The sequence below is a fragment of the Amphiura filiformis genome, chromosome 13, assembly GCF_039555335.1.
Source record: "Amphiura filiformis chromosome 13, Afil_fr2py, whole genome shotgun sequence".
Classification (NCBI taxonomy): domain Eukaryota; kingdom Metazoa; phylum Echinodermata; class Ophiuroidea; order Amphilepidida; family Amphiuridae; genus Amphiura; species Amphiura filiformis.
Genome location: NC_092640.1, coordinates 65,714,283 through 65,786,371, shown reverse-complemented (window position 1 = coordinate 65,786,371; position 72,089 = coordinate 65,714,283). Strand labels below are relative to the sequence as shown.

At 37.0% G+C, this 72,089-nt stretch overlaps 4 protein-coding genes across 5 annotated transcripts in view; all 4 read right to left on the bottom strand.

The window, feature by feature from the left end:
• LOC140167369 (probable tubulin polyglutamylase ttll-15) overlaps window positions 1–12,889 on the bottom strand; it is a 14,878-nt gene extending 1,989 nt beyond the window's left edge. The window contains exons 1-7 of the mRNA XM_072190678.1: window positions 12,665–12,889; window positions 10,391–10,472; window positions 9,324–9,423; window positions 7,570–7,639; window positions 3,398–3,516; window positions 920–992; window positions 279–392 (exon numbers count right to left, since the gene is read on the bottom strand). Coding sequence (XP_072046779.1) covers window positions 279–392; window positions 920–992; window positions 3,398–3,516; window positions 7,570–7,639; window positions 9,324–9,423; window positions 10,391–10,472; window positions 12,665–12,814 — 708 coding nt within the window. The 5' untranslated portion in view covers window positions 12,815–12,889. The remainder of the gene's footprint in view (window positions 1–278; window positions 393–919; window positions 993–3,397; window positions 3,517–7,569; window positions 7,640–9,323; window positions 9,424–10,390; window positions 10,473–12,664) is intronic.
• A 12,313-nt stretch (window positions 12,890–25,202) lies between these two features.
• On the bottom strand, window positions 25,203–33,380 carry LOC140167368 (probable tubulin polyglutamylase ttll-15). Its single transcript, XM_072190677.1, has 5 exons — window positions 33,319–33,380; window positions 31,486–31,604; window positions 31,081–31,153; window positions 27,024–27,143; window positions 25,203–25,720 (listed from the first exon to the last, which is right to left on the bottom strand). The coding sequence occupies exons 1-5, from the start codon at window positions 33,367–33,369 to the stop codon at window positions 25,601–25,603; spliced, it is 483 nt and encodes a 160-aa protein (XP_072046778.1). The 5' UTR covers window positions 33,370–33,380; the 3' UTR covers window positions 25,203–25,600.
• A 2,894-nt stretch (window positions 33,381–36,274) lies between these two features.
• Window positions 36,275–40,584, bottom strand: LOC140167848 (probable tubulin polyglutamylase ttll-15). Its single transcript, XM_072191139.1, has 5 exons — window positions 40,398–40,584; window positions 39,040–39,219; window positions 37,873–37,998; window positions 36,753–36,843; window positions 36,275–36,417 (listed from the first exon to the last, which is right to left on the bottom strand). The coding sequence occupies exons 1-5, from the start codon at window positions 40,578–40,580 to the stop codon at window positions 36,275–36,277; spliced, it is 723 nt and encodes a 240-aa protein (XP_072047240.1). The 5' UTR covers window positions 40,581–40,584.
• A 16,321-nt stretch (window positions 40,585–56,905) lies between these two features.
• On the bottom strand, window positions 56,906–70,626 carry LOC140168661 (uncharacterized). 2 transcript variants are annotated; one of them, XR_011861257.1, is made up of 5 exons: window positions 70,324–70,626; window positions 63,873–63,968; window positions 60,822–60,972; window positions 59,804–59,826; window positions 56,906–59,771 (listed from the first exon to the last, which is right to left on the bottom strand). XR_011861257.1 is itself a non-coding variant. In XM_072192075.1 (4 exons), exons 1-3 carry the CDS (start codon window positions 70,426–70,428, stop codon window positions 60,850–60,852), a joined length of 324 nt encoding a protein of 107 aa, XP_072048176.1. In that variant the 5' UTR covers window positions 70,429–70,626; the 3' UTR covers window positions 56,906–59,826; window positions 60,822–60,849. The 2 variants fall into 2 exon arrangements, 1 of the variants encoding a protein (XP_072048176.1); XM_072192075.1 differs by having other exon boundaries at window positions 56,906–59,826.
• Window positions 70,627–72,089: the final 1,463 nt, after the last annotated feature.

Sequence of the window (72,089 nt, the reverse complement as noted above, 5' to 3'; positions counted from 1 at the left end):
TGTACCAGGAGGGGGGATTGTTAACTTTTAAATGGAGAAAATTGGGAAAACAAGGGGGAACGCGAAAATTTTGAGCGGACGCGAGGGGGGAACGCGAAATTTGTTGTCGATATATTTACCAAAACACCCATTCCCACCCTGCCGTAAATAACGATCGGTCCCTTAATCTTATCTATAATCCTACTGATGCTTATGTTTACGAAAGTTCATCATTTACATTAGGTTTAGGTGTGTACTCTCCAGCGAGCGACTGTAGTATGAATCAAGTTTACACTTACCATAGGTTTCGGGTGTACTCTCCGCAGACCAAGTCTGTTAACATGCTCCATGTATGATGTTCGTAACATTTGCTTTATCTCATCCGGTAGACATTTTGAACATAAGTAGCATTCCTATACATGAACAAAGAATATAGTATCAAGGCTTGTAAACACCCGAACACGTATAACGTTTCTTATATCTGTCAGTTAAGGAATAGTTTACTTTTTGCTACGATTATCCCAAGGAGTATTAAATGTTCGATCAACCAATACTGAGTTGGAAAGAATTGTGATGTTTTATTTTAGATTAGATGTTATAGGTTTTTAGCAGTCTGTATTAGGCACTCATTTTAGTTTTGTCCTCTATTGACATCGGTGCTCCGTCGATATGTACCGATAGCTCTTTCTATCATAACCTGCATGGTACTATAACACTATGTAAATATTTATTATTATGCTCGATACATTTCATCCCCATGGTACGATAGAAAGATCTATCGGACCACCAATAGCAATATAGGGCCAAACTAAATGTGGTTTCTAAATCACAAAGGTAAGCGCCAAGTTCGAAATTTAAAAGAAAATATATTTGCATGCTGTTTTTAAAATAGTGCCATGATTTTTTTCCGTAAATAAACCATAAATATGATTTAATTTACCTTTAGCTCACAGGCTTCACAAATTTCTGTAAAACACACTTTAAGATCAACATTGATGTCTTTACCTCGTATGCTTCGGATGAAAGATATAAAATAGATAAAAAAAAAATAGAATCCTTATAACGTTAATCAGGGCATCAAACTATATTTCAAACGTAATCTCACCAGTGATTACACTGGTTTACTGTGACTCTTTTCATTCAAGTTCCAAAATTAAGCAGGTTTTAGATTAACTTTAGCAACGAATCGCTGCCCTCTGAATGTTGTATACATGTTGTGGTACTGGAGCATACGTTGCGGACGACATTTTGTTCCAGAAGGGTTCCTTCAGTTTAAAGTGTTAGTTCATAGTGTTAGCATAGTCAAGTTAGAGATTAATTTATAGAGAATTAACAACGTAGATACAACTATATTGACAAATTTGTATTCCAGCTACCGTATTGGTAACTTAAATGTAGTATAATAGTGTATTTAATAACGTGTACCAAAGTGGTCACTATAATACTGACCCGTCCGTTGGTTTTCAAGCTACCGTGTCGTCGGTAACCTATTGTAGTAATAGTGTTAGATAACCAATCATTTCAAATATTGAGTTTTAGTTTTGGTTTTGGTCTCGTGGTTTCCTATTATCCTCCCTAAGCCCATGGCAGACATCATTATCGATATCTTTGTTTCTACCCTTTGGTTAGAAACTTAAAATTTGTAGAAAGCACTTTCGGTTTTCTTTTCAGTTCGTTACATAATCGTAAAACCGCATAATGTCAGGTTTGAAGATACCTTGATCAAAGTATACATTAGTGTTTAAATTTCGCAGTGCAGTATTCACAAGCAGAGAAGTCGAACAAGTCAATCTACATTTGAAAGTGGGGGTTCGATTTCCAAATTAGCCTTCCCTGTGAACAAATATAAACCATCGAGATACAGCCCGTCTCAAAAAAAAAAATGAGCAAGTAAAAAGCGCCCTCTTTGGCAAATAGGGAATACTATTGTAACATGATGCTTACACTAACGTCAAGGACGGAGCCTTAGCTCTCGAATGCCATTTGTTCTGTTCAATTTGCTTGTTTTAATCTCGAGAAAGGTTTAGTTAACAACGAAAGGGTAAAATCACAACTGTGCCACTTTTACTAGGGAAGAGGGCTGTACATGTAAATCAACGATAGCATCAAGTTAATCAAGAGTTCCTTCGTGAAATCAAAAGAATGCATCGATTATACAACAATACAAAATGGTGTTTGCTGTTTTATCATGATACAGGTATAATTATACTCTTTTTCCACTTAAAACAGATTAAAAGACAAATAAATATTTCTCATTCTGCTGTAAAGATAAATACATGTACATGTCAATGATTTTGTGATGGTAAATACTGTTTTCTTTGTCACTCAAGACATGTTAAAAGACAGACAAATATTGCACACTCTGTTGTAAAATTAAAATCGTGTCAACGAAATATTGCACATAATTGTGCGTAATGCACGATTATACATTGATGGTTTTGATCGTGAATTATAAGCATATTTCCGTGTGTGCATCAGCTGAATCCGACATTGCTTGAACTCAACAGTTTAGTCCATTTTACAGTTTGGTCTTTAACATTATTGTTCGTGTACATGGGTCACTCAGAGCCCCTTCCATGACCGTCACCTGTAGCAACCCATCTTGCTGCCCTCGTCTTCAATACATTTATAATGTGCAGTTGTTACAAAATCATTTCTAATCCTACAAATGAATGTTCTTTTATTAACTGTACTGTACAGGTATTTGGATATATAACATTCTAGTACATTTTCTAAAGAGTGGCACAAAAGGGTTTTCATACATTTGTGTTCAGTGAAGCAGATCTCTGGATTGACGAAACCAACATGAACGAAACAAACAGTATTTAAAAGCTAGGACTGCTCCCATGACGTTGATGTAAGCATAATGTCACACCAATATTGTATAATTGCCACAGATGCCAGTTTCCACTTGCACAATTTTTTTAAACAAGCAGTATGTCTATTTATATACATATCGCATACACGGGGATCGATTGGACATTGATGATAATTATGCTTAGCACAACAGACCATTATCAGAGAAAATAAAGGTAGAGAAGCGACACTCCGTACAATTAACGTGCAGACGGCCTATACCGATGTGAGGACAGAAAATGTGACTCTCCTGCTAGTCTCGGGCGCGGGCCAGACTGTATGCGGTATGAACAAAAACATAATTAACTGGTTGTGTAGGAGACTAGCAGGAGAGTCACATTTTTCTGTCCTCTGCTGTCCTCCGGAGTGTCGCGGTCCTGCCATTATATACTTATGGTTATATACCCTACTGTGCACTCCCAGCACAAAAAGTGTATTGATTGCAGACCAGTTCTGCTCCACTTTTTAATCCCCTGATTGTTGGTTTCTGAACAAAAGAGACAACAAAACTTATAATTTGAAACGAGGAAACGTTTACTAACGTGGGAACTGTAATACTGACCCGTTGGTGTTCCAGCTACCGTGTCGGTAACCTATTGTAGTAATAGTGTTAAAGATGGTGTTATAATTCTTGGCTCGAACCAAGAAATGTGAATTCATCAGGTCTGGTGACATATTTGCCTGGAAAAGATAAAATCAAAATGAACTGATGTACAGTAAGTATAGATAATCATGGTAATATTCCCCATAGACCGCTCTTACCCGGGGCTGGAGGAAATGAATTTTGCCGCCCCTTTCAATAGCCCGAAAAATTAAATGATGGTTTGAAAAAAAATAGACGCTAGCAACCTAAAAACGAAACAACTGCACTGGGAAGACATATTAATCTTTTGCCGAGTCACCGTGGGACAAATCCACACAACAAATTACACTCGGACTGTGGGGCACAAAGTCAATCCATACCCAATTTAACAATATAATCAAATTAGGGGCTAAGAATCGCATACCCAAAGTGCACCGCAATAAACCTTCACATCCCTCAGGAGTTTCAAGAGCACTTGTGAGTTATGTTCTGGCCGGGCTTTGTCCTTAACATGCTGGAGAACAGTGCAGTAAGATTGGGTGCTGTTTTTCTGGTAGGACTAGTTTAGTTCCAAGGTCTCTTGCCATGAACATCAAGCTCCATCTTTATATTCTTGAGTATTCTAGGGAGTCAAGGACGGTATAGTGATTCTCTTCATATTGGAGTAGCCTATCTTAATGGCTCCATATCTTCAGAGCGGAAGAGGAAGATTTACTTCTCAACGGTCATTAGGATGGTGTTGAATATGTCATCATTGGTCAACCTTCCAACAGTGGCCAACATGTTCCGGATCAGGCACGAACTACTACTCTATTGGTAGATCTAGGCTGCTGTGTGTCCAGAAAAAAAAGCTGAAACAGGGACTGGACTTAAGTAATTCACAAGCAAATCTTCAAAAAATACTGAGGGTAGATGAGCAGCAGTCTACTGTTGACTCCATGACGGACCAGCGGGAAATCGGCACACCATCAAGAACACGAACTGTTGGCCCTGATTATTGTCGCCTGTCTACCTTCAAACTTTTGTAATTATACACTTATAATGTACGGACTTTTAATCAAAATCCATCAGCTATTCATGGGCTGCGCTGATCGGTATTGACATTGCCGGAATTCAAGAGCATCGTCTCATTACACCAAGCCCAACTGATGAACTTTGGTTAGACGATAGAAACTGGGTTTTATTATTCAGTTCTGCTATTAAGCCACGGAGGAGTGGGTCTGGTCATGTCCAAGCACAGCCACAGATGTCAGAGTGTTGAAGCTGTTTCTGAGAGGATACTATTCGTAACATTCCATGGTAACCCTCAGCTTAGCATCACTGTTGGATATGCACCCACTGAGTGCTCAACATCTATCTTCTGACAAGGAGGAATTCTATTCATCTCTATCTGACCACCTGGATGGTATAAAAAGGGACAACATCCATCTCGTCCTCTGCGATTTTAATGCCAGAATAGGAGCAGATAGTCGTCTTTTCCATCATTGAGTCATTGGTCCATACTGCTACCATGATTCAACAAATGACAATGGTGAGCAAGTGGTCAACACTTGCCAGGAGTACAATCTCAGACCGGCCCAAATGAGATTCCCCGAACCCAGGGACCGTCTCTGGACATGGACCCATCCAGCTGGATAAACCCATGCACAGTGAGATCACATTCTAATAAACAGCAAGCGGGTAAATTCTAGCCTTAACTGTTGAGCATACAACTCAGTAGAAGTGGACTCCGATCATCGTATTGAGAGCATCTGTCTAGCTGCCAGTCTAGCTGCGAACAAGCAAAAGAAAACCTTGCAAGAGACCCAAATTCAACTGGAAGAAGTTGCAAGATCCTGATACTAAGGAGGAACTTCAGTTGGAGCTATCAAACAGATTCCAGGTCTTGAGCATGGATGACGCCAGACCCATCTCTGATCGATAGGTACGAGACCCTTGAAACAGCGGTTCGTGAAGTTGCTGAGAAAGTTATTGGAAAGCAAGAGCCATGAGGACTGCCAAGTTGGGTATCAGATTCAACATCAGACTTAAACTTGACAGGGATGAGGCCAAAAAGCAGTACTCCATTTCAAAGACTCGTCAAGCTAGAGAAAGATGGAGGAATTTGAACACCAGCCTTAACAACTCTTATAAAGCTGACGAGCTCAATAAGCAAATGGAAAACCTGAAGCTGGTCCATGAGAATTACACCACCACCTGGAAAATCATACACCCGCTTTCTGGGAAGAACTCAAGGAAAGGGGTGAAAGTCAAAAAGAGGGAGCGAACAGCCCTAACCAGTAACCATGAACGGTTTGAGGAATGGAAGGAATATTTTAGCTCACTCCTTAACAACGACAGTGGCACAACAGCCACAGAACTTCCTGCACCAGCTGTTGAAGAACTTCCTATCATCACTGAGCCCCCAACTCGTGAAGAAGTAGTCGAAGCAATAGCAGCCATGAAAACCAACAAGGCAGCAGCATTGGATTGTGCTATAACTGCTTAAGCACTTCAGGGGGAGGAGGAGATAGCATGATTGATATGATTCTTGAATTCTTCATGGAAGTATTCTCAATGCTGACACCGCCACGTCAATGGGTCACAAATGTAATCATTCCTACCAAAGAAAGGCGACCCCTTTTTCTTATGACAAACTACCGTGGTATTTTGCTTTTGCATTCCCGCAAAAGTGTACAACAAGATAATTTTGATCAGGATCCGACCTCACATTGATCCCTTACTGAGAAGCAACCAGGCTGGCTTTAGATCAGGTCGCAGCTGTGACTCAGCAAAATACACATTTTGAGTAGGATCATGGAAGGTTTCAAGGAGTACCAACTTCCCTTGACAGTCACTTTTGTGGACTTCAAAAAAGCCTTCGACTCCATCAACAGGTACGTCGTGTTTTCAGTGCTGCGGCAATATGGAATACCAAAGGTTGTGGTAAATGCCATCCAGCTGCTCTACAAGGACCCCAATTGTGCCGTTATGGTAGATGGAAGTAGTATCTCAGTCTCAGAGCCTTACCAAGTAACAACTGGAGTGCTCCAGGGTGATGTGTTAGCACCATTCCTGTTCATTATCCTGGTAGATTACCTTCGGAAGAAATCAACCTCTTGAATTGACGCTGGAATTGTTACCGACCCACGTCGGTCAAGCAGGTATTCTGCTAGGATGCTGAATGACCTGGATTTTGCTGATGATATTGCCCTGCTGGATCTTCCACAGCCCGGGCCCAGTCGCAGATTGCAACTGCAGCAGCATTTCTAGGCCTTGTCATCAGCGCACCTAAGAAACAATATATGACTGCAAACTGTAACGCCCAACCAGCACTTAAAGTCTATGGTAGTACCATCAACCATGTCACAGACTTCAAGTACTTGGGTTCCAATATGGGCTCTAGTGCTGGAGACCTAAAAAGAAGAAAAGCACTAGCCAGGGCAGCTTTCTGGAAACTGGAACGCCTTTGGAGAAGCCCATCCCTGCCAATCGAAACAAAAATCAAGCTGTTTGATACAACTTGTGTTATTGTCTTTCTTTATGAGTCATGGGTTATCACCAAGGACGTGGAAAACAAGATCAATGCCTTTGCAACATCTTGCTACAGAGTCATGCTAAACATCAAACCATCTACAATCTGACCAACACCACTCCACTGGTTGCCAAATTTCTCGGCCATATACTGCGTCTTGAAGACGACGAGCCTGTGAAAGAATATGCCCTTTATATTCCACCACATTGGAAGAGAAAACCAGGACGGCCGCGCACACTGTACTCACAATATATGTCTAGCACCTCCTGGGAGATACTGAAGGGATGCTGCAGCCAAACAAAATTTATTTTCACGATAAATTATAAAGATAATTACTTTACGCTTCGGGGGTCGAACTCGTATTTTATTACACACAGTCGTACAATAGCAATTGAGCTTATCCAGTGGAAATCCAGACACACTCTATGGAAAACATATCCTTAATCTAACACACATGGGGTGTGAATTTCAAATGGGTCTACATGAATGGGAGAGTCCATTTGAAATCTACACTTCCTGTGTGGTAGGTTAAGGTTATGTCTTCCAAAGAGGTTATGGATTTCAGTTAGAATAGCGTATTCCATAGCAGTTGTTAACTTATGTTAAGATAATATCTGCCATAATGTTTATTCCGTACCTCAATCAAATAGACTTTCATGTCCTCATCTATAATGAAATCCCACCTCATCACTTCGAAAAAGCTTGAACTATATCGGTTGAAAAAGAAGAAAGAATTTCAATTTAATTTTACCATTTTACACACACCTTTGCTCTTGACGCAAATCATTCTGTACTTAGTGAATATAAATTTTCGACCAAGCAGTTTTGAAGTTTAAGGCTACTCTTTCATATTTACTGCATACGGTGACTAGACCTCCTTTGGACCTGCATTGTTATGCAGTATATTAATGGAATTCAACGGTCTACATCCATATCCGTTTGTCTTAAGGGTCGCTACTCCGTAAAGTTTGCCAGTACTCTATAATTGACGTCATCTGTCAATCAAACTTGAGCACGGTGTCGTGATGATGACTATTGTTACGTTTGCAACTTCAAACATACAAACCATCTCAAATTTAGGTCTTTATAGTAGGAAACGTTCTTTCCGAAGGCACCATGTCAATAATGCCTGTAAAAGATGCTTTCTTGTAAAAGTACGCTTTCGCCATTTTCTGCTATTCCTTTTCTCCGATCGGCACGAAATAAATCGATCTACTAATTACGCGCTATTAATCAATCAAGGATCGTAGGGAATTTGATTGACAGTGACGTCAGACGCGTCTTCGATTATAACCCTAATCTTTTACCCTTACACAAATCCAAAACCTTACCTTAGCCCTAACCATAACCCCTACTCTAATGCTGGTTTCATACTTTCCTGCTGCTTACCGCTTTGATGAATATTTTGCTTTACTGCGCACTCGCACCAGAAACGCTAGCGGTGACCAGCTCGCTGCAGCGTCAAGAAGATATATCGATCATTCCACCGCTTTGCCTAAGCGGCCGCATCGCTGGGAGTTCAATTCAAGTCAACTCGAGTGCGGTGCCGCTCGGACGTATGAGAACATGATACGGTTTTTTTGGCGATGCTGAGCGACAACATTGTCTTTCATCAGCGGCAAGCGGCAGAAAGTATGAAACCAGCATAACTCTCGGACTGGCGAACCCTTTTTATGTTGCTAGCAAACTATACAGCTATATCGGACCGTGTTTTCAAACTAGTGAACCGTATTTTCGGACTACGTATATTACGAACTTGAGGACTAGCGCCTGTACGTTAATTCAAAGGCACTTACGGTATTTTATAGTCAAAAAACAATTGGAAATCAGAATCTCTCATTGGGCTAAAATACCATTTGAAAAATATACACCCCATATTGAAGACATGATCTTAATCTCCCATACAGGAAGTGTAGATTTCAATTGGACTCAGCCCTTCAGGGAGCTGATTCGAATAAAGGTCTTCCATAAGGGGTGTATGGATTAAAACGGCAACCATGGTAACATATTTCCTCATACATTTTGTTTAAAAGCAATTTGAAATCACTGAATATCCAATAAAAGTAAATCAATCTATAATTTTCCTAAAATATGTTTTATACCTAACATATTCTAATTTGACAATAACTATAATTTGATAACTTTTAAAAAAATAACAACAATAAAATAATAACAATAATAATAATAATAATAATAATAATAATAATAATAATAATAATAATAATAATAATAATAATAATAGTAATAGTACTACTACTACTACTACTACTACTACTACTACTACTACTACTACTACTACTAATAATAATAATAAATCCGCAGGTTTTCACGCCACCTACAGAACAAAACAAAATGTTTAGCCCTAAATAAAGCTTGTTTTGGAACACCTACTTCATAACGTTTCCAAGTATTTCCCGTTTGTTGTACACTACATCCTGTACTGCGTCGAATACTTGCTCTCTGATAGATTGAACTTTAGATTGCTCTACTCCTGAAACCAATGCACAAAATATAGTCGAAGACAGAACATAAGAGACTACGTGTGTTTACGTAAAAAGTTTAGTCTTAGTAATCGGAAACTTTCTTTGAAGTCACCATGTCAAGAATGCCTAGAAACTACCGTACTTTTTCGCCATGCTCTGCCATTTCATTTCTCCGATCAACACCAGGTGAATCAAAATAGGTTTTAAAATACTGATTACTGATTGCTGATCACTATTAAACCAATAATTGCTGATTGGTCAGTAGCGGATTACCGATTGTTCAATCACTGATCACTGATTAGTCAGAAGCTGATTACTGAATGGTTAGTAGCTGATTACTGATTGGTTAGAAGCTGATTACTGAATGGTTAGTAGCTGTTTACTGATTGGCCAGGAGCTGATTACTAAATGGTTAGTAGCTGATTACTGATTGGTCAGGAGCTGATTGCTGAATGGTTAGTAGCTGTTTACTGATTGGCCAGGAGCTGACTACTAATTGGTTAGTAGCTGATAACTGATTGGTCAGGAGCTGATAACTGAATGGTTAGTAGCTGATTACTGATTGGTCAGGAGCTGATTACTGAATGGTTAGTAGCTGATTACTGATTGGTCAGAAGCTGATTGCTGAATGGTTAGTAGCTCATTACTGATTGGTCAGGAGCTGATTACTGAATGGTTAGTAGCTGATAACTGATTGGTCAGGAGCCGATTACTAAATGGTTAGTAGCTAATTACTGATTGGCCAGGAGCTGATAACGGAATGGTTAGTAGCTGATTACTGATTGGTCAGGAGCTGATTACTGAATGGTTAGAAAGAAGAAAGAAAGAAAGAAAGAAAGAAAGAAAGAAAGAAATAGAAAGAAATTGGACAAAAACAGTAAACAGCGTTACGACTGTCTTATGATAATACCAATAATAACACTAACACTAAAATATTAACAATAATAATAATAACTTAGCCAGTTTAATACTCACCTAGATCTGAGAGCATATGAGCAATCAAAGCTTGCCTTCTTGAATAGCCTGTGTGATCAAAGAATCTTCGCATGGGTTCAAACTGTGAAATATGTTTATTCATAAATTTTTATTTTATTTGGCAAAAACTGTGGTGTATTTTCCATGTTTGTGAAGTTATAATTCTTGTTACCTAGCTGGGGGGTTTTCAACCCCCCGAGCTAGGTACTGTTTTGCTATCCGATCTTTCTTCTTTCTTTCTGGCAATAACTTCAAAATGCTCCTCCTCCTACAGGTTACACCCTACAATTACGTAACTTGCACATATGTATCAGTTATATCCAGTGCCCATAAGGTCTAAACAAAATTGGGGTCAAAGGTCATTAAGGGGGCATTTCCGGTATTTAACCAAATACCTTCAAAATGCTTCTTCTGCCACATATTATATAGTACAATGATGTCATTTGCATATATGCATCGGCTATACCACACGCCTATAACTTGCATACAGAATTTGGGTCAAAGGTCATTAAGGGTTAAAATCTTTCAATTGCATTATCTTTACTTCTGTAAGGAGTATGGGGCTCAAACTCGATGACAACAAATTTCATGACCAGGGGAACATTTTGCAGGGGTCAGGTCAAAGTTCACGCAGAGGTCAAATTTTAGAAATGTATTTTCTTGACATCTGTAAGGGGTACGTGGTTCAAACTCGCTGACAACAAACTTAATGACCAGGGGAACATTTTGGAACATTTTGCAGGGGTCAGGTCAAAGGTTATCTGGGGTCAAAACTTATAATTAATAATAGGGGTATGGGGCTCAAACTCAGTGACAACAAATCTCATGACCAGAGGAACATTTCAGGGGTCAGGTCAAAGGTCATACAGAGGTAAAATCTTAGAAATGTATTTTCTGGACATCTGTAAGGGGTATGGGGCTAAACTCTGTGACAACAAACTTCATGACCTGGGGAAAATTGTGAAACATATGCAGGTCAGGTCAAAGGTCATCTTAGGTCAACTCTTAGAATTGCATTATCTGGACATCTGTAAGAGGTATACACGGCTCAAACTCGTTGACAAAAAACCTCGTGACCAGGGGAACAATTTGGAACATTTTGAAGGGGTCAGGTCAAAGGTCATCTGGGGCTTAATCTTAGAATAGCGTTATCTGGACATCTGTAAGAGGTACATGGGCTCAAACTCGGTGACAACAAACCTGATGACCAGAGGAACATTTTTGGAAAATTTTGCATGGGTCAGATACCTCCGAAACACCAACATGCCCCAGCTAGGTTTGTGGTCTATGACCACCATTTGCCACTAGTTTTGTACTGTATTGATAACACCTTAATATTCCTCCCATGAGTAACTTAACATTAACCGTACCAAATATCAAAAAACCTTTATTCATGGAGCATATGTAAGCGCGGACTCCACGTGATGCGATTGAGTCATCTAGCAAACAGTCATATAAGGACACGCTAATCTTGGTCAGCCAAGAGAGACCCCTGTGGCCATGTCTGGAACACGAGGGGAAGTGAAAACCGCACCCAAGAAATTAAGTTTTCTCTTCTTTCTTTCTTTCTTTCTTTCTTTCTTTCTTTCTTTCTTTCTTTCTTTCTTTCTTTCTTTCTTTCTTTCTTTCTTTCTTTCTTTCTTTCTTTCTTTCTTTCTTTCTTTCTTTCTTTTTTTTTTCTTTCTTTCTTTCTTTTTTTTTTTTTTTTTTTCTTTCTTTCTTTCTTTCTTTCTTTCTTTCTTTCTTTCTTTTTTTCTTTCTTTTTTTTTTTTTTTCTTTCTTTCTTTCTTTCTTTCTTTCTTTCTTTCTTTCTTTCTTTCTTTCTTTCTTTCTTTCTTTATTCTTTCTTTCTTTCTTTCTTTCTTTCTTTCTCGCCAAAAAAGGCCTGGGCTTTAACACATCACGCGTTTTGTAAAAAAGAGCAACATTTTATCCGTTTAAGCCTTATACTTACTTCAAACAAATTATTTGATCCTTTCTTTCTTTCTTTCTTTCTTTCTATCTTTCTTTCTTTCTTTCTTTCTTTCTTTCTTTCTTTCTTTCTTTTTTTCTTTCTTTCTTTCTTTCTTTCTTTCTTTCTTTCTTTCTTTCTTTCTTTCTTTCTTTCTTTCTTTCTTTCTTTCTTTCTTTCTTTCTTTCTTTCTTTCTTTCTTTCTTTCTTTCTTTCTTTCTTTCTTTCTTTCTTTCTTTCTCGATAAAAAAGGCCTGGGCTTTAACACATCACGCGTGTTGTAGAAAAGAGCAAAAATTTATCCGTTTAAGCCTTATACTTACTTCAAACATATTATTTGATCCTGAATTGGTTATGAACGTCTCAAAATCACTATAATTTACGGGATGATATGGTTTGTTTGCGATCCTGACCATCCATCCATTGTCTAATGTATACACCCTCAACGGCGAAACGGAAGTGATAATCACCATGACTCCCAAGCTGATCACGTGACCATAAAGGAGAAACTGATTGTGAATAAATGTTTGAATAATTCCTTCACTGTCAAGGTCAATCTCTGGAAGAAATAATATAAATTATAATTAACTATAATTAACTACTAGATGATAAAAGTTGTTTTCCGTAAAGTGTCGGATGCGAGCCGTTAGACCAATAGACCTATAAAATAAACGCCGTGTCGGACAAAAGTCTTTGAACATGGCAAAGGTTCTAAGTCAGCAAAAACATCTAAATCCAGCGATGCTGATGTCTTCATCAGTGCTTGGGCCCCAGTACTGTAAAGTATAAATACTCGGAGACTCGTTTCTGATAGAAAACATTAGCACAAACATATTTTTCTAACCCGAGCAGACGAGCTACTTCTGCAGTTGATGATGTAATCAGCGTACGGCGCTCAAGCACTGATGAAGACCTCGGCATCGCTGGATACAGATGTTTTTGCTGACTTTGAACCTTTCGTTCGTAAGCCAAAAGGGGAGGGTAAGCAATTTTGGTATATCGATTAATATATACGAGTATATATCACATTCATAATACAAGGAGATTTACAATACTGTAAAGTATAAATACTTGGAGACTCGTTTCTGATAGAAAACATTAGCACAAACTTGTTTTTCTAAGAGCAGACGAGCCACTTCTGCAGTTGATGATACAGCGAAAGCGTTAGGGTTAATGCAGTTGCGTAGTATTATAGCAGTCTATGGTTAAATATAGGAGTAACTCTGTTGTCTTTTAGGCAGAACGCCTATCTTTTCATAGTTTATGTCTATTTACCGTGTGTGGCCTTCACAGTAACGTTCCTGTGCAATGACTTTTCTCGACCCATACCTGCTCCTTCTCAAGATTTTTGGTTTTGCTTACCTATCAAGGATACATACAAAAACTGTGCATGATTATCAATAATTAGTTGGTCAAATGTGACAGGTCATTGTGCTATTGTTGTTATTTTTTGACGTGATGAGTGTCAAGTTCGGATTTTTTTGGTTGAGAAAAATTATTTGACACAATAATTGTCCGCAAATAGGATATTAAGATTATGCAAATATGATTTTAGAATCGGGTTTTATATACATGTAGAATAACAGCGTCGATTATGTATCCGATCCTGAAGAAGTTTGGATTAACCTCATATAGGCAATTAGGCATACTCAGTAAATTTTGTCTTCATGGGCTAAGTAGACACGTGATGGAAGTACAGGGTGTCACATAATTATTTATACCGGAAAATTTGTATTTTTAGGTATGAAGAGCATTACTATTGGTTATATTGTTTTAAATTCTACAATGTACATATATTTAGCTTTCATAAGAATTTTAGATTTTAGAAATTGGACGTTTCTAATAGATGTTACAGATATTGCGTAAAAATGGTGCATTCAGAGTTTTGACCAAACTCCCTATTTGGAAAATCTGTAAAATTACTAACCGTCAGCACAAAGTCAGTTGGAAAATGTTATGCAGTATATTTGTTGTGTCCTGTTCTTGCTTGTACTAAATAGTCGATATCTAGCGATTATTTATGATGTTACGAAGCAATCCTTTTGACAAATTTGTTACGCTTGAGTGACCTTAAACTATTTTTTCTTGAAGACACTCATTGTGGTGTGTGAGTTTCATCATTTGAAATGCCGGCAGAGATGGATTTTTCATAAAAGTCTAGAGAAGGTTCGTCCTTAGTGTCACAGCATGTATTTATGCCTACAGTATATCGGCAAACTCACAGCTACGTAACGGAGAAGATTAAAATCTACTGCGGAGGATCCTTGAGGAAGTTATATCCTTTGTAATAATGACATTTTTTGGGTAAGAATTGTGGTAAAAATCACATAAAAAGTATGTTTTTCAACCTAAATATCTGAAGTCATCTGGAAATGTTTCACTAAATACGGTATCATATCAAGAATTATTCAGCGTTGTAAGCTCTAAGCCAAATTTGGTGCATTTTCTATACATGAACGAAGGATTCCGCCAATATATTGCACAGCGCGGCTGAACGATGGTGATAAAGGATCCATGTGTTATGATGCCTTTGCGGTGTAAATTACACACATGCAGTTTTCGTCCGTGTTCAGTAATAGGAATGTCACACCAAAATTTAATGCCCTATGGTAACATTAATGTAACGATGTATGCGGCAAATCGTAAAATACATTTTTAGATTAAGCGCTGTATTCGTCGGGCGGAAAGAATTGTGTCCGTGTAGAACGTGTCATTAAAAGCAACACTTACTTCCTTTATAAAATTCTTCCTATCATCTGGCATCTTGTATGTCTTTGGTATGTATTTGCTGACAGGTGACGCAGTGTTGAGGGTAGATTTAACGCATATGCTTCCTATTCCTGGAAAATGATTGATCTGAAAAATAAAATTCATACATTTAGGAGTATCCATGTGTACCTGGGTGGAGTGAAGCTATTGGGAATAGAGCTATCTTGCTCAAGGACGCAACACACTGGCCGTGGTGGGGCTCGAACGCGCAGCCTTTCGATTATGAAGCTCGCGCTCTAACCATTGGGCCACCGTGCTTCCCTAGTACCTGTGGCACATAAAGCGGCCTGACTTTCCGATTTTATCTTTCATTTTTGTAAGTAGAGCACTCTTCTCTCTTCATTTTTTGTTCAGGCGCACACTCCGCCTCACCTGCATCACCCCCTTCCCTACCCCGCTAATTACGCTACTGCGGGTGCCCCAAGACAGAGGATGTCTCTTACCTGTGTTTCCACTGACGACTATAATAATACTCTCGGTTTTATACATACCTTTACATTGTTTTTCGGATTGATTAAGAGTCGCACTATTTTGTAATTATGAAAGGGGTAAGTATGAGTCCATAAAATATCACAATGGTCTGGTTTCTCTTCGTATGATCGGTGTGTACGAAACCCTAGTCTTGAAAACGTATCCATTGCTAGCTGAATGCCGGGTTTGTATCGTTTCTGAGAATAGTAAAATACAAAAAATCAGAGAGCGCTATTGAAACATACCCGGCATGGATGACCACGATGCCATTTTTGTGATCACCATCAACACTCTAAAACTGATAACAGTGGCATCCAGGCTCTGAGAGATGGACATCAACTTGTATTGGATAACAAAGGGAAGGCACAATTACTCAAAACCCAATTCCACTCTGTCTTTACTGAGGAACCTCCTGGTGTTGTACCGGTACCACCATCTTTGGACATCCCAAAGATCCCTAAGATAGAGATTAGGGAGGAAGGTTTTTGGAGGCTATTAAATGATCTCAATCCCAACAAAGCAGCTGGACATGATGGCATAACGCCATGGATAGACCCTGCTCTCAACATAATCTTTGCATCATCTTTGGAAACAGGAATACTCCCCAAGGGTTGGTTCCAAGCTAACATCAGCCCCATCTTCAAAGGAAGGAAACAAATCTCATCCTTTGAATTATAGACCGGTCAGTCTCACACCCATATGTTGTAAACTCATGGAACATATTGTGCATTCTACAGTTATGAATAATCTCGACCAACACTATCTCCTCTGCCAGGAACCAGATGGATTCCGTCATTCTCGTGAGTCACAGCTTATTAACACCATGCATGAATTGACCTCCGCTGCTGATTACTACAAGCAAACAGACACAATTATCATGGATTTTGAAGAAAAAACAACTTTTCGAGAAAGTTCCACAATCAACATCTGGGTCAGAGAGGTCGAAATCTGCACTAATCCATATATGTGATGCGAAATGCGAAATTTCAAGCACCACACAGAAAAAGAAAAAAATTGAAGAGGTACTGCGGTGCACATCTTTGGAGTTGACATGGATTGCTTAGAGTTGAGATAAATCTTTCTTTAGCGAACTATATTATGAAACGCTAAAAAGTTAATTCCAAAAAAAAGCTCACGGGCGAAGTTGGGGCCTATAAAAATTAAAAATATTACACTAAAAGACACAATTTCTAATTATAACACCAGATATTTTTAAACAGGTAGGCCTATATCCAAATCTAGGTGCCATGTTTTATCCGACATTACTGAAAATAAAATAAAATAATCGTTTTTTTATATGACCGAGAAAATTAATTGCAAAGCAAAAAGGTGTATTTCTGAATTATGCTGATTTCAACATGTATCGATCAACAATAGAGGATGGTCACTGGCATACTGAGTGTCTTATATAATAGCATCGCTATTTATCCTAAATCATATTATATTCATTTGCAAGGTTAGGTGATCAATACTGTCTTTAAAACAGATGGAATAGGAGAAACAAGCAGCAAAGAAATTTTATAAACATATTTCATAACAAAATAAGATAAATTTTTTGTATTAGAGAGTACTAATTTCCAGTAACTAAATAGCGCCACCAATTTTGTCATAAATAGATACATTTTATATTCGAAAAGCTTTAAAAAATGCTGTAAAAGTGAATAATTTTGTAAAAGATGGGAAATTTAAAGTTGAAAATGAGTCAAAAGCATCTGTTAACATTAGCATGCTATCGCTTTTAGCAGTTTATATAAGCCCAAATTTAGGTTGTACATGATGTTTTGTTTGAAAAACTAATAAATGATCACATCAAACAGCCGTGCCACACAATCATACCTCTTCATTCGGTGATATTGCTAAGAAGACTATCGGTCGACGAAGTACCGTGCATGGGAACGTTGAGTGAACAACTACGCAGTGACTCTCTTCGGATTCCAGGCGATACAAAACGTACAGTTGCATAGAAATTGCGATTGCAAGTGTACAAATCACACCTTGTCGAGCCATCTTATACTTCATCTTGTCAAGCTGCGAAAAGTTGCAATAAACATGAGAAATGAACAGATACTTATCGACCATGGAGTTCAAATGAAGCGCCTAAAGCAGGTGTCACAATTTAAAAAAATTAGTAGAATTGGGTGTTCTGCTTATATATTAATTAAACCTAACACGTATAAAGTCGCTGGCCTGGCAAACAACTCGGTACGTATAGATCATTTTGGGACAACCTGTATATGGCATAGGGACCGTGTGAATGTTGTAGCAGCATAGGGCGATTCAATAATTGTATTGCTATGGTAGGTAATCCGAATATTACATCACTTCTATGGCGAATAAACAGTAACTGTTAATAAAAATTCCTTTAAAAAGGAATAGGGCGAGCAAATGAGGAAGTGTCAAGATAAAGGTGTAGTTATTTTATTGTTTGAACTGTTTCTATAATTCGCATCGATCATAATGAGTATGTTTTTACGTGCCTCAAATGACAAGGACGATGATCTTGCAATGAGACTGTACAGTGTATGGACAGTGTAGCCTATTTGTCCGAATCATTTTGATTATTTGATTCTGACCATGTGATTAAAACAGGCTTTCAGATTGGTGAGCTATTGTGTACCAATTGATAAGGCCGGGCACGTAGTAAAAATACACTGGACAGCCAATTTACTGGCAAAAGGTGGGGCCAAATAAATCTTAGTTGATTCTTGAACACGATTTAAGCAGGAACCTTCAGGCAGAATTTGAATACATATTATCCTGTAACGTTCACTTAGCCTAACAGTCAATGAACGTAGCACTTGTTCAGTGCCCGTATGGGACTATGACAACCCCTCTCTGACATTACAAAATCCACCAGCTGCGCGCCTCGCTTCTCGGCGCTACGCGCCTCGATCCCAGCCGAGGAACTAGGGCTAGTTCTAAATGAACGTTCATTGTTAGCATAATAAGTAGCTTTGGGTATCCTACTATGATGTTTATGAAAAAAAAGGTGTTTACAAACTAATAACATATGTTATACATATACATCTACTTGACTTGCTAATACACTGAAAGTCTAATAGAAATGACGGATAAAGAACAATTACAGAACATTTATTGTTCATTAAAGTAGCTATGGGTATACAATGTTTACAAGAAAAGAGCGTTAATGTTCTGTACATGAAGTTAACGTCTTTGATACAATCGAAAATTTGACTAGAGATTTACAATTTGATGACATCCAAAAGAATTTAGCATTGAAGAATTTAAACAAATTACAGAACTTTCATTTGTTGACATACTAGCAATTGTTAACAATGTTGAAAATCATGTCATAAGCGTAACATCCTCTATACATCTATTTCTTAATGTTCATAAACGTAAAAGGCCAAATAAAAAAATAAACATGTTTCATGTCCCCTCCCGCTTCCTTTTTTGAGGTTTCTTCAATTTTATTTTTATTTTTTGAAATTCAGTTATAGCTTTTCAAAAAATATGTCTAGGAAGTAGAGATCCTCTCTATAGCCTTGCTTATACAGGGTGTAACGATAAAATGTATACAATTGCATTTCGACTTGTCAGGAAAAAACTAAAAGAGTTATGGCACAAATGATATATGCAATTCAAATTATGCAATATAAATCGCGTTATTTTTGCATCACGCATGACCTCGACAACCGAGCACACGGCTCGTTTCTACTGCGCGGATTACACGCTTTGACCGGCATGATCCACCTCAAGAGGTGGATCACGAAAGGCGAGCACATGACCCGGCATGACACGGCAACCGATTACCCAGATCGTTTCTACTGGGCTTTTGTTACCCGCCATGACCCGGCACGGCACGGCACGGCGCGGAATTTGGCCATCAGTAGAAACACGCAGATAGACAGTTAATATTTTTATAATATCATATCATGTGGACCAGATTTTATCATTATGTATTGCTTGGTACTTACCGATAGTCAACGTCCGTTGTTTATGCAAAGTGTAATAACAAATCCGACTAAAGATCTTATATGTAACAGTATACTAGGATCCACAACATGTTCATCTATCAGGGCACAGTTCTTTAACCCCAATACATTTGTACATTCATTGAATGACCTTAGAAAATTTGGGTACAAAAACTTATACTCTGCAACTTGAGGTCAAATTTTGCACTATGGGTGTTTCATTGAGGTTATTGAACTATGCAATTGAGATGAGGCCATTGTGGTCCATGGTGTGACGTGTTATACTGTCACGGTCATTTAAATTGGAATGATATGCATGATATGCCACGTCTGTATTGAAGACAATAGTGCCCTATTCAATAATAAAACCTTGACCTCGTTACTCGCGGGTCAGCAACAATATCTCGCAACCACAACACCCGGGCACCACAGATATTTGTGTCGACACCATGTATTATAAAGATTTTTTCCCTGCAACTTAATACTCAGTTGGTGAGCGACGGGCGATTGGTATTTCACCGACGCAGATAAACATGATAAAGAAAGTTGCATAGTGTCTGGATAGCTCTATATAGTGCATTGTTTTATAGACTTGTGATTTAATATTCTATAGAGCACCTGGATCTGATTTTAATTCTCAAACAGTTGAATATATCACAATTTTAATGTACGATTTAAAAATCGTTATGTATAAAATGCAGTAAACTATCTGCGTATATAACGACAACAGCAATCGCCTATTTGTGTATTGAATTTCCAGTTAGTGTATTGAAAACAAAACCTGGATTTTACACGATAACAAATTGAATTGTCTTGTAATGGCAACACGATATGGGGTACTGAGCTGAGCAGGCGCAAATCGTAAAAACGTGTAGAATAGAATATCGTGTAAATGGTATGCTTAGCCTGAGTCGCTCGGCCTATCTCGAACAAAATCGCCATGCGTAGCTTTTGAAAAACGAGAGGATTCGCCGTACTATCACGGCAATTTTTGACACGAAGATATAGGGATGATGACCCTGTGGGGCACACCCCCCTACGCCATACATAAATTTGCCTGGCCCCATTTCCAAAAGATGGAATTTTCAAAGAAGGAAATTAGTTTGGCAGTTAAGGCCTCGAACTCATGGCACACATTGGCGCTATCATGGCTATAGAACTAATGCCAGTATGGCATAGCCCCCGAAAAAAGAAGAAAACGCTGATCAAATTGATTTTGGTATGTAAAAACATTGAATCGTTAGCTTTAATAAACTGAACTAAAATGTTTCAATCGCTCACAACTTGTGACGATTTTAGATTATATTTGCTTTCCGAAACCATGTATATTGCTGTAAAGAACGACGCATACACTAGTGATATTGCATATTGAACAATATTATGAACAGCCTACATCATGCATGTTGTGTTTTAGTTCATAATCCTAGCCGATGGATATAGTTGGAAAAGACTTTTAAAGAACGACGCATATTATATTGTACATTACAGTTGCATATGTATCAAGTTTCCTAAACCATGAATATTGCTGTAAAAGAGTTTAAAAGAGCGACGCATACACTAGTGATATTGCATATTGAACAATATTATGAACAGCCTACTTCATGCATGTTGTGTTTTAGTTCATAATCCTAGACGACGGATATAAACTGAGCTCAAAAAGAAACTTTCACAAGGTCATATCTTGAAATCCTGTCTATCAAATTCTACCAAAATGTTTACTTCAATACTCTACTCTTAACACATGTCAGTAACCATGCAGTTATCCAACTGACACAACAGCAAAATGCACTGACATGGAACAGCTTCCTGGAACACATTCACAGCCCAGCCCTGTTTCATGAAAAAAATGTATGAAAAGCAGAAAGCAGCACCGTTTTATCATCTGTGCAAGGATCTTGTGTGCATTCTCACAGATTTGTTGTGCTGGGTGCCAAATGTTGGGCTGTGAAAGTGGAGGAAGTCCAGGAAGCTATCCCATGACAGTGCATTTTGCTGTTGTGTCAGTTGGACAACTGCATGGTTACTGACATGAGTTTTGAGTAGAGTATTAAAGTAATCCTGTGTGTAATTTTGGTTCATTTTGATTGACAGTATTTTAAGATATGACCTTGTGATTCACGCGTTGTAAAAAATTACAACGTGATATTCAACCTATGAATAGCCTACATGAAGCATGTTGTCTTAGTTAATAACAGATGGGGAATTTGTATGCATGAGAAGCATGTAACATTTGAAAAGTTTAGGATTGAAGCAAGAAGTGCAAAAATGCTGGATTAAAGGTGTTACATTGAAGCAAAAAGTGCAGAAATGCTGGGTCCTAATTATCCAGAATAATATCCAAATTATCCTAATTAGCCATAATAATATCCAAATTATCTAAAATATCCAAATATCTAAAATATCCAAATTATCCTAATTAGCCATAATAATATCCAAATTATCTAAAATATCCAAATATCTGAAATATCCAAATTATCCTAATTAGCCATAATAATATGCAAAATATCTAAAATATCCAAAATATCCTAAGTAGCCCTAATAATATCCAAATTATCTAAAATATCCAAATATCTGAAATATCCGAATTATCCTAATGAGGCACAATAATATCCAAAATGTCGAAAATATCCAAATTATCCTAATTAGCCATAATAATATCCAAAATATCTCAAATATCCAAATTATCCTAATTAGCCATAATAATATCCAAAATATCCTAATTATCCTAATAACCCATAATATAATGATATCCAAAACATCTAAAATATCCAAATTAACCTTATTAGCCATGATAATATCCAAATTATCTAAAATATCCAAATATCTGAAATATCCAAATTATCCTAATTAGCCATAATAATATGAAGAATATCTAATATATCCAAATTATCCTAAATAGCCCAAATAATATCCGAATTATCTAAAGTATCCAAATATCTGAAATATCAAAATTATCCTAATTAGCCATAATAATATACAAAATATCTAATATTCAAATTATCCTAATTAGCCATAATAATATCCAAATTATCTAAAATATCCAAATATCTGATATATCCAAATTATCCTAGTTAGCCATAATAATATCCAAATTATCTAAAATATCCAAATATCTAAAATATCCAAATTATCCTAATGAGGCACAATAATATCCAAAATGTCGAAAATATCTAAATTATTCTAATTAGCCATAATAATATCCAAAATATCTAAAATATCAAAATTATCGTAATTACCCATAAGAATATCCAAAATATCCAAATTATCCTAATAATAATAATCCAAATATCTGAAATATCCGAATTAACCTAATTAGCCATAATAATATGAAGAATATCTAAAATGTCCAAATTATCCTAAATAGCCCTAATAATATCCAAATTATCTAAAATATCCAAATATCTGAAATATCCAAATCATCCTAATGAGGCATAATAATATCCAAAATTTCTAAAATATCCAAATTATCCTAATTAGCCATAATAATATCCTAATTATCCTAATTAGCCATAATAATATCTAAATTATCTAAAATATCCAAATATCTAAAATATCCAAATATCTGAAATATCCAAATATCTGAAATATCCAAATATCTGAAATATACAAATAAAAAAATCTGAAATATCCAAATTATCCTAATTATCCATAATAATATCCAAAATATCCTAATTATCCTAATTAGCCATAATAATATCCAAACTATCCAAATTATCCTAATTAGCCATAATAATATCCAAATTATCTAAAATATCCAAATATCTGAAATATCCTAATTAGCCATAATAATATGAAAAATATCTAAAATATCCAAATTATCCTAAATATCCCTAAAAATATCCAAATTATCTAAAATATCCCAATATCTGAAATATCCAAATTATTCTAATTAGCCATAATAATATCAAAAATATCCAAATTATCCTAATTACCCATAATAATATACAAAATATGTAAAATATCCAAATTATCCTAATTAGCCAAAATACTATCCAAAATATCTAAAATATCCAAATTATCCTAATTAGCCATAATAATATCCAAAATGTCTATAATACAATGCACATTATCGAGACACTATGCAACTTTCTTTATCTGCGTCGATAATAGAATATTGATTTGAATATAATTGAATACATCCCTACATTTTGAGTTTGTACTTCACCACTGAGCGATCTAGCGAGCGATTTCTAGCCAATCATAATAGGACTCCTTTTCTTACGTTCGGTAAAATACCAATCCACCACGGTATCTCATTAATGCTGGCCCCTGGCTCCCATCCGTTGAGCTCGCAACAGGAGCCAGTTAAAATTTATCCTGATCTCTACTAATGATCGTAAGATTACCATGTTTGTTGCTTACATCTATTTATTTTATTTTTAAGGTTCCTTCTTCAAAGTGTGATTTTTTTTACTCGGGACCCCCACCCGATAAGATCGCCCAAATCAAAATGAAACATTAGTCTTTTGTGGCCTTTAATGTATTATTTACATAGATTTTACACGATCTTTTCTGTCTTCATTTTCACTCAATTAAAATAAATACTCGTTGTATATGATGTACAGGTAATTTTCATATATTCCTTTATACATAGGATGCTTCAAATCTCACGCTACTAAATAACGTCCCATATATAGCGATATATATACAGGGTGAGTCAAAAAAAGTGCAATAGAGAAAAGAATCCATTTTTATTTAAGAACCGATTTAAACCTTTAAGGTTTTAAAACATTTTATAAATGATATATCCATTAGTGACTTTGTGTGAAAAAACCAAGGAATTAGCGTTTACCGTTTTATTTTGATGACACGTTTTATAGCGATACCCAATTTTAATGTTTGTCCAAGAAAAATCTAAAATTTGAATGTCAGCCCAGTCTTTGTAGGTAGATTTGGAACAACTGCTATTTTCTTAACCTCATTGGCATTGAAATAAAATAGAGCACCCAAATTGTTATTGTCCTTGGTCTTGTTTAAGGAAAAGAAACATTATTTGTTGTTATTATCATTTTACCTTTCTTTTAAAGATGTTTATCCTCTATCAAAAACATACACATTTGTAGGCGGATTTTGTCAAATATCGAAATGAAATGCGCGCAAATTGAAGTGGAGTGAATTATAAAATATCCAGCAAGTTGGACATATTGGGATTTAAATAACTGGAGTTGGAGTCGAGTGAGGTATGAAGGACTTAAAGTAATGTTAGAAAGTTTGTTTGAACAGAAAAAGAAATTAAAATACCGCAAAAATCAACCTTATTTAAGTTAAAGTCAGTTTCAGAGCTGGTGCATTTATCGTGCATTGTGTGCTCTCATTCAAAATACATGGTACCTCGTGGACAAATAATGAAATTGAGTATCGTAGCAAAAGGACTCATAAAAATTAAACGGTAGATGTGATTGACTTCATTTTTTCACAACAGGTGACTATTGAGTGTGGTATTTATAGAAACTTTCAATAATTGGAAAGTTCAACGTGGTTTTTACATAAATATCGATTTTTTGCTCTATTGCACTTTTTTTGACTCACCCTGTACTAAATTTCCCCCAAAAAAACCGTATTCTTCACAGGAGCGACTCAATTAGCAGCGACAGCTATGATGGATGCAATCAGTTATTTGTGTCTGTGTCCGAGCTGAGCTGGTCCAAATTCGAGCCGACAAAAAAAAAACCAGATTCTGGTCCGAGTGCAAATATGAACGATAATCACTGTCATTTACATAATAATTATTATCTATGTTATTAGTACTCGCCCGGGTTCTAATCGGCATTGCAGCAATGGCCTCCGTCGCAAATTACAATAGGATAAGGATAAACGTTTGTATGTTAGTAACATTTTCTTACCGAAGCTTAATGTTTTTATTGTATGTGTTCGGTTAAAGGTTATTTCATATCTATAAATTGATCTGCTGGTTTTTGCTACTATACTCTACACGTACACAGAAAAAACATAGATTCCCTGTATTGTAGGCGAATTTTCTCCAACATCAAGATTTGCTTTTCTCTGTTCTTCTTCGTCTTCGTGTTGCAGCTTTCAAATAGTTATTATAATTATTATTTGTCGCTGGCCAAGTACCAGTAGTCTCTACATGCACCAATATTCATCTTTCACGCACTTTGCTGTTATCCATGCTTCATTGATAAGCTCTCGTGATATATTGTTGAAGTTTTGTTCTTGCAGGCGCTTGTGAACCATGTCCTGAATCTGGAGAAAAGGTATCCAAACATAATAAGGCATTGATGAGTTTTTGATTTTGATGACACATGTTTACGTTATTCAGAACATCCTTTGTTCATTCACAAAAAGAGTGAAAATACCAAAGTTGTAAACCACTTCTTTTTAAATTTATTAATTTTTTTTACATTTTATTTCCTGAATTAGCCAAACAAGAGTGAATAATTTGTGCACTTATACAACAAAAACAGGTTTCATACTTTTATGAATTTTGAAATTTGACTGCTTAATTCTTGAAAATATAACACTTTATTACGATTATACGAGGGTCATTCAAAAAGTTCTACCTCCATAGTCACATTTAAATTATCTAACGTGCCAGGTAATTGAAATTACCTATGATTATACTTTTAAATCTAGGCTACAAAATGAAAGTTATTTGATGGAAATATTGGGTCCCATCCGCACCAAAATGGCGTAGAGGTGGATAAAAGTCGCTTAAAAACGATTTTATATCGTATTGCCTTGTAAGCTTTCAGCGTGGGTGATGAAATACAGTTTAAAATCCCCGGCAAGCCTGCATTAGTTCACATTTCACGTGGGAGGGGTAATATCTGCTATTGAGGTATAGGAATGTGTAAATTTAATCTACTGCGCCAATAAAATATCCTTACACTTGGAAAAACAATCACAATTTCCAAACTGAACAATATTGGGGTAAATTTGTTGTTTTTAATAGATGCACTATCTAATCCTGCACATTATGACACCACATTGAATCCAATGTGACTTCAAGAAGCAAAGTTACAATCATTTGATTAGACGAAGGTCCAGTTTTAAAAGTGACAAAATGGCCCATTCAAAACGCCACAGGCTAGACATCTGGTTTGAGAGTGGTGAATGGCTAATTTATGCGTTTGGCTTTAATTTAAAACAAAAGGAACAAAAGAAAACTGAAACAAAAGAACTGAAAAATAAAGTGAAAGTTATGAAAAGTACATAGAAGTAAAAAACTGAAATAAAAAAGCTTTAAATAATGCTTCATTGAAGAAACTGTGTTGTCTCTTTGTTTCGCTTGTTGGAAACTTTTTGCGCCTTGTATAGGCCAGTTTGTCACTTATAAAACTGGACCTTCGTCTATTCAATTGCTTGTAACTTTACTTCTTGAGGTCACATTGGATTCAATGTGGTGTCATAATGTGCAGGTTTAGATAGTGCATCTATTAAAAAAAAAAAATTTACCCCAATATTGTTCAGTTTGGAAATTGTGATTATTTTTCCAAGTGTAAGGATACTTTATTGGCGCAGTATATAAGACAAGCGTATTGCTTACCATAGGTTTTGGGTATAATCTTCGTAGAGCAAGTCTGTTAACATGTTCCATGTATGATGTTCGTAACATCTGTTTAATCTCCACTGATCGGTCTAAACATTTTGAACATAGGAGGCAATCCTGTGAATAATAAATATACCAGTATAACAAAAGATTGTAACACTTAAAGGCTACGATCGCATAGAAGTATACTATTCGGGTATACGATGCACGTTTTGCAGGTGCACGCGTATAGATTAAATCGAGCAAGGTAATTTCATAGTACCGGGTCACATAAGAGCTATTCGAAAAGGCCGTATACCTGCGTATAGTATAGTATAGTGGGAATCGCGCGTGTTCGATTTTAGTGCAGCGTATACCGTCCAAATTTTAAAAACCTAAACCATATGTGGGCAAATTCATTTTTTTAATAGATGCACTATCTAATTCTGCACATTATGACACCTCATTGAATGCAATGCGACCTCAAGAAGTAAAGTTACAAGCATTTGATAAGACGAAGAAAATGGGTAAACTGACATACTCGCTATTCGCTATATGAAATACGCTCATTCGATCAGTCTGAGTTCACATAGTATACTCCTATATGAACTCAGCCTGATCGAATGAGCGTATTTCGTATAGCGAATACCGTATACCGTATACTTCTATGTGAACTCAGCCTAATGCAGAGATGTTCACTTATCCATAACAAATGACATAAACGTTAGGCTGCGTTCACATAGAAGTATACTATTCGGGTATACGGTGACGTTTTGCAGGTGCACGCGTATAGCTCAAATCGAGCAAGGCAATTTCATAGTACCGGGTCACATAAGGCTACGATCGCATAGAAGTATACTATTCGGGTATACGGTGCACGTTTTGCAGGTGCACGCGTATAGCTCAAATCGAGCAAGGCAATTTCATAGTACCGGGTCACATAAGGCTACGATCGCATAGAAGTATACTATTCGAGTATACGGTGCACGTTTTGCAGGTGCACGCGTATAGCTCAAATCGAGCAAGGTAATTTCATAGTACCGGGTCACATAAGAGCTATTCGAAAAGGCCGTATACCTGCGTATAGTTTAGTATAGTGAGAATCGTGCGTGTTCGATTTTAGTGCAGCGTATACCGTCCTAATTTTAAAAACCTAAACCATATGTGGGTAAATTCATTTTTTAATAGATGCACTATCTAATTCTGCACATTATGACACCTCATTGAATGCAATGTGACCTCAAGAAGTAAAGTTACAAGCATTTAATAAGACGAAGAAAATGGGTAAACTGACATACTCGCTATCCGCTATACGAAATACGCTCATTCGATCAGGCTGAGTTCACATAGTATACTCCTATATGAACTCAGCCTGATCGAATGAGCGTATTTCGTATAGCGAATACCGTATACCGTATACTTCTATGTGAACTCAGCCTTTAGGCTGCGTTCACATAGAAGTATACTATTCAGTATACGGTGCACGTTTGCAGGTTCACGCGTATAGCTTAAATCGAGCAAGGCAATTTCATAGTACCGGGTCACATAAGGCTACGATCGCATAGAAGTATACTATTCGGGTATACAATGCACGTTTTGCAGGTGGACGCGTATAGGCTGAGTTCACATAGAAGTATACGGTATACGGTATTCGCTATACGAAATACGCTCATTCGATCAGGCTGAGTTCATATAGGAGTATACTATGTGAACTCAGCCTGATCGAATGAGCGTATTTCGTATAGCGAACAGCGATTATGTCAGTTTACCCATTTTCTTCGTCTTAACAAATGCTTGTAACTTTACTTCTTGAGGTCACATTGCATTCAATGAGGTGTCATAATGTGCAGAATTAGATAGTGCATCTATTAAAAAAATGAATTTACCCACATATGGTTTAGGTTTTTTGAAATTTGGACGGTATACGCTGCACTAAAATCGAACACGCGCGATTCCCACTATAATATACTAAACGCAGGTATACGGCCTTTTCGAATAGCTCTTATGTGACCCGGTACTATGAAATTACCTTGCTCGATTTAAGCTATACGCGTCCACCTGCAAAACGTGCATCGTATACCCGAATAGTATACTTCTATGCTATCGTAGCCTTATGTGACCCGGTAGTATGAAATTGCCTTGCTCGATTTAAGCTATACGCGTGAACCTGCAAAACGTGCACCGTATACCCGAATAGTATACTTCTATGTGAACGCAGCCTAAGTGACCCGGTACTATGAAATTGCCTTGCTCGATTGAACTATATACGCGTGCACCTGTAAAACGTGCACCGTATACCCGAATAGTATACTTCTATGTGAACGCAGCCTTATGGAATTATAGATGCGATTTAATTTCTGGTATACCATCTCACTTGACCTAAATTGACATAGCTTAGCGAGACAATGATAGAATAAACGGGCGTTTAAAGAGTAGTTCGAAACATTTCCACACATTTTCCAAGGTAATTTTCAATAAGATTCTGTTCGAAACATTTTATTTTATCATTTTACCCAGGTAAGGGGGAAATCACGAAAATAATTAAATACCCAAAGCTAACGCTAAATACGGCGCCTCGGCAAATGATGAATACCATACCATCATCAAACATGATGCAGTCATGTCTACAGTAGAATTCACCACGACCTTTGCAGGACTTAAACCCCATTAAAAGCTATTAAACCAAGATAACACTCATTGAAAACAGCTCAACTGATTAAATCAGATCTTCTCTGGTTGTGCACATGTGTCTGTTTTATATGTGCGGTATCGCAATGAGCTGGTATTATAGCTTCAGTTGGGTAACCGAGTATAAAGGAAACGCAAGGAAACAATGGTATGTGGACCTTTGTTCACGAAATGAGACAATGGTCTGCTTTTTGTTAACCAGCATTCTTGAAAATGAGCAACATAATGATTGTTGACTTAACACGGTTTGGAAATAATTTCTTCATATTTTTCTGTGTTTTCTGTCGTTTACATATCCTTCCTAAAATACCAAAGTACGAATATTTCCAAACATCTAAATTAGCTAAAAATTTAGGATATGTTACAAAACTATATTTTCTAGAATTTTAGAAGAATACTTTTAATATTGGCCGGTTATTTTTCACACAGCGACGTTAACTAGGCAAATCCCCATACTTCTAACGTACGCTGTTTGTAGAGGTCACGCGTCAATGGTAAGAGCACTGTGTATTGTGTATAGGAAAACGGACAGTAACTGCAGTATTAATCATTTTCGTGTACCTCAGAGATCTTTTTTTTTTCTTTGTATATTTTTTAAACATCAAAATAAGTCTAATTTGAAATATTTTAAATGTTAAATGGAATAAATCAATTGCGTCTGGTGGGTATATCATCTCAGTGACACAATGTGACCATTGAAGTGACCACGTGTTTCATCATTTGTCTTATGAACTCTCACTCTCCTACCAGGGAATAGTGAATGACTAGTATATAGAATGACGAGCATTATTCTGAACTGATTGTGGTATCTTATACATGAAGTATTATAATAGCTAACTGCTAGGCACCACATCGGATTTGGTCCTATAGAACTATCGGTGTCGGGTTAGGTACCATCGGACCTCTCTGGGCACCGATAGCGCTATAGGACCAAAAAAGACGCTGTGCCTTACTTTCATGCATTAATGACGGATAATACTAAAATGAGATGCGATCAAGCAAAATCAGTCGGAACTCGGCAATAATAAATTTTCAGTTTCTTACAGGATAGTAAAAAGCATTCACAAAACTGGATTTTGCAGAAAGCCCCATTGAAATTGAACAACCAGTTCCAAAGATATGAGCAACTAAAGAGTTTCCAAAACAAAAGGAAACAAAAGGAATTATTTCCTTTGTTTGGCTATAACTCAAAGTCAATATTACCGAGTTCCGACTGATTTTGCTTGATCGCATCACAAATGGGCTATTCCAATTCATTTTATAGACCACTTTAATGACATGACCGTAACCTTCCAGACAGTAATTTCAAATACGGTTACCTGAATGAATGATTCCATTTAAAATCTACATTTATATTTTTATTTATTTTTTTTTTTCGAAAACTTACCTTCAGCATACATTCTTGACAACTTTCGGTGAAACAGACTTTCGAATCCACATTTATATCTGTATCTCGGATGCTTTGTATGTATGCAAAAGGGAAATAAATAAATAGATAGACGTGAGTATAATTGATTAATTAAAAAGACTAGTTTGCGTATGACGTCATGTCAACCATACCAAAAAGTGCCGTACTGCGCAGGTCAGCAACCAATCACGTCGCGCCTTTGCCCTGACGTCAGACGCAAACTAGTCTTTTTAATTCGGTCTTCAATTATAGTTGCAAAGATACCCTAATCAAACTTGGGAATTAAATAAGCTGTTGCCTATCACACCATCGACATTATCAACGTCCAGAGGGCGTGTTTTTATTAAAAGCGTTATTCTTTTTTTTTCGACGTTACATACTGACCCATTGTTATTTCTACTGCCGTAACGGTAGCCTATTGTGGTAATACTGTTGAAAATAACGTTGTAATTCTTGGCTCGAATTAAGAAATGTGAACTTAAAAGGTCTGGTGACATATTTGCCTGTATGAAAATATCAAAACATTTTACAATTGGTTATAGTAATAGTGACAGTTTGTGTCATTGTTGCGCAAGCGGCACGGCCTAAGACCCGTTATTCACAAGGCCCACTATTCAGAAAACCCGTCAAATTCTGAATAGCGAGCTTGTTTTCATCTAAAATGACCCGCCAACCAAAAGAGCCGCTAATCAGAAAACCCGTTCATCAGAAGGTATTGCTACTCAGAAAATATTTTCTGAGTAGCGGGTATTTTAGAGTTATGGTTATGGTTGTGGTTGTGGTTAGGGTTAGGGTTTAGGGTTAGGTTGGATACAGCCCGCTAGTAAGAAAAAAAATCTGAGTAGCGGGACTGTTGTATAAAAGCCCACTATTCAGAAAGTCGTTATTCAGATAGCCCGCTATCAGAAAATTCTGACTAGCGAGCCTACTGAATAATGGGTTTTCTGAATAACGGGTCTTCTAACTACCGGGTCTTCTTAGTGACGGGCTGCACCCATATGGCCCAACGTCAATCTATAACAATTTAAGAATGCACATCACAAAAACCACAATCACAACAAGAGAACGGTTTTGCGGGCGCGCCTTTGCCTCAGCGAAGGCAATTTAATTTTCGCCCATTTTATCGGTATACAAATTATCGTTCACCGCAAAAATTTTGTAATGACATTTTTTATCCAAACATCCATTTCAATAAATTCATATTTTTTTCAAAACGCATAAGTCAAAACATTTCCCATGTAAAATGTTTGGGCAACTCGGGATAAAAGTTACCCATAAATCAAAAATCAATCTCCGCTCTCTTTCACAAGGACTCCTCTTCATACCGTATCGTCCGGCAACCAAGTATTACGGTGACAGATCTTTCGCATACGCTGCTACAACTCTATGGAACCAACTCCCACTGGATGTTCGTCACGCCAAATCTGTTAGTGTTTTTAAAAGACGGCTGAAAACCGCTCTGTTTTAACTTTATGTACTTTATATCGCGATGTAGGTGCCGGTCACCTTTAGTATCCTCGCTTGTTATTTGACTGTATATGTTTTTATCACGGGCATTTTAATTTTTTATCATGGACTTTAATGTGTTTTCTCATGGACATGGATATTTGCTTGTCTTTATATATTTTTGCCTAGTATATCATGATGTATTTTGTTGTAGTGTTTAAGATGGTATAGTGTTTCTACCTTATATATTTTTGTCTCACTGAATTTTGGTGTAGTTTTTAAGATTGTATACATATTGGTGTTTAAATGATTGTTTTTATTGTACAGCGCTTAGAGACGTTTGTATTAGGCGCTTTAAAATCCCCTTTTATTATTATTATTTATTAAGTAATGATTTTGTTCATAAATATGCCCGTGTATCTTATATTCCGCGCACCAATTTTGAAGTTGCAAAGAAATAGCTAATTAAAAATGTGGCATTTTGGGGTTAAAATTACAAAAATCCTCAAAATGTATGACCGTTGCCATGGAAATGGAATAGAACACGCGGGTTGACAATTTAACAAAGATTCTCTAGACTCTTCCCTGCACATTGTGATATGTGATTTGTCCATTTGAAACATCTGTCCTACGAAATTGTTAAAATAGAACACTTGTGGCTACTCTATAATGTTAGCTATAAATCTGAGCTTTCCTTCTGCACTTTGTCTTTGTGAATTGAGTAGAGAATGAAATAAATAAATACAATTATGTCATACTTTTATACCGTACCTCAATCAAGTAGACTTTCATGTTCTCATCTATAATAAAGTCCCACCTCATCACTTCGAAAAAGCTTGTACTATATCGGTTGAAAAATAAAATGTATTTATGTTAGTACGAACATTGTTCCTTAAAGGGGTACTACACCCCTGCCAAATTGTGTGCCTATTTTTGCATTTTTCTCAAAAATTATAGCGCATTGGGGACAAGTAATCAATGTATATTGTAGGGGCAAGGACTACAACTACTGCACTGGAAATTTTATTTCAGCACAGACAACGTTTATGGAGTTACAGTCAAAAATGAGGGAAAACCAATATTAATTAATAAATCAATAACTACTTACTCTGAGTTGCTGAATTTTCAGTACAGTAGTTGTGGTCCTGGCCCCTATAATATACATATCTTACTTGTCATCAATGTGCTATAATTTTTGAGAAAAATGCAAAAATTGGCCAGGGGTGTAGTACCCCCTTAATGCAGTTCATTCTATAGTGAATGATATCCATATGCCACCGAGCCGGATTAGAACCGGTTTTCGATCAGGCTGGGAAGTGCATCTGGGATTATAAAAACTTACCCGGGAAGTATGCAAATTTTGACAAAAAACAGAGCCAAAATTATGCTAATTTTGTGGACTTGGAAATTATTGATTCAATTAAAAATAAAGGTGAATTGGATGAATTTTAGAAACTTTTCGCAAATGTTTAACTACAATCTTGGCAATAAGTACTTGGAACGCTTGGCTCACTCTGCCGTAAAATCAGTGTAGGATTCCTAATGATCATGGAAATGACGTACATTGTGCATGGGAACAAACATGACATCTATACAACAATGATTTATCCTTCCCCCTTCCCCCATCAAACAATGTTGGACACATTGGGAAACCGCTGAAGACATTGGCATTTCTCAAAATTACATGGGGAAAGGAGGTGACAGTTTTCCGTTATTTACATGCAAGCGTTCCAAGACTTTTTTCCAAGACGTACATACACAAAATATAAATCTACGAGCTGCACGGAAAATTAGCCCCAAATTAGCCCGCCGCACATCCCCGTACCTGCATTCCACTAGGAATCTCCCGGGGTTTAGAACAGACGGAGTTTCATGCTATTAGTCGTCTTTGATTGATGTAAGGAAGTTTAAACGAGGGACATTTCAACGAATCTGACGGACTTGTACCGCCAAACACCAGTGACTGCATAACCAACACTCTCAACACACTATGCATGCAGTACGGTATGAACAATTCAGGCGCTATATACTTTGGTTCACCTCAAGTTTTGGTAAAGACATCGATGCTAGAGTACCAACTCCGCTGTGTTTGCGTGTCGCTCATGGAAGGCAAATAGTGTACCTCCCAATGAGGTAGAACAAAAGAGTACTGACTCTGCCATGTTTGTGTGTCACTCATGGAGGGCAAATAGTGTACCTCTGTTTGTGTGTTGCTAATGGAGGGCAAATAGTGTACCTCCCAAAGAGGTAGAACCAAAGAGTACCAACTCAGCTGTGTTTGCGTGTCACTCATGGAGGGCAAATAGTGTACCACTCAATGAGGTAGAACCAAAGAGTACCAACTCCGATGTGTTTGCTAGTTGCCCAAGGAGGGCAAATAGTGTACTTCCGGATAATTTCGCTATGCGCCCAACAATATTTGATTTACCGTGCTGTGTTGGTTTTTTTGCTTTTTGTTTTTAGTTTTTTTTTCGTTCTGCGTGTATCGCAGCTTGGAGATGCAAATCATCGTTCGATTTTGGCTCCTGCCAAAAAACCAAAACGACAGAGACATACTAGTTGCCCTCCTTGATCGACTAACTAAAATGACAGATTATCCATAGCGTTACACACATGGCAATTTTGAGTCGGTACTCTTGGGTGAATCACATACTCTTTTCCAATCCGTCTTTTACATTCCCCAAAGTGTTGAGTATATCCCGTCTGTTATACACTACATCCTGTACTGCGTCGAACACTTGTTCTCTGATGGATTGAACCTTAGATTGTTCTATTCCTGAAACAAATGTACAATGTAACCGGGTGATATCAAGGAGTTTGTGCAATAATTGTTTATGTGTTATTTTTAGATGTGTACAATAGAGAATGCAGAAGAAAGTCCAGAAGTTACAATGTTGCTTATGATTGTCCATTTAAGGTAAATAATTCTGGTTCTAAAGTGTCTTGATCAGTACAAAAATAAATTATATCGATTAAATTTAATAGGCAAAATGTCTCTAAATGTTATTTGACCTTTTTAGTAATAATAAATCCCATAAGCCTTTTAAGGTAGATCTGAGATGTCGTCATTTGACGTCATGCCGATGTGCACATCGTTTAATACTGACTATTGTTACTGCGCATTTCAAAGCCGGGAAGTGCGCAGTAACGATGTGCGCATCAGCGTGACGACATCTCAGGTTTATCCGAAAAGGTTTATGGGGTTTACCAAAAAGGTCAATAAATGTAGTACTGGGCAAAAATATTATTTAATGTAAATAAAGGTCAATTATCTGTAAATACTTATAGCAAATAACGACACAAATTTCATCAGGCAAACTCTTTTAAGAGTTTTCCTGATGATATTAAAATAGTCAAACTTACCTAGATCTGAGAGCAAATGAGCGAACAACGCTTGCCTTCTTGAATAGCCTGTGTTATCAAAGAATCTTCGCATGGGTTTAAACTGTAAACAAAAATAGGTCCATTATTTACCACATATTTTTAATATACATAATCCGTCAAAGGTCACATCAAACCCGTTACTTTAACTCTAGAACTACCCCTAAGATCTAAAAAAAAAAGCGTGCGTGATTACTCCTAAACGACCTAAGCGAGCTCCCGGGTAACCCTATTAAACAAGCATACAAACTTACTTCATACAAACTGGTTGACCTTGAATTGCTTATGAACGTCTCAAAATCACTATAATTTACGGGATGATATGGTTTGTTTGCGATCCTGACCATCAGCCATTGTCTAATGTATACGCCCTCAACGGCGAAACGGAAGTGATAATCACCATGACGCCCAAGCTGATCACGTGACCATGAAGAAGAAACTGGTTGTGAATAAACTTTTGAATGATTCCTTTACCGTCAAGGTCAATCTCTAGAAGAAACAATAAAAAATTTTAATTGATTACTGAATTTCCTGGTTTCTTGACCGGTTCCGTTAAAGCAGAAATGTAACATTGGCCGTTGAGGACGCCCTCATTTTGCTTCTGATTTTCACACGATTGCACTTGCATAAAGCAGACCTAACAAACATACAGTGTCAAAATCAGCCTTAGGCTGTATTGATGACAAAATCAGCGATAAGAGTAAATAAAAACAAGCATGCTTGAACTGCGACATGCTTAATTTGTTCTGCTTTCCTATGCAAGGCGTAGGCATGCTAGTAGGGTTAACTTTTTCCTTGTTTTATTTCTCATATTAAATATTTACCGTGTGCGTCCTTGATTGTAACGTTCCTGTGCAGAGTCTTTTTCTCGACCCATACTTGTTCATTCTTGCCATTTTTAGTTTTGTTCAATACCTAAAGCAAGGATATAATTGGAAAAATGGACATGATATAATTTGTAAGTAGATATATCATCTCAAAAATAAGCGCAGCATAAACACGTTAATGTTTCCCATGAATAATCATTAGCAGAAAAAAAGAAGCAGAACGGACATCGGACAATACATTGTGATTTAGTGTCAATGTTACGCTCGTAAATGGGATAAAACAAAACCTGTTACAAATGGATATAATGACAAAATTGCCACATTTCGAGATTTTAAAGGCTTATTTGGAAATTTGCTTGATAATAAAATATTAGTTTATTTATCACAGGTTAAAACCCATATTTCTTGACATAACATCGATTTTTAAGCGGCTTTAATCCACCCAATTTGGCAGTCACAACACCAGTTTGGTGCGCCGGGGACCCAATCAAGGCCGACTAAATTCTGACCGTCACTTGGCTCGTGGGATTCGTCTATACGAATACAACGAGCCAAGTGATGGTCAGAATTCAGTCGGCCATTACTGGGTCCCGTCTGCACCAAACTGGTGTTGTTACTGCCCAATTGGGTGGATTAAATCCGTTTAAAAATCGATGTTGAATTGTATTGTGTTGTAAACTTTCATCATTCTTTTGACTACGTGTAACATGGGTGATGGAATGCAGTTTAATATCCCCGCCAAGGCCACATCATCATTTCACATTTTAGGTGGGATAGACCTAAGGGGGGACCCAGCTATGGCTGCCATTGAGTTGTAGGAATGCGTGAAAATGGATTCGTCTATATGCTATCTGTGCCCCGATAAAAAACAAAAATACATTAAAATCAGTACACGCAAGCCCAGAATTGTTCAGTCAGTGTATCTTGAGGTAGCTCTTGACATTGTGAACAAATACAATCAAAACAAAAAGTTATAGCCAGCATGCAAAACAATATGTATCTAAGTTGTAAAGAGTTGAAATGTTACCATAAGAAATCTGGTATTTTCCGAACCCCAGAAAATTATGGTATATATCTTAGCTTAAAGCATTTTCATACATGCAGAAGGAGCACTTACTTCGTCTCTAAACTTTTTCCTGTCATCTGGCATTTTGAATGTTTTTGGTATGTATTTACTGGTAGGTGAAGCAGTGCTGAGAAACAATTTATTGCATATACAAAATATTCCTGGAAAATGATTGATCTGAAAAATACAATTCGTGACGGTTATACGAGTAAATTATTTTCACAATTTAACACACGAATATAGGAACCGTCTAAATCCATATTTTGACCAAATTTTATCTATATGCAAATGTTTTAATAGGCAGTGATAAGCTACGGCTATCATGTGACCCGCCCATTCCCTGTTTCTGTTGAGTGTGAGGGCGCCTTCCCAGCAAACACCAAAATGTTTAAAAAGGTTATAAACGAGTTATAAACACGCTCTGGGTTTATTCAAAACGTTTTAACAACATTTATATTTCGGCTTATATAAGGCTGCAATCGCATTGAAGTATACTGTATACGGTATACGGTATTCGCTATACGATATACGCTCATTCGATCAGGCTGAGTTCAAATAGTATACTCCTATGTGAACTCGGCCTGATCGAATGAGCGTATATCGTATAGCGAATACCGTATACCGTATACAGTATAATTCTATGTGATCGCAGCCTAAAGGCCATGAAAAAGTTTTTAAAACTCATGTTACTCTCTTGTCATTCTCTAAAGAAACAAGAACTAGCAATCTGTGTCTAATCTAATGGCTCAAACTTGAAAAATATCGATACAGCCATCCCACTTCCCTGAACACAACTATTTTCTTAATAACGCTTAACTATTGCCATAATGCACGTGCCCAGGTAAAGTAATGTTTTGTGCAGATCAACTTTGAATTTTTGCCCGGTAAGTAAACTGGCCTCAAAAAGAAACTTATAATTTTTCACAAGGTCATATCTTAAAATCCTCTCCATAAAAATGAACAAAAATTGCACACAGCAAAATCAGTCGTAACTCGGAAATATTGATTTTGAGATATAGCCAAACAAAGCAAATATTTCCCTATGTTTTCCCTTGTTTTGGAAAGTCTTTAATTGCTCATATCTTTGGAACTGGTTGTTCAATTTCAATAGGGTTTTAGCAAACTGCAGCTTTGTAATATGTTTTTTACTATGCTATAAGAAACTGAACATTTAATTTCCGTGTTCCGACTGATTTTGCTTGTATGTTTAATGCATACCTTTACATTGTGTTTCGGATTGGTGAAGAGTTGCACTATTTTGTCATGCTGAAAGGGGTAAGTATGAGACCACAGAATATCACAATGGTCTGGTGTAGTCTCTTCGTATGATATATGTATACCAAAACCCAGTCTTGAAAACGTATCCATAGCTATTTGAATGCCGCCTCGATATCTATTCTGTTAAGGGAAAGGTTATTTTTTTGGCATTACTGCAATTATTTGTATCGTCAGATGCGAATAATAAAATTACATTACAAATAAAATAAAATTACAATGGCGTATTTTCTGTTTGCGTAAATATTGTGTGTGCGTATAAATTCAAGGCGCACACAGTGACGCGCAAATTTTAATTTTGCACTGCAAGAGTGACCTAAACAAGGACATTAAATAACAACTGGAAGTGGTGATACATATACTGAAACATGAATATCAATCAACCCAAAAGAATTTTCTCACAACCTACGTCGGAGTTCATATGTCAATGTATGAACTGTAGTTAGGATAATAAAAACGACTGGTAAGCAAGTCTACTAAATGACATAACAATGTCAAGTCGTCTGAAAATAAAAATGGCGGACAAAAAGCGGCACCTTTCAAGCAAAAATACAGCTTATTTAACCAATGTCAACCAATGGGGGCGTAACATTTTCGTCCTTTTTAAACAATATGTTTTTTTGGGTGTTTTTTTGCAAAACTGCACGATATTGAAATATCATATTTGCACAACTTGAAGAATTAAAGCTTGGAAACTTCCAATTGCAGAAATCAAAGTTTTCTAGGACAAACTGTTGTTCATCTTCAGTGAAAGCATGCATAACATAACACCGCCGGATTATAGAATAGATAAAGAGGACTAAATTAAATGAGGAACACAAACTTTAAGAAGGGGTGAGCGAGTATGTAAAAGTCCTGTAGATCAAACTTGGAATGAACTGCGTTGATTTTTCGCAACCAGTCAACCGAATCAAACAGATGCACGAAAAAATGAGCTACGCACTACATTTAAAAGTTTTGATTTATATATATATTTCTCGATTTATGTTCAAATTCATTCATCCGGTAATTTTTAATGGGACACCCTGCATAGGTGAAGACATTTTGACAAGATCAGGCATTGCCGACTTTAGACCAACAGAAAAAGAAACAAGTTTATATCTAGAAGCCCGCGCGTATTGGCATCAGGAGGCCGTTTTTGTTGATTGGGGAGGGGGGGGGGGGGTTGCGCATATCACATTTTTCGAATTGGGGTTTTTGTATTTAAAATGAAAATAAAAAACCGCATTGTGCATTGCTTTTTTCAGACCTGCTACTAGATATAAACTTATTATTTAGCGAGGTGCATCCTTCACACATACCTCGTCATTCCGTGACATTGCTATTATTACTATTGGTCGACGAGGCACAGTACACGAGAATATTGAGTGAACAACCACGCAGTGATTCTCCTCTGATTCCAGGCGATACAACAAGTACACCTGCATGGTAATAGCTATTGCAAGTGTACAAATGACACCTTGTCGAGTCCTCTTAAACTTCATCTTGTTAATCTGGCAATAATGATCAATAAATAAAACAAATAAATTATCTTTATACACTATTAGATAGCGATAACTAATCAGACCAAGCGTTAGAAAAATGGAAACCATGCATTGATTGTGTCTAAATGCACGGGTGCACACTGCGCGTTCTACGCGCAGTTCTTTCGAACCTAGACTGCGGAACTCAGTCCTCAATGATAGTCAGTCACTTATCTTTTGTTCGTTATATGACTATCATTTGAGGACTGAGTTCTTACCATACATCTTCCGAGGTGCAGTTTCAGACAATAGCTTGGGACTATTGGGGCAGAGGTTATCTTTTGAATTATTTCACTGATGATGACCACTGAAGCATAGTCAAGCCTGTCAAGGACACTCGGCGTGAATTGAAAGACCATGTCACTCGCCACAAAAGAATGTCAAAGGTCACCCGACACCAATTTGGTGTACTTCCGCGACTCGGAAAATGATGTTTAAGGTTTAGGACTATTTCGAACCCCTTGAATTTTCTTGCGTGTTGATGCATTACTTTTATAGGTCCTGTGGTTCTTGAGTTATATTATGTTGTAAAGAGGGCTGAAACAACAACACTTTTGTAAAACGTACATAACTCATTAACAACAATAAATTAAGCAAGTTTTCAAAGTATATGATTTGTAGAATGAACTTTTGCAAAATACCAAAGTGTTATTTTTCAATAATATATTGATTCAGATAATGAAAATCTATTTTGGCTGCTTGGACCAACAATACCTCGTATACCATGTATACCATTAATAACCCTCCTCGTCCTTGCATCTTCTCTGTGCGTTAGGCGGCTTTTATTCGCACAATTTGGCGGTCTAAACACCAGTTTGGTGCAGCGGGGACCCAGAATGGCTGACCAAATCCTGACCATGACATGGCTCGTGAGATTCGTCTATACGCCGTAAAAGTGACGTCATAATCGGATTAACTACCATAGCAATAGATGAATCAAATTTTTGAATATACCGCGCTGCACTGCAGCAGGTTGCACTCATCACCTGTCTTCAATCATATAATAGATTGAATACAATACCGCTCTATTCAAAGAGACTAATCTTACAGGTGCAAGTGATTAGCATTTCTTTGACATCTATGGTTCAATGCATCGATACCTACTACGTCACTTCTATAACGGCGTATAATCAAAAATGGTTTTCATATTATTACGTCACTTCGCCGACGAATAGAACGATTAATATCTCATTTCTTTGAAAAAAGCGGTATTGTATCCAATCAATGATTGCAGACATACACATGCGATTAGTGAAACCTGCTTGTAGTTGTACCATAGAGTAAATTCCTGGAGAGGGCCCAACTCATTAGCATGAGGCGCATTGATATGTAAATAGCGTATTGTTATTTAAATTTGTGCCCAGACGTATTGAGGGCGACAGTCATGTTATCCAGACGGAGAATGGTTACATATGCCGGGCATGTCAAATTGCTGAGTGAAGGCTGATAATCACCTTTCTGTATAGGTAATAAGCTAGTATATTTCGTTTACCAGTTGGTTATAAAAAAAAATTAGTATCATATTAAATATATTAAGTGTATAAACTTTGAAATTTACATGAACTTGAAGAGCAGAGTTTCGAAATCTAGCTAAGTCAGGTGGTGTGAAATTATGCTGTGTGACCCCGGGGGGGTACTCAGTACAAATGACCATACGAGGGACGTGCCGCAAACATGGGTAGCATTTTCAGCCTTCTGGTATATCAATGACCCCTTTTTCAAAGCCTATTTTGGTATATGAATGGGTCCTTTTTCAAAATTTTCTCAATTTTTCGGAAAACAGCCCAATTTTTCCTCAAATTTTCAAAAATTTTCAAAAAATTTTCCAAAATTTGTAAAAACTAAGACAATTTTGGGTAAATTCGGCCGAAAATTTCGACTTTTGGTATATCAATGGGTCCAAATTTCTTGAAAAATTGGTATATTTATGGGTCTACTTCCAAAATCTCAGCGGCACGTCCCTACCAAAACCAAACTTGAGTACCCCCCCCCCCCGGGTGTGTGACCCCCTCTGCGTGGTAGAATTATATTCATAAAACATTGAATTGAACAGATACCACGATTTATCAGCATTTAAAATATATGTTAATTAACAAAGATAATAAAGAGTACAAATGGCAATTAACTAGTAAACAAGCCTGAAATCTTATAAATGTTGCCACGTGATTTCCCGAACACATGATATGTCAACATGTGACCACTATTCAGATTTACCGCAAATATTTGGAGTATTGTTGCACGGCTTGCATAGTCGTATAGTCAACTGTGCATTTCTTTACCTCCGTATTTAAATCAATAATTCATGCTGGGAGCCAAGTAAAATTCTGTCTGCTTAGTGCAGATTGGTATTTTATTTTACTTGAGAGCATAATAGAAATACATAAGACGAATAAGTCGCCATGATGGAAAGGTCAGGTCGGGTATCAAAGGTTATTGTAACTTCAAATACTACTTGTATTTCACACCTTGCCTCTGTCACATATTTCCTTCATATTATTGACAGCAAGTCCTAATTTTGACTTTGCTATTGCAAAAATGTCATTTCATATCAAATTAGTAGACTTTCTTTGAAAAAACATATCACTGGTGCCTGATGGGAATACCCATCCGCCATTTCATTAAACTGGATCGTTTTCGCCTGGTTTGTGCCCAGATGTATTGGGGGGAGGGGGCGCTATACTCTCATTGAACAGGCAAAGTTCGCAAAACTAACAACGTTGTTATTTGCCAATATCAATTAACATGATCCAAGGGGTCGAACATGAATTAATCATAACGGATCGATAACTGGCCTCACTTTCTAGCTAGTAAACCAGGTTTTGCGTTGCTAATAGAACAACCGTGAATTTAGTGTCACCCCCTTGGTGGTACCTTTCGTTAAAATCCGAAAAGTAAAGTCGTCTTCACACAGTCGGATTTAAGTCACTTAATACTGGCAATAAGTCACTAATACCGGTTATAAGTCGCTTTTTACCGGTAAAAAGTCACTTATGTCCGATTGTGTGAACACGACTTACCTGAACCAAATAATGCAAACGCTTGACCCGGCAAGCGTGAATGAAGTAATCAAAACCGTTCAATAGTTAATCGGATATACCTTTTTAAGCATTGGAAGAAACCAGTAAGTGCCTCTGGTATCGCAGACATTACTTGTTTGACAAAGAAAATATTATGTCACTGTGCTTCTTCTTTTCTTTTTTTAAACTTTGAGACAACAATTTGAATGTATAATTTCGATGGTTATAGCCTGGATTATACACAAACAAATATTACATGAAAAACAAAATATAGATAATATAATTAGTACTCACCGGCAGTCACAATGCAAATATATTCTGTCACTATTAATAAATCTTTGTACTCAAGGGTTACGTCCAGTTAATACATGTTGACCGAACTAGCGATGCATGATTGGTCATTGTTTGGTCAATACAATGCTCTGAGTTTGGTGAAGGTCCAGGTCAATGCTACGTGTGATATGCCTTGTGCTGTTGCAAGGAATATTAAATCTGGAAGTGACAGTATCTACTTATCATGTTTCCAATTGTTAATAAATGGTGGTCACGTTTTATACCAACCGAGAGATCATTTGGTTTTATTCATAAAGTATATTCCCTATGGAATTCTTCTCTTATGTATTTGACTCCATAATATTAAAATACCTGACTTGACGGAGTCAGGAACAATATCAACCGCGTTTATCTCTTGCAAAATATTAGAGAGATTGCGAAATTTACGTGAAACGTGATACGGGAACGCCAACGGCAAACTACATTAGTCAAAAATAGGTTAGTGTGCCCTCTAGAGGGTGAAATCTATTGTGAATTGGTCAATCGTGGAATTACCGTAAGGCGATTACGTTGCGGTTGGTAGCAAAAAATGACGTTCCAAAATGACAAAAAGACGCATTATAAAATGCAGAAAAATGTTATGTTTGTCTTGTTATGAAGCGAATCAAAGTATCCTAATAGAGCAAGTAGAGTCCGACATGTAATAAAATCCATTTTGGGGTTACAATTTGACCTAGTATAGACCAGAAGAAGTGAATAAATTTCGATTTTTCCGACGCGAATTCGACCGGGAAGATTACCTATTCATTTGTGTGTGGAAAATGCCGTACAAAAATCATCTTGCGAAGAGGCGTTTTAGGCAAGATCGAGTCGTGTTACGGCAAATTTGCCGTTGAATTCTTTTTGGACGGGGGACAGAAGTTCATGCAACGCCATTTTTCGCCTTGCTTTTTCATTGTTTTAAACATGTTAAACAGCTGTCAAAGTGTTTTGCTTATGGGATTGAGATTTGGCTATAGCCGGGGCCTATAGGGTAAGCACAGATTTGAGGTCAAAGGTCATTAAGGGTGTAATTCCAGTACATAACAAAGAGCTTCAAAATGCTTCATTTCCTGCAGATTACATGGTATACAGAGGTGCGACTGACACATAAGCATTGACATTAGCTGGTGTCTATATTGTAACAGATTTGAGTTCAAGATCATGTAGGGGTCAAACATAGTTTATTACTGAAAACAACTTTGAAATTCCCTTTTGCTGCATATTAAGTGCTGTGATCATCAGAACAATGGCATCATGTGCATAGGGTTATAATTACAGTTGGCTTACTAAACATGGGGAGGGGTCTGTTTTGGGGGAAATTCTAAAAGTTTATCCAATTAGAATGAAATTAGTATTATGTGATGTTGATATGATTCAAAACACGATGGAGGTCATTTTAAGGTCATCAGAGGTCAAGTCAAGATCAAGTTGTTTTTATTAGATTGTCATTAAACTTAGTGCCTATATTTTTTCACAAAAAGACAATTTTGACCAAAGCCATTTCAAGGTCATCAGAGGTCATTTCAAGGTCACGACTGGACTTCGCGGTCTTACAAGACTGCAACATATCTATCTCTATGTCTTTCTTTTCGATCAGTGTTCCGGGGGAATTCGTTGTGACGACGAGTCATAATCGATGCATGATGCACGAAGCAGTAAGCGAGCATGAAAAAGAGCAATGATGAACAGAAGAAAAAGATTCTCCCGTTCACTCAATCATGAACAAATAGAACTGGAGCACGCAATATATCATGCCTAGAGTTGAAAATGATATAAGAATAATAATAGTAGTAAATCAATAATAAATATGAAGTATAAATAAATTAAATTATAGTAATAAAAGTATTTAATGGAGGATATTTATATATAGAAGAAAAATATAATTGAACAAAGTGCAAATAAATTAATTGATCCATGGATAAGTAGTGTAATAATCAGCATGGTAAAAAGAAGATGGTCTCACAAACAGAGAGTTTGCTCTGAAAAAAACATTAGTGAATGGATGGTACAGCTAGCGGGTGAAAAGGGCAGTTAGACCAAGCAAAAAGGGGTGCCATTTCCATTGTTCTTTGCCCTACAGTATGCGTACGCATCGTAGTTTGCTCTGGGCACGTGCATTTTAAATCGCCTACCGCATTTCATATACAAGAAAGCCATTGAACAGTGTAGCGCCGTAGCGGCTCGTTCATGCATATCGATAGACGATGTCAAGTGGTCTATAAATAAAACCAAGGGGTGACACTAAATTCACGGTTGTTCTATTAGCAACACAAAACCTATGAAAAATTCCGCTGGTTTACTAGCTAGAAAGTGAGGCCAGTTATCGATCCGTTATGAATAATTCATGTTCGACCCCTTGGATCATGTTAATTGCTATTGGCAAATAACAACGTTGTTAGTTTTGCGAACTTTGCCTGTTCAATGAGAGTATAGCGCGCCCTCAATACATCTGGGCGCAAACCAGGCGAAAACGATCCAGTTTAATGAAATGGCGGACGGATATTCCCATCAGACACCAGTGATATGTTTGTTTCAAAGAAAGTCTACTAATTTGATATGAAATGACATTTTGCAATAGCAAAGTCAAAATTAGGACTTGAGGTCAATAACATGAAGGAAATACGTGACAGAGGCAAGGTGTGAAACACAAGTAGTATTTGAAGTTAAAATAACCTTTGATACCCGACCTGACCTTCCATAGCTTTCCATCATGGCGCCTTATTCGTCTTTATGTATTTCTATATGCTCTCAAGTAAAATAAAATACCAATATGCACTAAGCAGACAGAATGTTACTTGGCTCCCAGCATGAATTATTGATTTTATACGGAGGTAAAGAAATACACAGTTGCCTGCAAGCCGTGCACCATACTCCAAATACTTCGGTAAATCTGAATAATGGTCACATGTAGACATATCATGTGTTCGGGAAATCACGTGGCAACATTTTAAGATTTCAGACTTGTTTACTAGTTAAATTGTCATTTGTACTGTTGATTATTTATCTTTGTTAATTAATATATCTTTTAAATGCTGATAAATCGTGGTTGGCTGCCCATATTATATGTTAAATTCAATGTTTTATGAATATAATTCTACCACGCAGAGGGGTCACACAGCATATATTTCACACTACACGATTTAGCTAGATTTGGAGCTCTGCACTTCAAATTCACGTCAATTTCAAAGTTTATACACTTAATATATTTAATATAATACTTATTTTTTTGTTATAACAAACTGGAACACGAAATGTACTAGCTTATTACCTATACAGAAAGGGATTTATACACATTCACTCAGCAATTTGACATGCCTGGCGCATCAAGACATTCTCTGTCTGGATAACATGACTGTCGCCCTCAATACGTCTGGGCGCAAATTTAAATAACAATACGCTATTTACATATGAATGCGGCTTCATGCTAATGTCTAGTGCCGCTTCCAGGCCTATTCCGTGATAAAACCATGAATGAAATAAGATTGTATAACTATTTGCCGTCGTAGTGTGATGTCAAAATCGATCGATGCCAAGTTGACTGGTTTAAGGCTGGTTCAAAGTGAATATTCGAAGGCGAATATTCGGCTTCGAATACGTTTTGGGCGTCAAAATATATGCGGCTTCGAATATAAAACTATGAACCGGAGAAAGATATATTTCTACAATTCACAGCGTTGCCCGACTGTTAACAAGTATTGCCCGTTGACCAAGGTAAGCAAAATTTAGAGAATTTCTTTAACGAAGTTAATAAAATCATAATAGGTAAACTCAAAACTCAAATAGAGTCAAAAATTGGGAAGGGGGAAAGAGGGAAAGAGAGAAAAAAAGGGAAGAAAAAAGAGGGAAGAGAAAGGGAAATAAGAGAAAAAGGGAAGGAGAAGAGAAAAAAGGAAAGAAAGAGGGAAGAGAAAGGGAAAGAAGAAAAGAAAAGAGGGAAGAAAAGGGGGAAGGGAGCAGAGAAAAGGAGGAAGGGACTAAAGGGAGAAGAGAAAAGGGAAAGAAAGAGAGAAGAAGATCTATAGGCCTACTACTTTCATTGTGAAATTTGTACTCTGAAACACTGATATTTTCTAATAATGCCAAAAACCAGGAGCTTCATGGCGCTCAGCCCCTTGATCCCCGCCTGGACCCCTGGACCCCACCGACTCCACCGTTTAACGCTAACGCTTCGTGGCAAGCAAGCTTTCTCTCGAACATAAATACTAAAACTTTTGATCAGAAATTGGGAAATTTTTCAATCTTGCCCCCCCCGGAAGGTCAGGTCTGGTTACGCCCCTGACCTGAATAGGAGTCAAAAGATTTGCTTTTTGGGGCATTTACGACCTGCCTGTAACAGGCGCGGAGGTTGACCCATACCTTCTTGTAGGTTTCAACTGCAAAGCAAATCAAGAAATGAATGAGTCAATAGATAAATAAGTAAATAAATAAAAAATAAATGAATAAGTCAATAAATAAGTCAATAAATTCATAAATAAATAAATAAATAAATATAAATAAATAAATAAATAAATAAATAAATAAATAAATAAATAAATAAATAAATAAATAAATAAATAAATAAATAAATATATAAATATCATAAGATATGATTGAAGCGACGACTAATATGACAGCTCTCACAAGTGTTATATATGAGACCACCCACGGTGACCCACCAAATATATATCTGTCGAGTTCAACATAATTCAACTCCCACAAATATATTTCCGGTGAATACTTTTTTCATTGGCTGATATCCACTTGAGATCGGTATCATCAAAGTAGTACTGCTCTCATTTCATGATTCATTGAGCAATCACTTTTGGCATTTGACCGAAATACGCGTCAAAAGATGAAAAGTCTCGTTCCGAACTTGTGTAGGCCTACATTGCTAGGGCCTAAGTGTGTTTTAATGCCTGATTCACTAATTATAGAAATAAACAAGAATTTATTTTAAAAGAACACGCAATGATAGGATACCAACGCTCGTGGTTTTGGTTGTTCTGCATAGTTTATGAAGATATTCATTGCAAAGCGCTATATAGGCTATCCATTCCTACATATTATTACTTATTTTGCCCTCTTAATTATTAATTATAATTATGAATTTGACTGATAACAACGCATTACATCTTTATTCCGCCCAAAATAACATCGTTTATTGGGGCCAAAAACGTCAAGAATTCCGCTATGACAAAAATGGTTGAACCTCCATCATGGCAAACGCATTTTTATATCAATAACCAATGATTTACCACCCCCAGACCCTCACACATCGTCTGCCAGGGGCAGATGCATATGGGGACCTAGAACTGGGGCCAAACATTATTTATGTAAAACCGGGGTGGAGGCATAAATCTGAATTTGGACTTTTTCTGCATCAGTCGATTTAAAATATGGAAACATTCTTTAGGTTATGTTTGTAAGCCTAAATATCATATTATTTGCATAAAACATTACTTACCATCACTACAGCATTGGAATGCTATTGCCTGCCAGGCATTTTCCTTTACTTTCATATCATATAAAAATGGGTACGCTTGTACCGCACTAATAAGGGGCACACCACTAAATGAATGCGCCATTTGTGTAACCCTAATGAGTTCCGGTAAAATACAGAAACTATTTGAGGTATTTTGGGCTTGGCTGGACTTATTAATCAGAAAGAGTGGCGAATTATAGCTTAAATAAAAGTGGAAAGCCTATACATAAATTTGAGTCACCAAAAATGTCGCATTTTTATAATTATTGAGAAAATAGGTCCGCATTATACTTATAGTGTAATGTAGGTGGGATGAAAAGCCGACAATCAATTGACAATTTTGATCTTTCGTATTGAAGATATGGATATTTTTACCCAAAACACCAAAAAAATTAGGTCTTTTGGGGAAAAAAATCCATATCTTCAATATGAAAGGGCAAAATTTTCAATTGATCGTCGGCTTTTCCTCCCAGCTACATATACTTTAAGAAAATATCATTAGATTTATAATATTTGCTTCGAGGACTGTTATATCAATATGTGAAAAATATCAAATTTTAATAATTTGTCATAAAATTTGTATTATATAGTGAATATCAAAAAATGAAAATTATTTGATATCAGAAAGACATTCTTCGTATTCATAATGTAATTCGATATATCTGATGTGCTCTCATGTCCCACAAAAATACTGTCGAAACGCTCAAAACGCTCATTCCAGATCCTTTGATTTTCATTGGGGATTTTTGAAATCATCGTTCGTCGAACGATATTCAGGTGACCTCGAGCCTTTCATATAAATCAATAGTATCTCGCTATCAGTTGCGCGATATTTAATCCGATTCAACTCGGCGTGTATTCGTTCCCGTATATATTTTGACGTCACAAAAAGTATTCGAAGCCGAATATTCGCCTTCGAATATGCACTATGAACCGACCCTTACTCACGGAACCACGCCACGATCAAAACATGGAGGTATATAAATAAATGGAGAATGATCGCCAGAATTCTAATCTCCTAAGTGGAGATTATCCCGTTACCTCTATTCAATGAGTCACCAAACTTGAATTGACCAGCCACTTCAGCCAAGCTATTGATCTCCACGATGGTTATGAGCCTATACCATGGTTCATTGATTGTCACTCCCAAAATTTCCTCATAGGAATTGACCCTACATTGACCCGTACCGGAAGCCTTGTAAAAGAGACTGTATAATGACGTCAGCTAGTCAATCAGATGTTCAAAGTCACCAGTTTTGATAGCTTATAGTTTCAATGTATGATCGTGCGAAAACCCGAAGAAATTCGGATGTTCTGTTCTCAAGTTATGAAACTGTTTTCTACACTAGTTGTGCCGTAACTTGACAAATATACTTAGTTTTCATGTTCATATATTAAGCTTCTAAGGGGGTCTGAGGGAGTTCAAATATAGTGCAAATGAAAGCAAAACGTTTTTACCTTCCGATTGTGAAAAGATTATGTTGGGCCAATTTGGGCCATTTGAGTTACGAGCGAGCAAAATTTACCGGAAGTACTTCGGAATTCAAGCAAAAGTGATGATCAGGCTATGTTTTCTAGAGAGAAATTGATATACGGAATGTATTGGCCCTACATACTTTGTTTAAACAGTTTCTCATAGTTTAGTGTATGATAACCGTGATTTTGGTTGAAGCTTCGGGTCAAATTGATTGAGTGCCATGACGGATATGTCATGTTATTGTTTTTAAACTTTTAATTCTGTATTGTCATGAAATCGTATATAGGCCGCCTAAATCATCATCATTAAACTTCTCATTTTATAATAAATAATTATCAGTATTTAGGCCTAAATGATTATATTAATATTATTAGGGGCTATCATTTTCTTTGGAGGAGGGGTTCCAAATATACGGGGGGTCATAACTTTTTGGGGAAAAAAAGTCATAATTCAATTGTTCATGACCAAAATGTAGGGAGTCACAAGATGACAACAGATAAGGTGTTTCTTTTTTCAAAAAGACTGATTTCTTGATGCAATTTAACTGAGACTAGTATACCTAAACCTATATAGGTATACTAATCTCAGAATTTAAGCACTCAATTTTTGGCGAAAATGAGATTTTGATATCAAAATTTTATGAAACATGAGGCTGAGCACTTTCCAATAAGTAGAAACTTCATTTTACCCCATTGAAATCAATGGCCAGTGAAACAGACTTCACAATATAATCAGCTTAGCATAATCAATATAAACCTGAAATTGCCTATTCAACAATAATTGGTCATAACCAACGTAGTACAAAAGAGGCTTGGCTGGATCATTCTCCATTTATTTATATACCTCCATGATCAAAACGAACACAACACAAAGCCAGTGGATTTAAATTGGCACAAATTCGTACAAACTGTATAAACTCTGTTTTTTACTGATCATACTCCCTTCGCCATCCGACACCAAACTCTTGTTTTGGTTATTTAGACAACTAATAATAGGGATGCCCACTGTCCATACAGTTTCCACTAGAACGATTTTTCATTTACTGTGTGCGTGCACTCACACACGTATTGTCTATGGAGAAACTGATCGATACAAGAAATCCCAGGCCTGTTAAATGGCGTACATACTTGTTTTTGATCCAAATGTAGGCCTATATCATATCAGGGTGTTTCAAGAAATTCCTGATTCCACCGGAAAACATTAACCAAACGTTTTCCTGATTGGTCAGTAAATAGAGAGGACCTTCCTCCATGCAGAGATCAACTTAATGAAAAATTTAATGAGATGAGAACTACAACAGGTTGAAGTGACACCATTCCGTGCATCAGGTGTTCAAACGCAATTATTTCCGAATTTGGAGTGAATAACACAAGCAAACTTACATAGTCATAAAATGTAACTATTTTTGAAGACAAAATGTACAGGATGTTAAGAAAATTAAGAATGTTTAAGCCTACCGCGGCCCATCTCAAATCATGCACTTCTCACTACCATGTCCATTTCATATGCTATCCATCATGGCTTCCATGCACACACAGTGTATTGCTCAATGTATTAAAGATAACCTTTGAGTTGGAGCAAATTTCTCAAAATTGGTAGTGATTAATATTACCAAACTTATGCCATGATGAAATATAATAATTTTTGAAGATAAAATGTGCTGACCGTAAAAGATTGAACAATGTTTAAGACTACCGCCATTCATTTGAAATAATGCACTTATTGTTCATCTCCTCTACGGAGATATTTTTCATGGCGGCCATCTATGATCATGCTTGCGGTTTCACCAAACAAACCATGGGTTTTGAGGTCTTATATTTTTTGTTGTATGTCAACAAAATCTATTAAATTTTCAGGATGATCTTATTTTCATGTTGTTATAAGCAAATATAATGTTCCAGATAACGCTAGTTAATAAATACATTAAGAAAAAGTACCTTAAAATTGCACTTTCTGTTAGTAATCCTTTTTGGACTTTAACTTTTTAACATGTTCTAGCAGCCCTATATAAAACCGTAACACTCAAAAGGCCATATCTCTGGAATGAAACGTCCGATTAAGATTATTTAAACGCCAACATGTTTCTTTCATCAATTCCCAGCCAATAAGTTAGGTCTGAATCAATTTAAAAGTACTTCAATTTTTAGTGGACATGCCTACTAATAACATACACCTGTAAAAAAAATACTCGTTTAAAAAAAAGCCCGCAAAACATCGATGATATGATCTAACCTGAACTGAATGCAGCCAATCGTATTTCATAGCAATACAAATGTGGGTTCGATACACCCAAGGGTGAAATGGTGATTCATATCTCTTTATTGAGGTTGTGCATATAACGTATCATACCGTGAATATGACGGACTACTCAAATGCATTCAACAAAAGCATGATCCAATCTATACCGCGACATTTAGTCTCACACACAAAGCAAATGCATACGATATAGGTTGATGACAACATTTGATTGAATGGACTGGACTGCGCCATGATTACGGCGAAGGACACCGGTTAAAATCCTTTGTTTGGAGCCAATCGATAATACCATGCAGGGCATCTATAGATATATTTGTTTCAGCATAGCGCCACCATACATTTATTGTAGTTAAGTTTCGAGGCGAACGGCATTATGAGGTCCGCCCGCACAATGCCGTAACAGGTAACCCGTATGGCGTTTCCAGTGAACGCCTCTTCGCAATCTCTCTATTAGCTTAAGGGTTTTCCGTCGTCACCCGATTCGACTTGACTTTTGCGCCTGTTTTCAACGCGTGCGTGCTTCGCGTCGTGCTCGGCGTTGCGTTGCAGACATCGCAGAGAACGATACGTGTTGTGCGTGTCAATGCTATTTTTGCGCACCGGCGATAACTAGGGCCACAAAATAAAGAAAACAATGTTTGCTGAGCGCAAAAAAATATTAAGTACAACACGTACAAACCAAATCTTGCCAGCGTGCTTCCACTGATAACGGACCTGGACCCCTCCCCCCAAATAGGCCTACGACAGTAGGGTCCAATAGATGGTATGAAGTTATAGGCCTACCCAACACACACAGAATCAAGGTGTTTTTTTTAACATTAGGCCTAAACGAGTGTTGGTTAAATTGGTTAATTCGTTTTAATAATATTTTGGCCTAAATGTTGGTACCATGGTCAGAGATCAGAGGTTGACCTCTGACCCTCATCCGGTGCAGTCGATCTTTTGGTTTTCTCTTGATGATTAATTTTCAATCTTGTGCCATCTCTCGCCTTTTGAGTCTCATCTACCAAAATTGTGCAATATTTTGGAGTATAAAGTCTCCCTCCACCTATAGACTTAAGTATTTTATTTTTCTGAGAACTCAAACCGGAGAAATTTATGACTCAAAAGCCGGTCACCACCCACTTGTTTATTGTATCAATGGAAGCCATATTGTCATTGGAATTTTGTCACAGTGGCTTCAATGCATGATCGTGCGGATTACTTGTGCTGGATTCTTTTAGCACCTGAGTGTTTTTATTCTACATCTACATCTGCTTTTCCTCACATTCTTACTTATGATGTCCTGTAAGTAGAGCAGCGTGCGAACTACTCCAAACGCATCACGTGACCTGAGCCAAGCAAGAATTATTGTCATGCTTGTGGTCTTATTTTATTACAAAATAAAATGCACTTTCAACCCTGTAAAAAGAATTCCGTTAGCCTTTTTAATACTGACACTATGCTTCATAGAATTCAGAATGGGCAGGGTGGCGGAGGTGGGGGATGTGGAGGTGGGGAATGTGGTACACACAAACTCTATGGGATTGATGTTTTAGTGCATAATCTGCTTCTGTAAAGGCTGTAAATTGGATTTTGACTCTTTAGCAGAGACCTTGCAGCTAAACAATTATTCTACTAATTGTTTTTAATCATGTATGATTAGTTTAGTCTAGAAAATACAAACTTGTCCATACAAAACTACCCGTTTTCATATTAAACACTGTATTAAGTAATGTGGATGTCTTTAAAATCTAAAAGTTACTGTAATATTTTAATTACTTATCATACCATAGTCAAAGTATAGATTTTCTGTAGCGAAATGTGATGAGGAATCTAAATATGGATGTCCTTTTCTGCATGGGTTAGGAGCAACATTTTTCAGTTCAAAATATTTTGAATTATAAAGAATTCTAACATACTTTGGGACCCCCTGTATTCCGAGATTACCAAACAACTGTGATTTTGGTTTATTCCAAAGTCAGTGTGTTCCCCCTATCTCACCAAATGAATGTTGTTTACTTTTTTTTATTCCACCCTGTATAACTTGAAGGTCACCCTGTATAATGAGTATGTTTGAATTGCTTATGCCTTCAGCTTTCCAAAAATGTATCATTTTGCTAGTTTAGGGTTGATAATTATGGAGATAATCTAATTAGAAACTCGATTTGTGTAAACATTCACAATATTTGTGATATAACGCTAAGGGTGGCGAGTTCAGGACACATGGCCAGAAACAACTTGTGTAACAAAATGATGTAGTTCAATGCAGATGTTGCACGCTCCTTTCGTAGTTATTACGGTACAATTTTTATTCTTAGGCATAAAGCCACTAATGATAATTATTCATTTTAAGTACAGCTATCCGATTTGATGGTAATGTCAAATTTTTTGATATACATATAAAGTCAATTTGTCATGTAAATGACGTATCAAATACAGATGTTGGACGTTTTCCACTTTACCCTTTCAAAGTACAATGACTGTCAAAAACGCGGACTCAAGATCTTCTTCGGATATGATTTTACCACATACCCTGAATGAAGCACTCACCACTGCACAAACGTTACATTGTTGTAATAAATGGGACCAAGATAAACATTTGACATGTTTGAAAGTGTAATCTGCCTGATTGGGGAGAGGGGCTTAGGGGGTAGATTGACCCCCCCCCCGACAAAAAAAATAAGAGAAAATCGGGAAGCTAAGAGAAAGGACAAAAAGTCGGTTTTCCACCTCCCGATCAAGAAAGCTGGCTACGCCCCTGTCCTCTAGGGACAGTTTGGAGATCTTTATGATATTTCAGATTCGAATTCAGCATCTCCAATTAACTACAAATTGCGCTGTTCCAGTTGAAATCCGCACTCCCCCTGTGGAATGATTTGCAAATATCTTCCTCAAGAGGAGTATGTTTTTTAATGTAATTGGCATCATTTTGAAACCCATACTCCCCCTGTATTATGGCTTTACCAATATCTTCCACAACTGGAGTAATTATTTCAAATAGAAGTTACCCAATTGTGTATTCTATTCAAAATTAATACTCCCTCTGTGACATTAGCCAACTCTTCCACAGGGGTAGTGTGGATTTTAAATGTAATAACCCAATAGAGTGGTTGCCAAGTTTTATTCAAAGTCAAAATTCCCTACGAATGTTGATTTTTTTTTTCAAAATTCACAAGCCTAAACCATGACAACGCTGAAGCACCAGTCATGTTGGGTAGGGTGGTGCCAGGTAATGAAGACCTTTGCAGGTTATCAGTAACGATTTAAATTTGATCCTTTTGCGTACTGGAAGCAAATGTAAATTTTTGAGAACAACATGCCTTACTTTCAAGATTGGACAATGGAAACTGTTTATTACACAGAATATCAGAATAATCTTCTCAAAAAACTTCAAACTGGTTGGAAACTCTACTGCATGCACACACACTAAAACTCTCAAATTCGTTCATATTTCAATATCATAATTATCTTCATTTATTCAAAGATTTGCATTGGCTTCCAAAACACAAAAGGATGAAATACAAAACGTTATTGCTAACCTGCAAAAGTCTACATGATCTGGCACGAATCTATTTAACTTCTTCTCACACCATTATTATTATAGTCCGGGTCGTAATCTGAGATCTTCAGACAAACTACTTCTTTCTGTTCCACGAGTTACAGCATCAGTTGGTGACTATACACTTTCTCCTCTGCTGCACCTTAGCTTTGGAACTCGATCTTTACCTTCTGGTCCTCGCGTTAAAAAAAAAAAAAAAAAAAAAACTCAAGAATAATATTGGTTTATTGTATAATTGATACTGTTTATACTGTTTATTGATAATCATGTTCTTGTCTTAATTGTACATGTATGTGCATTACTAAAGTAAGTTATATCACAGTAAACACAACAATGTTTGGTATACGGGTTTTGGTTTTGGTCAAAACTTTTAATCTTTGAGTAACATTATAAATGTTGGGTATTATAAAGTTATAAGACGTTTTTAAAATGTTTTATATATATGGAAAACCCTACAACAATATTCTAATGTCTTTTAAATGTTATTGTACATAGTGCAGTCCGTTTTCCTATACACAATACACAGTGCTCTTACCATTGACGTGTAACCTCTACAAATAGTGTATAATAGAAGTATGGGTAATTGCCTAGTTAACATCGCTGTAGGGAAAAAAAACCGGCCAATATTAAAATTTGTAGCTTATTTAGATGTTTGGAAATATTCGCACTTTGGTGTTTTAGTGTATGCATTATAGGTAATAGTACATTGCCTAGTTAACGTCGCTGTGTGAAAAATAACCGGCCAATATTAAAAGTACTCTTCTGAAATTCTAGAAAATATAGTTTTGTAACATGTCCTAAATTTTTAGCTAATTTAGGTGTTTGGAAATATTCACACTTTGGTGTTTTAGGAAGGATATGTAAACGACAGATAACACCAAACAATATGAAGAAATTATTTCCAAACCGTGTTACGGCCCACAGCCATTATGTTTCTCATTTTCAAGAATGTTAACAATATGCACAGTATTGTCTCATTTCGTGAACAAAGGCCACACAGTAATTGTTACCTCGCGTTTGCTTTATAATCGTTCACCCAACTGAAACTATAATACCAGCTCATTGCTCATCACACAAGTAAAACAGACACATGTGTGTGTGTGTGGATTTAACCAGAGACGATCTGATGTAACATATTTGAGCTGTTTTCAATGAGTGTTATCTTGGTTTAATAGCTTTTAATGGGGTTTAAGTCCTGCAAAGGTCGTGGTGAATTCTACTGTAGACATGACTGCATCATGAAGATATGTTTAGACAGAGAAGATGAGAAAAGAGGTCGCTTGCTGTCCACATCAAATAAATAATGTGTACATCCGCCTATTGATGGAAACATTGATCTAATCCGATTGATCAATTAATACGATAGGTAGCTTCGTGAGTCAAGACTGTCTAGCCCTAAACGAAGCATGCCTGGCTATCAATTTGTTACGTCAGTTGACTGCGAAATATAATTTCTGCTCTGTTCGGCATGAGCGGCTGCTAAGTATATCCCTGTGAAAAAGACCCTCATTTTGGATCCAAATAGCATTTTTGGACACAAAATACGATTATATGGAGAAACTGACACGAGTTACAATTTACTGATTGCACTGATTTTAAGTTTCCGTAAACTGCGACAAATATTCATATGATCATCATTTAAATTTCTTTTCCTTTGACCTTATATTAACTTTACTGGAAAATAATGAATGCTTGACTTTCCATACCTTAACAAAAATGTTGAATTTGTTATGGGAGTTGCGATATATAATGCTTTTTGGCTCGTTTTAAAATCATGGTCACCCAGGTTAGTTTTTTATTTTGTTTTTAAGGAAAATGGTATGATTTGACTGCCAGATTGGGAATTTAATGATGTACTTCCGTGTGTGGACTATTTTTTCCACCAACGAGAACTACAAAATCAGTTGAGCGTGTGGCGTATGAACAGATACACGTGGAGGCTCACAAAGAAGTATACTGTATATCTGTATATATGTGACCGTCCACGGCGAATGAGCCGTAAATTCTTCCCCCGGTCAATTTTTTTTTATTTCGTGTTTAAAAAGTAAACATCATAAACTTAAAAATGGTATATCATTTGACTTCAAACGATATCCAGAAGCGGGGTTATGGTTATGGTTTGTCTTTTTTCCACATTGTTGGCAATAAATATCAAACAGTCATATTTTTCGGTCATTTTGAATCTTCCCCAAGTCAACGAGGGTTAAGAAAGTTATCTCATTGTTAATTGTTGGTTATGCATACCTGTACAAAATACAATGCCTGGTAACCCGCCACTTGAACAGGATTTAGCAATATAAGCAAACAAAGACCAGAGCTATTAAAAGTTCTATAGCCATCTAAGGTAGAAGCTTATTATCCACTTCAACAATATGATTATTGATTAGTTTTTGACTATCGAAATGAGACGGATGTCGGGCCAGCTTAAGTTAACGATGAATATGACCTTCGTACACATTTTACACCATAACTCAGAATACAATTTAGGGAATTTACGGCTCATTTGTGCTGCCGGGTCATATATAGTATTTGCTATACGATATACGCTCATTCGATCAGACTGAGTTCACATAGTATACTCATATATGTGAACTCAGCCTGATCGAATGAGCGTACAACAAATGTTTGTTTTGCAAACTATTTTATCAACACTTTAATAACTAACATTATGTTAGAATTATTTGCAGCAAGTTTTCACAAATGTTTTGAATGTTGTTACTAAAACCATGAAAACGTTTCATACCCTTTATAATACCCTTTATATGACTTGACATTTTTACGTTTTGTGTTTGCTGGGAAATACTGTTTTTATATCGTATTCTGTTATCTTTTTAATGTTTTACAGCGCCTTGGATTTATTTTTAGATAAGTGGCGCTTGGCAAATGCTTATTTCTATTTCTATTTCTATTCTATATGATTTAAGAGGTGTACATTTATCCCCTATCACCGTTATCAACCAAAATTAAAATCTTGAGCATGCACATCTTGTTGAACCACTGTTAAAATTGGGTCCCCTAGAACGCAACCGATGCATGCAGTGAAGAAAACCCTCCGATACATAAGTTAGTCCATCACTGCCGCAGACTAAGTAAATGTTGCATCACAGTTGCCTAAGAATCCCATTTCCAGCAAGTTGGAGCTGTAGGGAATATGAAAATGTTATAATCTTAATTTTATTACGTCAAGGAACTTGAATGAAATATTTGATGCGATCAAGAAAAATCAGTCTTTTAAGACTTAAAAGTATGACCAGGTCAGTTTTAGGATGCTTTACATTTTACTTTTTGTCGTATTCAAAGCTCCGCATTAGTGAAAACCCCATGTCAATACGACCTTGGTTACAAAGTTACAACGATTTGAACACCGGTATATTTAAAAGAAAGAAATTGAGTCATTGTAGCTAAAATACATTTGGTTCAAGATATGGCTACGAAATTTGGCATAACAAAAGTTGGATTGGGTAAAAAAAAGTCACTTTATTAACATCTTCTCTTCGGAATTTCGTCAAAAAAGTTTTTCATGTGAAAGAAGAATGTTTTTCCTTCCATTTTTGAACAAAATTTTGATTTTCCACCCCTTCACACATTATTTGGCCCATATCTCAAAACTAAGATTGCCGAATTCCGACTAATTTTACTTGATCGCATCACATATGAGAAGGGCAAGTGGAATAACGCCATGATTCAACAATGTGTATTTTAGGTCTAGATAATAGGTTCGAACCCTGGCGGTGCCTAGTTTGCTCTCGTGGAAAATTGAGTTAGCTTGAAATTCCCCTGGACAAGGAACTTACTGCTAATTGTCTCGGTTGTAATCCGTACGAAACTCGGGGAGCTGATCCTGGTTGCGAAGGTTATTTGTGGAATGTCTAGGGTGTGTGCTATTGAAGCTACAAAGTCCCTGAGTTGTTGTTAAATGGTTTATGGAATGATGTGGGGCCGTAGTGATCAGCGACAACCTGTAAAGTGTGCTGAGGCTTGTGGATCAACGTCTAGGCGTTATGCCTGTGCTGCGCTTTTTTTATTCCAAATTTACGCGCTATTTCAGTTTCTGGCTTTTTGAGTGGTACTGTTATGGGACTGGGCATTTTTGGGCAATGGGAAAAATTAATTTACTGGGTGACCAAATGCCCACCAAGTTTCCGGATAACTTCCTGCCGTTACTACCATGGTTGCCCTCTTTCTTCGTCAAGTTCTTCAGCCGATCTGCTCCTTTCAATTATTTCTTCTGTACGCTTGTTGACTTGTTCGTCGTTTGAATTGAACTTAAAGAGATCCGGTAATTCCTTAAAATAAAACAAATCATAATGATAATTATATTAAAACCAATAGCATTCCCCTATAGAATAGGCTTAGTATTATTTCAACCAGGGCAAGTTTCTCCCAGCATGCTTTTGAGATAATTTCGAGAGCATTAAGTCTATTATATGGCACGCCACACATATTTCACGTCTCTGTTACCTTCTAAATACGTCTAAGATGCAATCTTAGACGTCTAAAAAAATTCGCGGTATACTTAAATCAACTAATCACAGGGCCAGCAGTCCCAAACAGCCAATCATCTTATTGACCAAAGAAATCTTGATCTGATTGTGTGACTAGTGACCGCAATTTTTCAAGTGTCAACCGCCTAAAGAGCGTCCGGCGGTACGTTTTAACCGAATTTGAGATATGGTCCATCACTATTCATGATAAATGGTCAATCTGAGACGTGTAAGAAATCTTACGCGTGTAAAATCTAAAGATTTCTTACACGTCTAAGATTAATGATTGTAGCGATGGACGGTATCACCAATGCGATAGCTCGCAAAAACACCTTGAAGACTATGACAGCTCGTACTCCAGATTCCATGCGCAGTGATCGATCATATAAAGTTAGGCGGGATAATTAGTTCACTTCAGTTATAAGTTACGAAGAAAAGGCAAATCATAATGGGGTTGGATTCAGTCCCTTCATTTAGAGGCGCTAAAAGTATATGAATTAATAAGACAAAGAAGTATGCCATAGATGAAGTTTAAAGTGATTCATAGATTAGATTTTGCTATTTTTGACATCTATGGACATCTATGTACCAAGCCGCATCCATAATTGACACAGCAAAATGACAATATAAAGTATGCTTACACATTTATAATATACATGTTTTGTACATTAAAAGCATAATGTACATTCTACATTCAGATTAGGAATGATGTGGATGTTTTTTTTTAAAGATATTGGTGTTTTTGACATTTATTTTACAAGCCACATCCACTGAAGCGTATTTTATACCTCTCTGTTTTTCAATTATATGCCTAATAAGATTGCCAAATCTACAATAAGTATAGGTAACATTAACAGAAAATGTAAGTGTTCTCACAACTTTCATATTTGTAATATTGAGAGAATGGGGGTGGGTGGAGGGGCTACAGAACGTCCAGCCAAACCAATGAAGGTCCAAATCAAAATTTTATCTCTCTATCCCGTATAGGACCATGGTGTACCCGTAGGTCTATATAAAATCAAAAAATTGGTTCACTACAAAGCAGTGAGATTCTGTTTTTCTGTTCTTTCCGTGTTCATCATGTTCATGCAGAAGTTTGTTAATTTTATAGAGAATAAAAGCAATCAGTAATTGTCATTATGGTTAGGTATTGGTTTTGAAATCACTGGTTTGTGAAAGGCATATGCACGTATTCCGGGCATGGTGTAATTAAGCGTACATGCACGTTAACATCGGAAGCGGAGATAACACATAATTACTATGAAAATTGGCTCCAATTTATACTATGATCAGCTCGTAATAGGCGAGAATTATTCGGTTTATGTTATTGCGCGAGTCATAAAAGTCGCAAATTATACCTGTGTAAAAAAGCGCGAGTCAGTAACGCAATACGCAAAACGCGTAGGTTCTTCGCCCAGCTATATGTGACCCGTTCCGACAAAACCAGGAACAAGTCGCATTTTTTACATTTCATAATTTGAATAATAATGTAAAGTACAGGACAATAAGCTTCAAAATGATACCAAAATTATATACATAGCATCAATACTTTTCAAGATATGGATAACTTTGTAAATGATACCTTGATATTTTTGCCAAATTGCTAGTCCGAATAATATACTAATTACACAGGATTGAATAGGAATTATCATAGTTCAACTGTTAAATATGGATTAAATAAACCTCATTTTAATAAGTACTTTCAAGGATTTGAAAGTCCACTCAGGCCCAAGGTCAACTAGAGCAACTGTGTTTCAAGAAGCACGAATATCAGATGGCAGCTTTGTATGATATTGTTGATGATATTTAATGTGGACAAGTGCTAGAAATGGAAGAATGTTTTTTTTTGTCATGCTCCCTTTGTAACAAGAATGATTTGCACCAAGTTAAAGCCCGTTCGGGTCCATTTCAACATTTGACTTTTGACCTTGGGTAACCTCCGGTTGACCTTTTCAAGTGGACCTCATATTAAGGATTCTTTGCACCAAGTTTAAGTCCATTTTAACATTTGACCTTTGACCTCGGGTGACCTGACGTTGGTCTTTTCATGTTCCTCTCATCAATAATCTTTGCACCAAGTTTAAGCCTAATAAGGCAAATTGTAGCATGTGACCTCATTTGACCTTTGACCTCAGGTAACCTCACATTGACCTTTTCATGTTCCACTCATATCAAGGATGATTTGCACCAATTTAAAGCCAAATCGGGCTAATTTTAGCATGTGACCTTATTTTACCTTTGACCTCTGGTTGACCCTCAAGTTATGGTACACTTTATATTAAGCGTGTGCCAATAGTTCTTCTGACCAAGTTTGGTGGTCATATCATGTAATTTAAAGGAGTAGCAACATTTTTAAGATTTTCACTAAATTACCCCTATCTCCGCTTTATGACATTTGACCCCTATCTGTGAACAACTTATATCAGCTTGGGTCAGCGGTTCTTATGGCCACATTTGGTCAAAATTGGGTCAATCGCCTGGCAATAGTAGCATTTTAAAGATTTTAACATCATGACCTCTAATGACCCCTACATGACCTTACACCCCTAACTGTTAACAACTTGGGTTGAGCTTGAGCTTGGGTCAGTGCTTCTTGTGGCCAAGTTTGGTTGTGATCGGCGCAAGTGTCTGGCACTAGTAGCATTTTGAAAGATGATTTGACAAAAGAAATGGAAGAAGAATCAGAAGATTCGGATGCATACCAATTCTGTGTAGTGACCCTTGGCCCAGTTGTTTCCAGCACCACTTTGTCCAAACACAAAGTTGTCAGGTCTGTAGATCTGTCCAAATGGTCCTAACTGAAATTACAGATAAAGTCATCAAGTTCAGTAATAATACATGATTTTCTAGTTTGAGTACTCTTTCCAAAGATTAAATAGATGCATGCTTTATGAGTGTGACATGTCTTACATCTATGTCGCAAACTGTTCGAAAGTGGAAAACAGGCTGACATTTTATTTACTTGTTGTTTCGACATTAAGTTTGTTTAAAGTGCTATGAATAAGGGTTCACAAGAACAATGCTTTACGCACATTGAGACAGGGAATAGCGTCTAAAACTATTCGATAAGCATGTGGTGAGCACCCAGTGGAAAATCCCGGTGCAAAGTGGACAGATCCTTACATGTTTAGAAGCTTTTAGATCGCATATTAATAGAGGGGCTCAGGCTGCTCATGCAGAATTAGCCGTGCGCGTGGAAGGAAGAGATATGTGCCACCCATTGGCGTCAATGGGGGTGGCAGTGGGGGGACATGGGGGGACCTTTGGGCAAAATGACCCCAGTTTTATTCTTTTCAGCCACTTTTTGAAAATTCAGATCGATTGCCCTCCTCCCCCTCCCCATTTCAAGCCAGACTGGCGCTTTAGGTGCCACCAAGAACGGTGATAACCATATCACCGTTCTTGATGCCTGGATGCCCGCGCTGGATGCAAATATTTACTTGAGCTACTGTGGCTCACGAGCCACGAATATCAGGTGGTGACTTCTGATTGACCTCATTTGACCTTTGACCTCTGGGAAACTCGGGTTGACTACTCATGCTCTCTCAAATCAAGGATAATTTGCATCACATTTAAGTCCATTTTAACATTTAACCTTATTTGACCTATCCTGGCCTGTGACCTTGGATGACTTTTACGGTTCCATAGATCTTTGCAGTTTTATACTCTTGAAGTGTCAGGAATTGTTTTCCTTGAGTTACAGGCCAATCGGAGCAACTTTAAATTTGACCTGACTTTTGACCTCCGATCACCTTTGCAGTTTCATACTCCCCAATTGTAAGGAATAATTTTCCCCACGTTACAGCCTGATCGGACCAACTTTAAATTGGACCTGACCTTTGACCTCAGATGACCTTTGCAGTTTTATACTCCAAAAGTGTTAGGGATTGTTTCCCTGAGTTACAGGTCGATTGAAGCAACTTTAAATTTGACCTGACCTTAGACCTCAGATGACCTTTGCGGTTTTATACTCCAAACGTATTAGGGATTAATTTCCCTGAGTTATATGCCGATTGAAGCAAATTTAAATTTGACCTGACCTTTGACCTCAGATGACCATTGTCATTTGTGAGTGGACGCGGCGAATCAGCCGTAAACTCGGCAAATTGTATTTTGAGTTAAAGTGTCAAATGTATGTGAAGGTCGTATTCATAGGTGTATCAATTCGTTGCGACAAGTATCTTATCAAACGCTGTTTAAATCAATCAATAATACTACTGCTGAAGAGGATAATAAGCTTCTACCTATTTCTATAGAATAGTTCTTGTCTTTGTTTGCTTTGGCTAAATCCTGTTCAAGTGGTAGATAACAAAGCATTGTATTTTATCTAGGTATGTATAATCAACAATGAACAATGAGAGGATATTTCTGAGCCTCGTTGACTTGGGTATTATTTGAAATGACCGCCAATTATGACTGTTGGATATTTATTACCAGAAATGTAGAAAAAGAGACACTTGTAGAACCGATAAAAAATACAATTTTGTCGAAGGAACAGAGTTCAACAAATCATAAACCCGCTTTTGGATATCGTTTGAAGTCAAATGATATACCATTTTAAAGCTTATGGTGTATATTTTCTAAACACGAAATAAAACAAAATTGACCGGGGCCGACTTTACGGCTGATTCGCCGCGTCCAGTCACATTTTATATGTGGTTTCATACTTTTTTCATGATTCTCATATTAAGAGTTACCCCCCAACAAAAGTGGTATGTTTTAAAACTGCACTGTTAGCTATCTTCTGTGGTTAAGATTCTGCTTAAAAATAATACTTGGGTATTTCACAATCATTATTTACCTTTCAACTTCTTGGAAAATTCAAGCTGTGGCTTGCCTACTATAATAGGTCACCGTATCTAATGATAGATCTGTTCTATCAAATTTGTGCAAAGTTGTTCATAGCCAAATCAGGCTAATTTTAACATGTGACCTCATTTGACCTTCGACCTTGGGCTGACCCTTAAGCTATGGTACAATATATATATAAAGCTTGGGTTCTTCTGACAAAGTTTGGTGGCCATAGCACGCAATTTAAAGGATTAGCTCTTAAAAATATAGTAGGCCAGGTGTTTGTTTAAGAAAACCTGACTGATATGGACTCAGGTGCAACTTTTAAACGGCCTCTTTTTTTACACAATTAACCATTACGACTTGTGACGCTATAAATTGGTTCACATGTGTAAAACCAATAGGGCTATAGGCCTACATATCTTTATACATTTTCACATTTCGTAAAATATTTTTGACTTGTTTTAAGAAAGTATTAGGGAGTACTTAAAAGTTGTGGACCGTCAAATATGTGCGAATTGTCCTGTTTCAGTTTTTTGTATGACATTAAGATGTCCATGATACCTTTCTCTTTGAAGCGTTTGCCTTAATATGACCAGGCCTAGGAATTGGATGGTGTCTTCGGAAGCTTTATAGGTAAACTTCAAAGTGTCGTTGAAAATGATATATATTTTAATCCAATCCAATTACAAAGTTGCAACAATTTGAACACCGGTACATCAAAATTTGGCATAACAAAATAGCTTTGCTCCAACGCCAACCTATTTTCCATCCAATTGAAAGAAAAAATGAAAAACCATGCCATATACCCTCTGATACTAATAGTAAAGACCAGCTGGCGGCTCAGTGAGTGGGCTTTCGCGGTTGGTGGGTTTTGTAGACCAATATCTTAGGTAGACAGTGATCTTTACTGATATAGTGGTCCTACTTACTTGTTGGTGACTTATGTAGCTTGCCTATAGTGAAGTTTGCCTTCGGCAAGCTCTGTACATGTACATGTATTGCTGGGAGTGGTACTAATTGTTTACAGAATGGTCTAAACCAGGCAAGGATTGGCCTATATACATTTTCTTTACTAATACTAGTCACTTGCTTGGGTTTATTTTACTTGGGGATCACTGGATCTTCTAAGGTACTGCGAGGGCTCTGATCAAGAGCTATAACAAAACGCTAAATCTGAGCTTCTTTTGAAATAATTTCACAGTTTTTGACAATTATCGAAGTTGGATGGGGTTTTAACATTTTCCCTTTTTTTTTTTTTTTTTCAAAAAAGTTTTTCATATGACAGAAGAATATTTTTCTATTTTTGCACAAAAAATGTCAATTTTGATTTTTTTCTACCCCTACACACATTATTTGACCCATATCTCAAAACCAGGATTGCCGAGTTCCGACTAATTTTGCTTGATCGCATCACATATGCGAGTGGAATGACGTCACGATTCAAGAACATTGAAAGCCAAACTAGAGTCAGGGTGACTCTAAAAGCAGAGTCCAGCACTCTGCGATTCTAATGTATGTCTAAATTGAATCCATATTGGGAGTCATCTGACTCCCTTGAAAAGTCATAAATTCCTTGACTCCGCTGAAGAGTCACTGTTCATGACTCTACACAGGAGCCATTTGACTCCCAATATGGAGTAAATTAGACATAGAGTCGCGTAATGGCTGGACTCTGCTTCTAGAGTAACCCAGACTCCATTTATTGTGTCACCATGACTCCATTACAGGGCCACCCAACAGTCCGGAAATAGCACAAAATAATGATACACAAAGATGTCAATTAAGATAAAAATTCAAAATATAGCCCTACCAGAATAGGAGACTTTACTCTGATCTTCACGCCATATAGGCGATCGCCAGATGACACGATGAAGAAAATCAGGCTGGATAACCATCCACTTGGAATGGGAGAATATACATTCCATGGTGTCAACAGCCAAATTTCTTGACTCCGTCGACGACTCTAAATGTAGAGTTAATTGACCACACGGAGAGAGTCAAGTGACACTCCTTTTGAGAGTCAGTGCTAGTTCACTCCACTTTGAGAGTCTCTTGACTCCATTGTGGCTATCAGTGAATATGTATTCTAGGGCTATATAATAGGCGACATTAGCGGCCATTTTGGTCCCTTCTTGATGCTATTCATTATTTTTGAATGCTGCCAAAACCAGCCCCCGCCCCCGAACATTTTATTGATTAAGGACCCCATGGGCGTATGCTTTGAACGTGTGGATCCCTGGACAAGAAATGATTTGGGACATTTTAAGTTCATAAACAATATAATGCAGAGGTAGAATAATAATAATTTGAAATTGAAATCGACCTTTCAGTTGTTAAAATCTGCCATGAAAATTTAGAATCAATCGAACCTCCAAGGGTTTCATAGACACTGCACAGTACAGTCACACACGAAACCGTATACTCTCGTGCAATACCGGAGTTCCTGTCCAATTTTCTTGATAAAATCGTAACCCTCTAATTTATTGCACAAATAAAACTTGTGATTATGCCTCAACCCCGATTTAAACCTTTTCAATTATTTCAGAATATTCTTTTTTAATTTGTTGTTTACTGGTTCAAGTTCCTGGCAGAATCGAAGATAAATGTCATCTCCGCTGTGCATGACAGTTTCGTTAATAGAGTTTTCAGTGCTATAAATGACCGCAAGCCGCCGCTTAGATTCAGCACACTATTGAATAACGAGAACGGATTGCTGCCCACAGTGGCAGTATGTAGCGATCGTAAATATGGAATGACTATATCTATGATACAGGCCGACTCTGGAATAGTTTGGCTGTTGACACCATGGCATTTCTTATTTCATTGATATTCCTAACTGATCTCACTTGACTTAGTAAAAAAATCTTTTGGCAAGTCGATTTAGCTTTTCGATATGTCTATGTGATTTATACGAATCGAAGAAATCGTAACGTAACAAAGCCTTCTCAGCATAATAAGCGGTCACTTAAACTTTTTTCCTCCCCATTTGCTTTTTCATGTTATAGTTCCTGTACAGGGAGGATGGCAATTTATTTCTCACATTTACGGCCCTAGCTACTATGGGCTATTTGCGGGGAGGAGATAAGTTTAACTGGCGCGGTTATGGATTTGAATTCCAACATACTGCAGTTACTGTTCATTTTCCTATACACAATTATACACAGTGCTCTCACCATTGAGGTGTGACCTCTACAAACAGTGTATGTTAGAGGTATAGGGCATTTCCTAGTTAGCGTCACTGTGTGAAAAATAACAGGCCAATATTTTGTGTACTCTCTGTATATTAGAGTTGCAGTGAAACTCAGAAAAAGTGACTTATTTTAGAAATTTAATGTCCCCACACTTCACACATCTACATCAGACATCATTCATTGCAAAGCTAAATATGTCTACTTTAAATTGGGCATGATGTAGAATTCCCAAGTTGGGAAAATGTGTTTTGGGGGTCATTTGGTCAAATAACCTCATTTTGGGGCAAAAGTTAAATTGTTGAGATTATAATACTATTTATTGACATCTATTTACCAAGCCTCATCCAGATAATCATATTTTAGATATTTTGATGCCTCATTAGCGCACGATAGGCATCCTAAAATTTCAAGATGTACAGTGAATATAGGAAATACAGAGTAGATAAGTGCGCTTTTCTGAAAAACAAAATGAGAATATAAAGTTTGCTTACACATTTATAATACCCATGTTTTATACATTAAAAGCATATCATGATACTAAATGTAGAATCTTCATTCAGATTATGCATGATGTGGAGCTGAGTGATTTGACATTTGACTTTTCCTAAAAATGCTCATTCATTTTTGGGACAAAATGTGATTTTGCAATCTATATATGTACCAAGCCGCATCCATAATTACATAAACATATTTATATATACACAATGTATCCGATGCCTCATCAGTGTTTAATAAATAAATAAATAAATAAATAAATAAATAAATAAATAAATAAATAAATAAATAAAGAAAGAAATAAAGAAATAAAGAAATATAGAAAGAAAGAAAGAAAGAAAGAAAGAAAGAAAGAAAGAAAGAAAGAAAGAAAGAAAGAAAGAAAGAAAGAAAGAAAGAAAGAAAGAAAGAAAGAAAGAAAGAAAGAAAGGAGGAAATCGGGAATGCAAATAAAAAGATCAGGGAACGGAGCCCGTTTACCAACAAAATCCACCCGATCATGAGCAAAAAATAGTGTAAATCCAAACAATTTTTTTCGTAGTTACCCCCGAAATTCTTATTCTCCCCCCATACCCCCAGCATCAACCCCACCAAGAAAGCTGGCTACGAACCTACCACCCCTTCCCCGATATACGCGTAAATGCTAAATGATAAATGCATTATGCATACATACCTTGTCTGAAGCGATTTCTTCCTGCAATTCTGAATGAATAACACCGCCGTTGATTATCAATACGAAGAGCATCAGAGAAACAATTACCATATGAAGACGAGTCATCGTGATTCTGCTTGACTGCTCAAAGAAGTTCCAAATACTCTGCAGGAATATTATCTGCTATGCCGTTTGAAGAAATGTAGAAATGGAATTTCAATCTAAAATAAACCGTAACTTGAGAGATCAGTGCAACTAGACAGAGCGTGAGCTGCTGGGGATTATGGTACTTGTGCCACAAACAAGTACGTTTTCTGATGTTGATCAGAATCACCGACACAAAATGGCGTATAATTGAAGACAGAATTAAAAAGACTAGTTTGCGTCTGACGTCAAGATTAAGGCGCGGAGTGATTGGTTAATGACCTGCGCAGTACGGCATTTTTAGTCTAGTTGACAGGACGTCATACGCAAACAGTCTTCAATTATAGTCCACATCAGACCACTATACCGTCCCATAATGCATTGCTATTGTGCTAAATCACACCATAATTGCAACCATTATCTCAAAGCTGTTGTTTAATACTACGTACTACTTAATTCAGGTGGTTTTCCCGAATCACGTAGCTCTCCATGACGTCTCCTGACCTGCATCCACAGAATTCGAATATACACAAGAACCGGTTAGCCCTATACCGATGTGTGGCCTATTTGAGCACATCTTTGTTCTACATAATAGGGACGTCTACCGTGCAGTCAGAGCCATGTTTTTGCTTTATTCTTTATTTGTTATATGCATTATATTGGCTTAATGGACACTGGAATAAGGCATGGCGGGAAGGCAACTTTTTCTGGTGCGGGACTATTAGCTAATCGAATTTAATTCAACATAAACTGAATCCTTCGTCATCTAGCGTCTAGTGCGAATGACACATTGTCAGTTATCCTGAACGTCTACCGACTGAGGGCAGCATCCACTCACTGATAATGTCAATATTCTTTGATTTACATAAAAAAGTCATTTTTTCATGTAAATGATGTATTTAAATGCAGATGTTGCATGTCCTTCAGTAGTTTACTAGTTATTTATTATGGTACAATTTTTATTCTTAGGCATAAAGCCACTAATGCACATATCAAATGCAACCCCGGCCCCTGGGGACCCGGGGATGGCCGGGTCGTGGGCCGTGGATTTTTGGTTTTAAAGTTCAAGTCCCGGGTAAACACCTGGCCAGTCCCGGACCCACCCGGGCAAAACTCTCAGCCACTCCCCGGCCCCCGGGGCAAATATCCGATGCAAACCCTGGTATTCCTCGGCCCAAGTTCCCGGCCCTGAGCATCGGATATAGTCCTGGATCTTAATATGGTTTTAATATCGCGGCAATCTTGTCATCACCCTGGTCATGCGGGCTCAAAATTTGACAGGTATGTCTTCAATGGACTGCCGAGCTCTGGATATGATGCTGGTGGATTTATACGTTTCAAAATAGCCTACATGTGTGTTCCATTGCAAATACGTCAGTTACTCACCTTGTTGCGGAACATCTAAACACGATAAACGAAGTTAGGCTACCTAGATTCTCGTCACTAGCGCGGAACAGCGTATTTCTTTCCTTCCCTTCCTATATAATATATTAGGTGTAGGCCTACTTGCTTTACTGTTTGAGTATCAATGCACGGGCTTCAACGTGCACAGTTTACCCATATGCCGATTATGAACACATGTATAGTTAATTTAGAAGGAAACTAGATCCATGTTTCAGATTCGGACTATGAGTGTTTTTCAT

Excerpts from the sequence above, each read along its gene's own strand:
- LOC140168661 (XM_072192075.1), bottom strand. The coding sequence starts at position 70,428 with ATGACTCGTCTTCATATGGTAATTGTTTCTCTGATGCTCTTCGTATTG. Across the intron at positions 63,969-70,323 it reads AAGAAATCGCTTCAGACAAG|TTAGGACCATTTGGACAGAT; the intron begins GTATGTATGCAT and ends CTGTAATTTCAG. Across the intron at positions 60,973-63,872 it reads AGGGTCACTACACAGAATTG|GAATTACCGGATCTCTTTAA; the intron begins GTATGCATCCGA and ends TTTTATTTTAAG.
- LOC140167848 (XM_072191139.1), bottom strand. The coding sequence starts at position 40,580 with ATGAAGTTTAAGAGGACTCGACAAGGTGTCATTTGTACACTTGCAATA. Across the intron at positions 36,844-37,872 it reads GGAAAAAGTTTAGAGACGAA|GTATTGAACAAAACTAAAAA; the intron begins GTAAGTGCTCCT and ends TCCTTGCTTTAG. Across the intron at positions 36,418-36,752 it reads TACAATCAAGGACGCACACG|AGATTGACCTTGACGGTAAA; the intron begins GTAAATATTTAA and ends TGTTTCTTCTAG.
- LOC140167368 (XM_072190677.1), bottom strand. The coding sequence starts at position 33,369 with ATGAGGTGGGACTTTATTATAGATGAGAACATGAAAGTCTACTTGATT. Across the intron at positions 27,144-31,080 it reads GTCAAGAATGTATGCTGAAG|GATTGCCTCCTATGTTCAAA; the intron begins GTAAGTTTTCGA and ends TATTATTCACAG. Across the intron at positions 25,721-27,023 it reads GATTATACCCAAAACCTATG|ATTCAGGACATGGTTCACAA; the intron begins GTAAGCAATACG and ends CCTTTTCTCCAG.